Source organism: Lepus europaeus, chromosome 21 (genome assembly GCF_033115175.1).
Source record: "Lepus europaeus isolate LE1 chromosome 21, mLepTim1.pri, whole genome shotgun sequence".
Classification (NCBI taxonomy): domain Eukaryota; kingdom Metazoa; phylum Chordata; class Mammalia; order Lagomorpha; family Leporidae; genus Lepus; species Lepus europaeus.
The window spans coordinates 19382128-19454216 of record NC_084847.1 but is presented as its reverse complement, the minus strand read 5'-3'; the positions used below and the strand labels follow the sequence as shown (position 1 = coordinate 19454216).

The 72089-nt window shown below is 42.2% G+C and overlaps 1 protein-coding gene across 2 annotated transcripts; it reads right to left on the bottom strand.

The window, feature by feature from the left end:
* Nucleotides 1-17121: 17121 nt before the first annotated feature.
* RBBP6 (RB binding protein 6, ubiquitin ligase) lies at nucleotides 17122-48686 on the bottom strand. Of its 2 annotated transcripts, XM_062180661.1 has the most exons (19): nucleotides 48596-48686; nucleotides 47404-47584; nucleotides 42824-42923; nucleotides 40363-40399; nucleotides 36112-36156; nucleotides 33997-34085; nucleotides 33772-33868; nucleotides 32895-33034; nucleotides 30039-30211; nucleotides 28178-28281; nucleotides 27741-28078; nucleotides 26682-26778; nucleotides 26475-26553; nucleotides 26317-26371; nucleotides 24182-24250; nucleotides 22480-22842; nucleotides 22086-22187; nucleotides 19476-21233; nucleotides 17122-19105 (listed from the first exon to the last, which is right to left on the bottom strand). In XM_062180661.1, exons 2-19 carry the CDS (start codon nucleotides 47567-47569, stop codon nucleotides 17536-17538), a joined length of 5382 nt encoding a protein of 1793 aa, XP_062036645.1. In that variant the 5' UTR covers nucleotides 47570-47584; nucleotides 48596-48686; the 3' UTR covers nucleotides 17122-17535. The 2 variants fall into 2 exon arrangements, with proteins under 2 accessions (XP_062036645.1, XP_062036646.1); XM_062180662.1 differs by lacking the exon at nucleotides 22086-22187 and having other exon boundaries at nucleotides 47404-48686.
* Nucleotides 48687-72089: the final 23403 nt, after the last annotated feature.

The following is a 72089-nucleotide window of genomic DNA, read 5'->3' as shown; positions in this document are numbered from 1 at the left end:
CTCCAATGGCCGCTGCGACCAGCGCATCGCGCTGATCCGAAGGCAGGAGCCAGGTGCTTCTCCTGGTCTCCCATGCGGGTGCAGGGCCCAAGCACTTGGGCCATCCTTCACTACACTCCCGGGCCATAGCAGAGAGCTGGCCTGGAAGAGGGGCAACCGGGATAGAATCCTGCGCCCCAACTGGGACTAGAACCCGGTGTGCCGGCGCTGCAAAGCGGAGGATTAGCCTGTTAAGCCACAGCGCCGGCCTGAATAAACATTTCTTAAAAAAAAATGAACATGGTGGGCCTTGGGCCTAGCAGTTTTGATGCCCCCTGGACATCACATCCCATATCAGAACTCCTGGGTTTGAGTCAGGGCTCTGCTCCCAATTCCAGTTTCCTGCTAAAGCAGACCCTGGAAGGGAGCGGGGGATGGCTCAAGTGGCTGAGTCCCTGCCACACATGTGGAAGACTTGGTTCGAATTCCTGGTTCCCATCTTTGCTGTGGCCCAGTCCAGATCATCATAGGTATCTTGGAAGAGAACCAGTAAATGGAATTTCTTTCCTTTTTTTTTTTTTTTTTTTTTTTTGACAGGCAGAGTGGACAGTGAGAGAGAGAGAGAGACAGAGAGAAAGGTCTTCCTTTTTGTCGTTGGTTCACCCTCCAATGGCCGCCGTGGTAGGCGCGCTGCGGCCGGCGCACCGCGCTGATCCAAAGCCAGGAGCCAGGTGCTTCTCCTGGTCTCCCATGGGGTGCAGGGCCCAAGCACTTGGGCCATCCTCCACTGCACTCCCTGGCCACAGCAGAGAGCTGGCCTGGAAGAGGGGCAACAGGGACAGAATCCGGTGCCCCGACTGGGACTAGAACCCGGTGTGCCGGCGCCGCAAGGCGGAGGATTAGCCTAGTGAGCCGCGGCGCCGGCCAGTAAATGGAATTTCTGTTTCTCTTTAACCCTTCCTCTTAAATAAATAACATTTTTTTTTTAAAAAAAAATGGTCAATAAGCATATGAAAATATTTCCAACATCATTATTCATTGGGAAATACAAATCAAAACCACAGTAAGATACCACTTCACATCTTCTGGGATGGCTATATAAAAGTGATGGATAATAACCAACATTAGAGTACACGAAGTTAATCCATCACACACTATTGGTGAGAATAGAAAATGACAGCTATTCTGTAAAACAGTTTAACATGTGACAGAGCAATCCTACATACAGAATTGAGAACTGAAAATATATGTACACAAAAACTTGTACACAAAATGTTTGTAGCAACATTGTTCATAATAGCCAAAAAGTAGAAACCATTCACAATGCCTATTGACTAACATTCAAAATCTGGTATAAGTAAGCAATGGATTATCATTATTATTCAATCATAGCAAGGAATCAAGCATTGATACAGGTTACAACACCAATGAACCTTGAAAATAAATAGTAAGTGAAAGAAGCCAGATACAAATGGCCACGCGTTATGTGACTCCATTTATATGAAATGTTCAGAATAGGCAAATGCATAGAGACAGAAAGATTAGTGGTTGCCAGGAGCTAAGGGGAGGAAGGGATGGGAAGTGACCACTAATACATACATAGGGTTCCTTTTTGAGAAGAGAATGCTCTAAAGTTAGTGGTGATGAGTGCACAACTCTGAATATATTTAAAATTACTGAATCCCGACACTTCAAGGGTGAATTGTTTGGTATTACGTGTCAACAAGTGGTATTAAAAAACACGTCATAATTTTAGTGTAGAATAACTTGAAGAAAATACAAAGCCAATCTATGTGAACTCGAATTCGGGAAAGATTTCTGGGAAGCAGCACCAAAAGGGAGTATGTGGTTAGCCTAAGGATTAGGATGCCTGTGTCCCACAGTGGAGTGCCTGGGTTTGATTTCTGGCACCACCAACTCCTGATCCTCGCTTCCTGCTGATGTAGACCTTGGGGGCAGCAATGATGGCTCAAGTAGATGGGTTCCTGCCCCTCAAGTGGGAGACCTGGATTGTGTTGCTGGCTCCTGGCTTTGACCTGGCCCAGCCCCAGCCATTGTGAGCATCTGAGGAGTGAATCGGTGGATGGGAGCTCGTTTTATCTCTCTACCTCTCAAATAAATAAAACAACAAGAAGAAAAGCACAATTCTTAAAAGACTGAACATACGACTTGGATTTCATGAAAACAAAAAAATCTTCTGGGAAGACATAGTTTCATACCATTCTTGATAAAGAACTTATATCCAGAATATATAAATAATTGTTAAAACATACAAGAATACTTCAGAAAATTTTTGGAAAATGAAATTGAAAGATAAGTTTGTTTAGGTGCAAAAAAAATTTTGAAATCCATGTACTTTTTTTTTATAATATACACTTTTCATGAAATTTAGGAGCACTCACTTTATACAAATATTTCAACATTTTATACCAAAATAAGCTTATTTTTAATTCCACTTTCCAAATCTTTAAAAATAATATTTATTTACATAAGAGGCAGAGTGAGAGAGTGAGAACTCCCATCCAGTGGTTCACTTCCCAGATGCCTGCAATGGTTGGGGCTGCACCGTGGCTGATGCTGGGAGCCAGGAACTTAATCCAGGTCTCCCACATGGACGGCAGAAACCCAATAACCTGAGCTAGCGGTACTGCCTGTCAGGGCCTACGTTAGGTCTACATTAGCAGAAAACTGGAGTCAGGATTCGGAACTGGGCATCAAACCCAGGTACTCCAATATGGGATGCTTTAACTACTAAGGCAAATCCCTGCCCCTTCGCAAGCTTTCTGAAGTACGCTCATATTAACAACGCAACTTAGATGCTACACTTCACCTTAGCCAAAAGGCCGAGAAATGATAGCAATGCAACTCAGAAAAAGCCAAAAGATTATAAGACACTTTAAGGATAAAGACGATATGTGAATGGCAAAGAGCACATGAAAAGTGCTCAACAGGAATCACAAACTGAAGCTACAACGAGATTATTACTATTAGAAGGTCTAAAATTAAAAATATTAATCAAACCACGTGTTGACAAGGATGTGGAGCAATTTTAACTCTCGGAAACTGCTGATGCAAGCATAAAATTATCAGGCACTTTAGAAAATAGCAGTTTCTTAAAATGTTAAATAGACACCTAACATATGATCCAGTAATTCCATTCCTAGATATTTACTCATGAGAAATGAAAGTATATATAAAGACTTGTATGTGAATGTTTATATGCTATATTTTAATATCTATAAATTGAAAACAACTCAAATGTCTACTAATATGTGAATGGATCAACAAAAATAAATAAAAAATTCTATTCAATAACAAAAATGAGACATATCACAGCATGATTTTCTAGGTAATTATGCTGATTGAAAGCCAAAAAGTGGCCAGCGCTGTGGCTCAATAGGCTAATCCTCCACCTGCGGCGCTGGCACATCGGGTTCTAGTCCCGGTTGGGGTGCTGGATTCTGTCCCGGTTGCCCCTCTTCCAGGCCAGCTTCTGCTGTGGCCCGGGAGTGCAGTGGAGGATGGCCCAAGTGCTTGGGCCCTGCACCCCATGGGAGACCAGGAGGAAGCACCTGGCTCCTGGCTTCGGATTGGCGCAGTGCCGGCCTTAGTGGCCATTTGGGGGGTGAACCAATGGAAGGAAGACCTTTCTCTCTGTCTCTCTCACTGTCTGTAACTCTATCAAATAAATAAAATCTTAAAAAAAAAAAAAAGAAAGAACAGACCATTTTCCTATATATTGGTAAAAAAGAAGTCCAGGTATATTATTAAGTGAAAAAGGCAAAGGGCAAACAGCATGCTGAGTACTTACCTCATTTACATAAAAGGAAGGGCAATAAAACTGTGTGTGTGCACATGCGCATGTTTGTTAGTTAGGAAATGCATGAAGAAATTTTGGAAGCTTGTATAAGAACCTAGAAACAGTGGTTGCCTGGGGTGCAGATAGCAGACTTCTTCATACATATACACGTGATTTTTGAACCACGTGAATATATTATATGTTCATTAAGTAAAAATAGTAGCAAGTGGGGGCTGGTGCTCTGGCATAGTAGGCTAAGCCTCTGCCTGCAGTGCTGGCATCCTATGTGGGCACTGGTTCGAGTCCTGGCTGTTCCTCTTCCAATCCAGCTCCCTGCTAATGTGCCTGGGAAAGCAGTAGCCAATGGCCAAGTGCTTGGACCTGTACCCACATGCAAGACCCAGAAGAAGCTCCTGGCTCCTGGCTTCAGATCAGCCCAGCTCCAACCATTGCAGCCATTTGAGGAGTTAACCAATAGATGAAAACCTTTCTCTCTGACTCTCTCTCTCTCCCTCTGTAATTCTGCGTTTCAAATAAATAAATAAATAAATAAATAAATGTTTTTTTAAAGTAGCAGTTAAGTTTTTTAAAAGGAGACCAGCATTCTGGCAGAGCCAGTTAGGACACAGCTTGACATCATGGCTTCCCATATTAGAGCACTGGTTTGCATTCTGACTGCTCCGCTTCTGATCTGTTTGTGGAGTGAACCAGTGGATGGAAGATCTCTTTCCTTGTCTCTCCCTCTCTGTTACTCTGCCTTTTAAAGAAATAAAAATAAATCTTAAAAAAGTTTTTAAAAGAATAAGGATAGTTACATATAAACTCAGAAAAATCTGGAAGTAAAATTTCTGGGGTTGCAGGATTAAAGTAATTCTAATATTCTTCATTGTGCTTTTCTGTAATTTCTAAATTCTACAAAACAAATGTGTGTTAGCTTTGAACTCAGAAGAGCAGAAATGTTTAAATATAGACAAAAAAGAAAAAGGACAAGATAGCATAAAGACGGCAAATATTTTTTAAATTCAGAATTAGTATATTTATAATTGTTTCAAAATATCAGTGTAAAAGACAATATCTTTTTACAAGAATCATATTAACATAAAATATTTTATTTTGCTATAAAGATCACACATAGTTTAATGATACTGAATCTAAAGAGACATTACATTGAAAAAGTTAAGAATTTCTTTATAGCAAGAGAATTCCTGTGGTAGAAAATTCTGGAAACTGGGGTGGGTAGTGCATTATAAATCACGTGGGATGCCCACATCTCACATCACAGGGCCTGCATTGAGTCCTGGCTGCTCTATTTCTGATCCAACATCCTGGACGGCAAATATTTTTAAGTAAAAAAAAAAACAAAACAAAACAAAAAACACACACACAAAATTAAATAGCTCTCCCTGGGTATGAATGAATAAGTGGTCCATGAAAAAGAAATATGGAGCTAGCGCTGTAGTGTAGGAGGTAACGCTGCCGCCTCGGATGCTGGCATCCCACATGGGTGCCGGTTCACATTCTGGCAGCTCCACTTCTGGTCCAGCTCCCTGCTAAGGACCTGGGAAAGCAGTGGAAAATGGTTCAAGCATTTGGGCCCCTGCTACCCACATGGGAGACCAAGATGAAGCTCCTGGTTCCGGCCTGGCCCAGTGCTGGCCCACTGTAGTCATTTGTGGGGTAAATAAGTGGATGGACCATCTATCACGATCCCCCTCCCTAACTCTGACTTTTAAAATACATAAATCTTAAAAAAAAAGAGGAACAGTTCGGTAATTCAAAACTGAACCACAAGTATGTGAGGATACTGAGTTGTTTCGTCTTCCAGAAACAACAAAACTTAGAACCTATTTGATGTTGTGGGAGAATGGAAGTGGCTTCTACATTTAATGACCAAGTTTCACGGAAAAGGAGCAGCAAAGGAGGACTGAAGGTAGATGAGAAATGTGGTTTTGAATTTAAAAATTACAGAGGACACGAATGGCAGATTGTACACAGCGACTATTGAATTAAGAAAGATAAACTATGCTTGCTCCCGGCAGAAAGAAAAAAGATAAAAAATTGTTGTATCCTTAAAGTTTGTGGGAAAAATACATGTGGAAGACAAATCTCTTAGCTACACCCTGCAAGCTTTCAGAGCTACCAAAGAGAGAAAAGAAGGTGTTGGAGGAGGAGGGGGAGAAAAAAAAAAAAAAAAAAAAGAAGGGAATAGTGGATGAAAACGTTCTTGATCTAAAGAAACAACTTGTGTTGATATAACTGACCAAAGAGCCAGAGTCACAAAACCAGAATAGCCTTGGGGCTGGCTTTGTGGCATCAGCATCCCATCTGGGTGCCGGTTCAAGTCCTGGCTGGTCCACTTCCGATCAAGCTCTCTGCTGTGGCCAGGGAAAGCAATAGAAGATGGCCCAAGTCCTTGGGCCCCTGCATCCGCATGGGAGACCTGGAAGAAGCTCCTGGCTCCAGACTTCAGATCAGTGCAGCTCTGGCTGTTAAAGCCAACTGGGGAGTGAACCAGTGGATGGAAGACCGCCCCCCCCCCCCCCGGCCTCTCCTCTCTCTGTGTAACTCTTTCAGGAGTGCAGTGGAGGATGGCCCAAGTCCTTGGGCCCTGCACCTGCATGGGAGACCAGGAGAAGCAACTGGCTCCTGGCTTCGGATCAGCGCGGTGCACTGGCCGCAGTGGCCATTGGGGGGTGAACCAATGGAAAAGGAAGACCTTTCTCTCTGTCTCTCTCTCTCACTGTCCACCCTGCCTGTCAAAAAAATAAATAAAAATAAAAATCAAAAAGAAACACAAATAAACAAATAAATCTTAAAATAAAAGCTGGGCCCGGCGCTGTGGCTCACTTGGCTAATCCTCTGCCTGCGGCGCCGGCATCCCATATGGGTACCGGGTTCTAGTGTCGGCTGCTCCTCTTCCAGTCCAGCTCTCTGCTGTGGCCCAGGAAGGCAGTGGAGGATGGCCCAAGTGCTTGGGCCCCTGTACCCATGTCGGAGACCAGGAGGAAGTACCTATCTCCTGGCTTCGGATCAGCGTAGCTCCGGCTATAGCAGCCATTTGGGGAGTGAACCAACGGAAGGAAGACCTTTCTCTCTCTCTCTCTCTCTCTCACTGTCTAGCTCTATCTGTAAAATAATATTAAAAACATACCTGAAGCCACAAACCAGATGTTTCCTAACACAGAAGTCCAGAGTGAGCTGATATGAAGGTATAACGTGAAAGCAGGATTGCAGAGAGGGCCAAAGGGTGGATATGGGTATAAAACAACTCACCCTACCCTGGCAGAGACTGAGGGCGACTCTGGAGAGGCTCAACTGCAGTAGTGGTTCTCAACCTTGGGTGCACACCGGAATACCTGATGTTCAGGCCACACACCCAGATTACTAAATCAGAAACTCTGGGGGAAGGTATCCACTCTGTCTTCAGCATTTTTACAAGATACCCAGATGATCCCGATATGCAGCACTTTTTTTTCTGTTTTGACAGGCAGAGTTAGTGAGAGAGAGACAGAAAGGTCTTCCTTTTTTTTTTTCCATTGGTTCACCCCTCAAGTGGCCGCTACCGCTGGCACATTGCGGCCAGCACTGCGCCGATCCGAAGCCAGGAGCCAGGTGCTTCTTCCTGGTCTTCCATGGGGTGCAGGGCCCAAGCACCGGGGCCATCCTCCACTGCACTCCCGGGCCACAGCAGGGAGCTGGACTGGAAGAGGGGCAACCGGGACAGAATCCGGTGCACCGACCGGGACTAGAACCCGGTGTGCCGGCGCTGCAGGCGCAGGATTAACCTAGTGAGCTGCGGCGCCGGCCATATGCAGCACTTTTGACAATCACTGAACAAGCCTGCTCTGGACTTTCCATCAGGCAATACGGGCAGAAGGGCTTTGTGAACACAGGGGAATCCAATCTAAGTCTATATATGCTCCATGGAGCCGGCTTGGCTCCAAAAACTCCACAGTCGCTAGGTTTGTGATTATACTGCATCTTCCACACCTCATTCTAAAGAGTGGCAGATTCCTTTCTGGGGAGACCAAGCCTGGGAAAAATACCTGAAAGATCTCCACTTAAATGCTCCACCCAGATCATCTCAATGCATCCCAAAGCATAGCTTCACACACCAACTTATAATACAAGGAGAATAAGAACATCCCAACACAACCTGTCCTGTCTCCACAAGCTGCGACATGTATCACAAAACAACAGAATATTATGAAATGCAAACAATCAAAAAAAAGACAACTCTCAGATACTGTAAATATCAGGGCCTGCGCTGTGGTGTAGTGGGTAAAGCCACCACCTGCAGGGCCAGCATTCCATATGCACTCCAGTTCAAGTCCCGGCTGCTCCACTTCTGATCCAGCTCTCTGCACTCGTGTGGGAGACCTGGAAGAAGCTCCTGGCTCCTGGCCTTGGATCAGCCTAGGTCTAGCGCTGTTGTTACTTGGAGAGTGAACCAGCAGATGAAAGACCATTCTCTCTCTGCTTCTTCCTCTCTGCAACTCTGCCTTTCAAATAAATAATAAATATTTTTAAAAAAGAAACTGTGACTATGCCAGCAGAAATTTAAAAACTGGAAAATGTTGAGGGAACTCACAACAAAAAATCCTAAATCGGAAATAAGAGAAAAGGAATAAGAAAATTAGTCCTTTGAGGATCCATTCAGGAAATCTTAACATCCAAATAATTAGTCCCAGAAAAAGAATGTAGGAAAAAATAAATAGAACCAAGGATATTTTTTTAAAATTTTTAAAAAGATTTATTTATTTGAAAGGCGGAGTTACAGAGAGTGAGAGGAAGAGACAGAGATCTTCCACCTGCTGATTCACTCCCCAGATGGCTGCAATATCTGGAATTAGGCCAATCCAAAGCCAGGGGCCAGAGCCGCCTCAGGTCTTCCACTCCGGTGCAGGGGCCCAAGCACTTGGGCCATCTTTTGCTGCTTTCCCAGGTGCATTAGCAGGGAGCTGGATCTGAAGTGGAGCAGTCAAGTCTTGAATCAGTGGTCTTGAACCGGTGCCCATATGGGATGCCAGCACCCAAGGCTGCTGCTTTACCCCCTACACCACAGCACAGCCTGAAACACATTTTAAGAGAGTCATATATCAAGATACACCATTGGGGTTTTTAAAATGTATCAGGATAAAAGGAATTTTACAAAAGATTTTGGGGTAGGGGGGAGTCACATATAAATGAATGAGAAGTCCGAATGGCTTTGAACCCCTGATCAGCAACACCAGAAGCAGGATTATGACAGAGAAGTGCCTAAAATAGGCACTTCCAGCCTGGAATTCTCTGCTAGCCAAATCTAAATTGTGAGGGTGGAGTAAGCGCATTTGTGACAAGATGGCTTTAGCATATTTTACCTCTCAAGTACTCTTCCTCAGGAATTCACTAGAGCCTGGGTCGTCCACCCCGAATGAGGAGGCAAACCTAGAGAGAGAAAAACACGGGAGGGAAGACATCAAGAGCCAAGGCTGGAGGAAAGATGCCTGGGGATTCCCAGGAACTTTCGGGCTTACAGGGCAACCAATTTCACTGGATATGCAGAAGGAAGAAGGTTCTAGGAGGATTACCTTCCCCTCACGGGCCACCCCCAAAAACCCGACGGAACACTTTATTATAGGGAAAGGAAGTTTTTTTCAGGTGAAACGATTGTTGCTATTAATTCCAAGAAAAGTGAAGACAATTTTATGAGAAAGAAATCATATTACAGCAAGACTCAATTCTGAACAGTATACATAGATATAATAACGCACATTGTTTTGACTTTTTTAGGTGTCAATATTTACCACTTTATTTTGTACAAAACAGTAGCAGTGAATCTGGGAAATATCTGTCACTGCCACACAGGCAAGTTGTGAGCATTCCAAGCCAATGTATACAGTTTAGAGCAGAAGGCTAACTAATAGCATCCACCATGCTACTGAACATAGGAAAAATGTTTTTTATTTAAAAAGGTTAACAATTAGATAGCAATATATTCTTCATATTGCTCTCATCATTCAAACCTGAAGAAAACTAAGAAGTGACTTCATAAGGTTAAAAAAGACAAGGGAAAGAAAGAAATCAAGAGGCTGCTACAACACTGCCGTCCGGTCAAACCAGCATCCTTCTATATTTGCATACTTGATAGCAGCATTATTTTTTCTGAACGATGTGCAGCTAACTACATGTAGAAAAGCAGCAAAGCAAAATATCATAGCAATCATCCATTAAGAACCAAAAGAAAGAAAACAAACAAAAACAATAACTCTAGGATGAACGTACTGTCAGACAGACGAACATTCAGGAAGAATGAATCAATATCTACATCCTTGGACTGTTCCTCTGTCCCAAGAAAATTCAACTATCAATTCAACTGTGCATTTTTGGCCAATGTGAGTTTCTCCATTTCTTATTATACTGTATGCAAAGGGGTCATAATAAATTCTTCTACACAATGAACTTTTAAGTAGATAGCTGAAAATAAATTTACTACTTGTAAACACACAAAAATACAAACAAGTTTTTTATCTTCAAACAATCGTTGTTTTTGAAAGCACATTATCTGGGCTGGTGCTGTGGCTCAACAGGCTAATCCTCCGCCTCGTGGCACTGGCACACCGGTTGGGGCACCGGATTCTATCCCAGTTGCCCCTCTTCCAGGCCAGCTCTCTGCTATGGCCCGGGAAGGCAGTGGAGGATGGTCCAAGTCCTTGGGCCCTGCATCCATATGGGAGACCAGGAGAAGCACCTGGCTCCTGGCTTCGGATCAGCGCTATGTGCCAGCCACAGCGGCCATTGGAGGGTGAACCAACGGCAAAAAGGAAGACCTTTCTTTCTCTCTCTCTCTCTCTCTATCCACTCTGCCTGTCAAAAAACAAAACAAAACAAAACAAAACAAAACAAAAAAAAACCCAGCACATTATCTTTGATATTGACCTCTTCCCCCTCGGGCTCTGTCCCGATCACATAATCACCCTCTTTCTCCTTCACGGCCTCTGTCTCTATGTCTCCTCTGTTATTTCTAGAGTGATCGCACTCTCACTCCCGATCGCTTTCATGGGGTCTGCTCCTCCAGCCACTGACAACAGCTCGTGTGCGATGCAGGAACTCATCCACCCTTATATCATAATCACGCTAGAACAGTGAAGAAATGGGTTAGGCATGTCAGAAATGCAGAGTCTACAAGTTCCTATATTATGACTGGTAGAGAGAAAGAATCTAGAGAAATGCAATAAATGCAATAATGAACTAGTTCACAGAATGCTTACTCAAATCTATTCAACTTTAATGACGTCAGGTGATTGCATTGGCGAGATGGTGGACAAAATACTCACCTAATCATAAGCATCAAGTATTATGCCTATATGCTGCCCATGTTTTTCCACAACAGGCTAACCTTTTTTCCCCCTTGAATTCTACAAACTGATCAGAACAAATTCTGCCCTCTTAAGGTGAAATTGGGAACTCTTACACTCTGAATTTTCTTTCAAACTAAATAGCTGTTACTAACAATTTATGGAATTTTAAGAGAATACGTACTTCTGTTTTGTACAGAGTTAACACCATACAAAAGGGAAGAGAGACCAGTGAAGGGCAAGACAGGCATCAAAATGAGGCACAGGGCAAACTGTGGCTACCTGTAGGCTTGACTCCACTCCTGTTTAAGGTTTCCAATCTTACCTCTCAGCTTGCTTTTGCTGATTTTGATCCCTTTTCAAAAGTCAGCTTAAGGGACTAGCACAGTGCTGCAGTGGGTTAAAGTGCCAGCATCCTGGTTCCAGTCCCAGCTGCTCCACTTCTGATCCAGCTCTCTGCTATGGCCTGGGAAAGCAGTGGGAGATGGCCCAAGACCTTATACCCAAAACCTTGGCCCCTGTACCCATGTGGTAGACTTGGAAGAAGCTCCTGGCTCCTGGCTTTAGATCAGCTCAGCTCCGGCCATTGGAGCCATTTGGGGAGTGACTCAAATGGAAGACCGACCTCTCTCTGTCTCTGTCTCTATCTCTGACTATAACTCTGCCTCTCAAATAAATATTTTTTTTGAAAAAACTGTCAGCTTAAATGTAAAGAACATACAATTCAAAAATAGCATTCTATACTACCTTTCATAATAATGAATAAATGATCATAAACATACATATGCATATACAAAACAAAAAGTTGTTATGTACAAGTGCATGAACTAGAACTTGTTAAAAGTACAAATATACTTCAATAAAGGAATCTTAGAAAGACTTCCTATTTTAAAAATCACTTATTTATAAAAAGCATGCTTTAAAACACCCAGCTCTTCAGTGCAGATATACACTTTCTTGTGTAACTTAAAAAAAGTACTCAAAATCTATTTGTCTTACTTTTTTTAAAAAATAGAAGTACTATCAGAAAAAAATTGGGCAGCATTTAACAAACAAAAAATCAAAGATCTCAGACTAGCTACTATCTTTCACACATCCCATTTTGAAGTGATTCAAAAAGGCTTTCAATCAAGTAATTTATGTGAACCAATTACTGTTATTCTTTTCCATTTCTTCTTTTTAAAAGATTTTTATTTATTTGAGAGGTAGAGTTACAGACAGTGAGAGGGAGAGACAGAGAGAAATGTCTTCCATCTTCCATCTGCTGGTTCTCTTCTCAAATGGCCACAACGGCCAGAGCTGAGCTCCAATCCGAAGCCAGGAGCCAGGAGCTTCTTCTGGGTCTCCCACACAGGTACAAGAGCCCAGGCACTTGTGCCAACTTCTACTGCTTTTCCAGGCAATAGCAGAGAGCTGGATTGGAAGTGGAGCAGCTGGGACTCGAACCAGAGCCCATGAGGGTTAAACCAGGGAGAGGTTTAACCTACTGCACCACAGCACCAGCCCCTCTTTTCCATTTCTTAATGTATGCTTGTTACTTGCTAGTATTATCTTAGCCAAAGGATCTAAAGGACAAGTGATAACAACTTTCTTGGTTCCTAGTTTCAACAAAATTTGGTAGTAATATATTAATGAGTTTAGAAAAATCTGTTTTTTTTTTTTTTCCCTTTTTTTGACAGGCAGAGTGGATAGTGAGAGAGAGAGAGAGACAGAGAGAAAGGTCTTCCTTTTGCTGTTGGTTCACCCTCCAATGGCCGCCACGGCCGGCGCATCGTGTTGATCCGAAGCCAGGAGCCAGGTGCTTCTCCTGGTCTCCCATGCGGGTGTAGGGCCCAAGCACTTGGGCCATCCTCCACTGCCTTCCCGGGCCATAGCAGAGAGCTGGACTGGAAGAGGGGCAACTGGGATAGAATCCGGCGCCCCAGAAAAATCTGTTAATGTACTGTTTAGAGGACTTAATAACTGAATAGACACCATTTATCCTATAAAAATTGAGGCAGTTAAAATATACAAAAAGCTTAAAAATACCGATTGCAGTATTAACTATTTAACTATCGTTAAAATCCTAGAACAGAAAGAAAAGTATCTTAGGTACCACCTACCCAGGACATAACGGTTATACTTGTCTGTGTAGGAACTGCTTCAACTTTGTGTAGGAGTTGCTTCAAGTAATTTGTGACTTGATTGGAAAAAGGAACATAGTCTATCTAAATAATCCAAACACGTATGAGCAAGTATTTTTAATGAAAACAATTTTTGAAATACTCCAAAACAGACTACAGTTAAGAAAACAAAATGGTCCATTATCCAACATAATCTGGTATTCCTATATTTAAATGACCTATAGAATTCTAAGAAGTTCCCTCACTCCTTGGCCTTCTTGTGCAGTTACTACTCGCTTGTTTACCTCTGTATCTTGCTTCACGTGGCACTGGCTGATGTCCTGAACAAGGTGGATGAGCTTGGAGAGGTGGAGCACAGTGTTTATAGTAAGGATGACGTGGAGGTCCTTCCATTCCTGAATAACGGGCTTCCCTTGCCAAGGTAAGACTTTTAACTGGAGAATGGGGGAGGATAGATTTGTGTCAAGGTGGAGGGAGGATGGGGAATTAGGTTGGTGTTGCACATGGACATCACTCTAAATAGCTGAAGACAACAGAACTTTGTTTATTGGCATTTTTATCAGCAGTGATATTTAACTTTTCCAAGTGTTTATTGGCCATTTGTATTTCTAATAATTGAGATTGTAATTTTAAAAGACTGTAGAGAGAAAAAGTTGGCCTTTTAAAGAACAGTAGCTTCTTCTGCCCTCTAATGGCACAATTCATCTCAAGGGAATTGTTTCTTGTTTCAGAAAAAAAATAGCTCCCCAATTAGTTTTTGTTTAAAAGGTGAAGAGCTTGTAACACAGGACAGAGAAGGATGACGTGCCCTGGAAAAATGTGAGTATGTGATGTGTTCTGGGGAAACAGGTAAAAAATGACATAAAACTTACAAGATTGAGACTCACCAGGAAAAGACATCAAGAAATCAAAAAAGAAGAAAACCAGAACTCTTACAACAATCTTCAGAAACACTGGGGTAGACCCTTGTTTCCGATCTACCAGTCAGTTCAAAAATCTAAACAATTAAAGATGAGACGGTAATCCCAGGAGACCTGAGAAAGTTACTGAATTCTTGGGTCATGACATTTAAAAAAAATAAATTATAGTAGTTATCTACTTCTCTAAAACTACTTAATGAGAAATTTATCCTTTTCATATATACTTATGCTCGAAAGTGTTATTGTACTTTTATATGAGACCATTTCTGGCATTCTACTCAGTTCTACTGAGTTGTCTATTTGAGCATCAACCTCATTGTTTTGAAAACCGCAAGCCACTCTCCCTCCTAAACGGCCAGTGCGATCTGGATGGCCTAGCCTCCTTCCCAGCACTGAGACCAGCTGTAACTGCTTTTGGGTAGAATCATCCTCCTCTCCCATCAACATTGTATGTAGCCTATGTTCTCAGGTTTCCATTGTGAATTTTTCTTTGTGTAGGAAGTAACTTCAAAGGGAATACTGGGAATATATCTCATTTGTCCACGGTTTACCCTGTCCCTCCAAATTATGGAGTGTTCATAATTCCCAAGATAGTCTACTCAAGCTTAAGAGCTATCTGCTATCTAAGGAAAGAGTTGTCACTGGGTAGGTGTCTCTCCTTCTTAAAAAATAAAGATGTAGTACTATAGCAAAAATTCCATATCCTGCTGGCTATGTCTGCCTCATTGATTCCCACATTTCTAGCAACAATAGTTTCCCAATTTTCATATCTATTAGTTTTTAAGGACATTAAGTAACTTCAAAAAGTACATAAAAATGCATTATGAAAAAACAATGAATGAATTTCAAAAACTTTCTTGGACTAAGTTATTTTGGTCCAAAAAAACTTTGAAATGCATATAAATGCAGGAGCTTAAAAAATGTATGCAAAAATGTGTATTAGAAAAAGACTGAATGGATGCACTTAAAGAACTATAGACTAGGCAACGTGGACAACACAGACATAGGGACACTTGCATAAACCTAGTAAGTAGCTTTCCCCCTGTCTGAAAATCCTCGCCTTAAATATCGTGGAGGCTTAGCTCCTTTCCTTTGGCAGCTGACACTAGTTATTTTTAAGTCCTGTTTTTAACACTTTAGAATATCCTTGGTACACTAAAGGACCTAGTTAATGGAAAGGGGCTATTCTCAAATCTACATAACTCAACAACTAACTACATAACTCAAAAACTCACCAAGGAAGCTGACATACTGCTGGCTGGCTGTGAAGTTTGCTCTTTTGGCCACTACATGTATTTATTTCAGCTGCTGTGCGGATGAAGATTAATTTGCTCAGTAAAACATGACCTTAAAGTTAAAAAAGCTTATTTCAATGTATTACCATGTAGAAGACATGGCTTGACTTCTGGAATATAAGCCAGACACTCTTCTGAGGCTCAGTCTCAGTCCAATGAAGGGGACAAACACAGCCCACAGCAAACAACCTGCAGCAGGGCGGCAGCATATTCAGGGATGCCACCATCAGGGTGGGCAGGCAGACCTGTGAGGAAGTAAGTCTAAACAGGTGACTTAACACTTGAGTGAATAGGAAATTGCGGGAAAGGCAGAGAAGGAAGAAAATTTCAGAGAAATAGCCCAGTGTAAAAGACATGGAAATACAATTTGGCAGGCCAGCAAAAATAGGTGTTCTTATGTGTTGTGGCTTCCCCAGTTGGACCGATTCTTCATAGGCGGTGCAGTTTTCTGCTGAAAGTAGCAGGAGACTTTAAAGGATTAAAGTCAAGCACCTGGCGCAATGCCTGGCAAGCACCTTCTTAAAAGTCTTTGAAGCTTTTTGTTTCACTAAGCAGCATTCAGCACCCAATTCAGGCTAGATGCAGCAAGATGGCTGAGAGGGAGCAGGTTTGGGGGGGTTGTTAGCACATGGGTGAGAGAAGGCAGACACCCTCATGCCTGAGTAAAATCAACAGAGGAAGGAGCTCCAAGACAAGTTGTGGATGAAATATTGGAGCTTATATTTCAAGAGGAGGATGGCCCCAGGTGCTCTGTAATTTCAGAAAACTGACATAGGAGAGGGCTACAGTTAAAGCAAAGGTCAGATGAGGTTAAAGTGAGTCTAGGCAATGAAACTAACTGCTCTGATGATGGAATTTATTAAGTCAGCTCTGTATGCCAAAATCTTCAAGAGGATGTGGGAGACAAATACACATTTCTGATCCAAATTAGCAAGCATTAAGAGTATAACTTAACAGGACCCTGAAAGTAGAAAGTGTGTTGAGTTGGGGGTTGGGGAGGGAAGGGCTGAAGTGTGCAGAGCAGACATCTCAGCCCAGGCTTTGGGGTGTCTGAGAAAACAAAGACCAGTACTCTAGGATCACCACAGACCAGAACTGTTATCTCTTCCTTTTTCTTAACAGGGAACAATATTTACTGCCACGTTGCTAAAGTAGTTCTTACTCTCATTCCCCACATCTCAGTAGCCTTTCACTGTTTACAATGTACCTCCTAAACCACAGCAAGGAAGGAAATCCATCAGAATCGTATCTAGTACCCACTGCTTGCTTTCATTAACTAGGCAAATAAGGCAGGCCACACACACTGGCTTAGCTGCCTCCCATTTTACCAAGGAGTACTCAATTTAATTATCAGGGTTTCAACAAAAATAGATGGCCATCATCTTCATCTCTCAAGATTCAAAACCAAGCTTTGTTACAAGGCCAAACCTGTAATTACAGTAGTAAGACCCTCCCAGATTTATTTAGCCCCATCTCCAATTATCTTGACATATTTCTGGTCATCTACTACCTATGAAGTATATATCTTCAATGTTGGTTTAGAATCTTGTATGGTCTGAGTTCACTTATATTAATTAAAAAGCTCAAAGGATTTCCTTAAATAGGGAAGTGGAAGGGGGAAGAGAAAATGATACCATTATTAAAAAATGTAAACATTCGACATTTGAAAAGTTTACCTGAAAACTTTTATTGTAATCAAAAAGTGACATAACGGGGTTGTAATGAATTCAGCAAATCATTCTGCTGATATTTTAGAACTGGTATCAGCTTTTGCCAGGCAATTAAAAAAATTCAAATGTGAAAATTTCACAGTACAGTAAACTCCACCTCAACTAATTAATGGTGGTTAAAAATAATAGGCCCTAGCAAAACCTCTCATGTTACATGGTCACAACTCACAATTCTGTACAAAAGTTCGTGTTATAAAGCTCTGATGTAAAAATCAAATAATCAAGCAGCAATATTTTAAGTGCAGCACAGGGTCTTCCATATCATTATTTACAAGACTTGAATCTCTTTACATTATAACAAAATTTAATACAGATGACTTAGTAATTAAGTCAATTTTTAAAATCTGTCCTTTTACACAGTGACAGATTTCACTTTTTGGTCATCTTTCTCCTTCTCCTTTTCTTTATCTTTGCTCTTCTTTGACTTCTTTTTCTTGTGTTTGTGTTTTTGGCTTTTTTCCAATTCTGCTTCAGTGCCTGCGTGTTTCTTATGCTTCTTATGCTTTTTATGTTTCTTGTGCTTTTTCTTTTCCTTCTTTTTCTTCTTCTTCTTGCTGTCCTGACTTTCCGCTGAGCTGGCACTGCTGCTGTGGCTTCGGGTCTGGCTTCCAGAAGGGCTGTGACTTCTACTTGGACTCACGCTGGGACTGCTTTGACTCTGGCTCCTGCTTGCACCCACCTGGCTGACAGTTGCTGTGTCCAGGCTCTCTTTTGCTTTCTCCATTATTTTGTCTTTTAGGTCCTTAGCAATGTTTCCAGAAGTTTCCTCCTCTTTCACAGATACATTACTTTCACTGTCACTTTCATTATAGTCTGGTTCAAAAGCAGCTTCATCAGTTTCTCTCGTTAAGTCAGAGGAAAGTCTAGAGGAATGACTTAATGGGGGTTTCGGCTTGACAGCATTCTTGTCAACCTGCCCAGTAATTTGCTCTTTTTCAATCTGTGTCTCTAGTGGGTTAAAAAAATAAAGCAATTTATTGCCACTTGACTCTTTATTGTTTCTTGCTTCTAATATATGTTTCTCACGATCTTTACAAGGATTTTTATCCACAGATTTTGTCTCTTCACTTGGGCGTTTAACATCATAAGTGGCTTTGTGATCATGAGGTTTTTTGTCTCTGGAGGGACTAGAATTACTTTTTTTGGACTCTCCTGTTGCTTTTTTAGGCAAATCTCTCTCCTCCCTCGGCTTATTTTTCTGTCCAGATGAAGAATCTTTATTCCGAGAAGGAGACTCTTTTCTTCTGGTCAGTTCATTCCTTTCATCTCTCCGTTTGGAACTTGAATACTCTCTGTTGTCATAGTCAGTTTTCTTGTCTCTATTGGGAGTGAAGTCTTTATTTGAGGAACCACGGATGGAATCATGCTTATCTGAAGTTCTAGTCTCTTTGGAAGACTGAGACACACTTTTAAGATTTCCCTGTTCAGCCAGACGCTCCAAATTACTATCCTTTTCTGGTTGGGTGCTGTTCTTTCTCTTTTCAGGGTTTTCCTTTTCTAACACTGAATGATCTCGATCTTTGGTTTTCCCTTTGTCACTAGATGCAGAGTTTTTTGAACTTTTGACCTCATGTGGTAACACTTCATGGCTGACTTCCTTGGTGAGTTTCTGAATTTTTTCTGATGGCTCACTCTCTTTCTCAGTATACTTGACTGTGTTTGATGGTTTAGTACTAACATTTTTTATAACACTAGCAGGCTTTGCTACAGTTGATATAGGCTGTGTGGATTTAACATCTTCTTCTTCAGATTCAAAATCATCTTTATCCCACTTGGACTGAGGAACCTGAATCATAATAATGACATCTTCAGCAGGAGCTGTGTTGTCGTTGTTATATTCCTCCATAGTTTTAATGACAGTTCGCTTTGTGTCCGTCTTTTCTTCAGATTTCCGCACAGGACTGCCTCCAGTTGAACTTGTACTAAAAAGGAATGAAAAACTTTTAATAAATGAAGAATTTACTATTAATTTTGAGATACAATACATAAACACAAAAATCGCTAATATAAATATGATAAATGTCCTTTTAACTTTAAAAAGCCAAAACATTCTGCTCTAATATACACAGAATTTAATGAAATGATTGCATAACAACAAATGTGGTTCTCATCCCCAACATCTATTTACAACCTTGTCTTTAATAATGATTCTTTTCTTTAAAGGCAAAAAGAGTAAGCTGGCCTATCCCCTGTGATCAGCACATTCTTAATCAACATAATAAAGCATAATCATCAACTAAAGGAAATCTTCCCCAAAATTCCATCCCTACCCACCTACCCACAATCAAATACCTGGTATAATCCACAAGAGTTGAACTGGACCCTTCGTTTCCAGTTACTTTTCGTCTGACCTTTCCTTTGATTTTTTCCTGTTTCACTTTGCTCGATGTTGACTCCAATTTTTCAGAGGGCTCTTTTGTATTAGATGTATTTTCTGCACTTCCAATTTTTTTCCCAGTTTCTCTGTTGAGCTTGATTTTTTTGGCTGGAGCTGTTGATGAAACTTTGTCCTTTTCAGGGGTCCTGTCCATTTTTTCAACATCAGGTTCCAGTTTGCGCTTTGGTGATGGTTTCACTATTTCAGTTACTTCTAGTTTAGAGACTTTCACTGAAAAACACTCAAAATCCTTATCTACACCTTTTTCCTCTGTTTTTCTTTTTCTTTTTTCTCCCTTGCTATCAAGCAGTTTATTTTTCTCACTAGGCTTTTTGGCCTTTTCTTCCTTAGTAGTTGGCTTTTCTGATTTGACATCTTTGGAATAGTCCTTCTTTACTTTTTCCTCTTTGACTGATTTTGTCTCCTGGTGTTCTTTTGCAGATTTAGAGTGCGCTTTTCTGGGGGTACCAATGACCTTCTCATCTTTCTGAGATGATGATGATGATGATTTCACAACGTCAGTCTTTGGGGTCTCCTCTTTGGCTTTTTTAAGTGGAGGTTCAGGTCGAGGAGATTTTTCACGCTCTCCATCTAGTTTTTCTTGAGGTCCTTTAGAAGGCTTTACAATATTTTCTTTTTTAGATACAGCAGATCCATCGTTTTTCCGTTTGGTCTTGTCACCTTTTGCTTTCGGTTTATCTTTCTCTCTCTTTTCTTTCTCAGAAACTGACTTAAAAGTGATAGATTCTGCATCCATTGGTTCATCTCTAACAGGTGTAGCATCATCTCTACTCGGGAGAACAAACAACGAGTCCGTTTTATTTTCTTCAACACCTGTAGGTTCTCTTGATTTCCTAGAAGTCTCTAATAACTCTGGGTTCAGAAAGCCTTCACTTTCTTCCCCTTTTCTTCTTTTTCTGTGTTTCTTATGCTTATTTCCTTTACCATCCCCTGCAGCATTTTCACTCTCCTTTTCTTTTGACTTTGTATTATCTTTCTGATTGTGACTGTCTCTTGTTGAAAGTTTTTCTGGATAGCTGCCACCTATATTTCGACTTCTATGACTTTGTCCACCAACATAGTCTTCTCTGCGGCCTCTAGTGAAGGGGGAATTCCTGACATTAAGTGGTAAAAATCTCTCTGGAGAAAAGTTCTCTCTGTTTGCGGAGGGCCTAGGCTGTGCTCCAGCAGCATAACCTTTATAATATTTTTCGTACCACTCTCGGTATTTTCTCTCCCATTCTCGGTAACGGTCTTTTTCAAATGGGTCTCTAAAGTCAATATTCCTCCCATAATAAGCTTTTATGTCGTAAGGTGGTGGTACTTCTCTGTACCTATTAAAATATTCACGTTCTGTCTCCCCCTGAGGTACAGCACGCTTACTGGGAGACTGCCCCCTAAACGCCTGAGGAGATCTTGATCGTGAATGATAGCGTCTGTATGGGGGTGATCTTGACCTAGATCGATGATAGCCATGAGATCTGGATCGTGAACGGTAATTTCGACTCTTCCCTCTCCCTCTTCTGGGGTATGGAGGTGATCGTGAATAGGAGCGAGAATGCGAGCGGCTGAATGATCGAGAGTAAGAGCGTGAACGTGTTGAACCCGATCTTGATTTAGAGTAAGTATATGAACTTCTTGAATATGATGAACCACTATAGGGTGATTTAGACCTAAAAACAAAAACAAAACAACAGTTGATAGTTGAGAAATATATCAAAATAAAATACAGATTCTCAGATTCTAGTATTCTCTCCTCACGGTTTGATTTTTTTTCTTTATATCAAGTTTCATCTCAGATGATTTAAGAGGCACAGTGACCTCTATTAGGATGGAATAAAATACACAAAATCAGAGCAATCACTTGTTACAAAACAAAAGTGAAGTCTTAACAATTAGGAGTGGAGTGCATTAATGTACCGTGAGTTATATGAGCCAATTAACATTAAACAAAATGCCAATTAAATTTTACTTCCTATCTGATTATTTAATAGGAGTCCAATTTTTGTCCTACACTGGCCAATAGTCTAGCTTTACATAAAAAACCACGCCTCAATTGTAAGTTGAAAAAAATAAAAAAATTTTAAACAAACTTCCAGGGAATGTTTATAGTTCATTTTCTATCAATAAAGCAATTTGTATTCTACTACTACTTTATAATTACACAGGTTAATGTTCCAGCAAGAAGCTGTAGCCTTATGGTGTAAGGGTGCTCAGAAATGTTTTTAAAGACTATTCCCCTATTTCTTTCCTTCCATAAACATTTCCCAATTACTTCACATTATAAATAACTTCAAGGGACATGGGCAATTTAATCCCCATAACTGCTAGTTCTACACAATAGAATTTACACTGAGACATTATTTCAATAAACAGATATTGGGAAATAAGCTACATCTCCATTTCTATACACCTAGACCGAATCAGAAAAATTTCATAAGTGCAATGCTCTTATATCCATAGCTAATCCCTGGATATTCAAGTCCCATTTGTAATTCTGTTGTGAAGGCTTGCAAAACACTAACCTGGAAAATGAGCGCCTACGCTCCTTTTGAATCTTTTTGTATTCCATCAATTCCTTAGCAAAATCATTTGTAAACTCATCTAGCTTGGACTTTTTCTTTTCCCTAGTAAAATAAAGTTAAAGAGTGAAAGTTAACAAAAACCATTTAAGAAAACTAACAAGACAAATGTAATTAGATCATGAATGAAATGAATGAAATTGCCATTAGTTTTCCACTTTAAAACTACAAATAACTAGGAATCCCTGAGGAAGTTGCTTGTATGGCTTTGGTTTAAATTTTAGGTGAATTTTCTGGTACTAACTGGAAAACACTGTAAAATGTTTCCAAACATACCTATTTAATGTTATATCAGAAAATGAAAGAAGTGTCTAGTAATCCAAATTAAAATGCTTACTCTTCTTTCAGTCGCCGCTGCTCTCTATAGAATTCTTCCCTGGACAGCGGTGGTGCTTGTGTTGTTGGGATGGTATTTGAATGAGCTGTCTGCACTCCTGATGATACCCAAGGTGTTGATAAATTGGCAGGAGCAGGAGGAAACCCTGGCGGAGGGACACTGTACCCAGCAGGTGGTGGCTGGCCAGGAGGAAACTGAGGAGAGAACTGAGGAGGAGGAACACCTGGAGGGAGAGGAAGTGTGTGGGGAGGAGGTGGATACAGAGGAGGTGGAGGAACAGGCACAAAGACTGGCGTGGCTGGAAGCGATGGGCCTTGGGTCCTCTGTGATCTCTCGCTGTGGTGTCGCCCTCGGTTTATACTTCTGGAGAAATAAATTCCAAAGTATTATTCCTTCCTATTCAAGTCATCTGACAAGTCATTCAAGACAATCAAATTTGTCTTTTCTACCCACAATTATTTTCAAACTTACAAACAGCAGAAGAGAATCAGCCAGTATAGAAATACTGATGCTATTCATTTGTAAAAGTAATTCTATAACAAAATCATGATTTTTAAGACCACTAAGGGAATGAGATAATGTTATAAGACCATGGAGATACTGTATTTAAAAAGCTGTCTTTTGTAAACTTCAGATTGATCATCATGCCATTAGTTATCATCTTTTACTTTCCTATCTCTTTTGAAAGAACTGATAGGTTAATGCTGCTGTGACCCAACTCTCCAAAATGCCTTTCAACATCAAAAGTTTAAAGAAAAGCCATTTTCTGGAACCTCTTTTTTGAAAGAGGATTTAGACAAGCTTCATTCAGTGTTTTCTCTCAAAGGGTTAAGTAAAAACAGTGCTCAAGTTTCTGAACTGCATCTCATTAAAGAAACTGAATGGGCTTCTGTTGAGCTCAAGGTTCATTAAGTTACAGGCAAGTGGCATACAATAGAAGGGGGGTTTAGATTTTAAGTATCTTTTCAGAGAGCTAGGAATTTGCAAATATTACCTTCTTTTAACATGTGATCTAGTAATAGAGTAGTTAACTTTCATAAACTTAGCAATTTTCAATGGAACATCAGAAGATAGCTTTCTTATCTTTGTTACAATGTTTTGGAGGTGGCCCCTCTATCCCTGGTGGCGACTGGCCCAGGCATTAAGATCTACCTACGGCTTGCTGCTTAGATTCACACTGCTTGTGCCTATCAGGGCAAGGTCCCTTAATAATCTTATCTCTTCTTGTGGAAGACAGAAGATAGGAAAAGAGTAGGACAGTTCAGTCTGGAAGAAAAATAAATGCAGTTTTTTCTCACACCTGGGAGCTAAGCTGGTTAACGTGCATCTCAAATTAAACTGCCATCTTAAATGCTGTCTGGACCTAACGGCTTCCTTCTGCCTCCAAGAGAAAATGCAAGACAATATTTTTTGGGCCCCTGTACCCATATGGAAGAAGCTCCTGGCTTCAGCCTGGCCCGGCCCCAGCCACTGAAGCCATTTGGGGTGAACCAGCAGATGGAAGATCTGTCTGTCTTTTACTTTGCCTTTCAAATAAAATAAAATCTTAAAAAAAAAAAAATTACCATTTGGAATACTAAATGTAATTTATCCTTGAAGATAACCACCAAGGACTTGAACTAAGCACAAACCAGTCACGGGCCCCCTATATTTTTCAGTATGTCTTAAGACTATTATTTTCTAAGATTTTTGGCCTTCCTACCTGTAGCAGCTTCTCTCTCCTCTTCTAATTTGCTGTGGTGGAGAAACCAGATATCCAAGCTTGTTGGAACTGTATAGGGAGAAAAAGGTAAAACAGGCATGAGCATTTCTTCAAGGGTGTTAATACACGACCTTAAGTGTGTAGACTTTAGGGTATCTATTTTGATTTTCTGAGAACATCTTCCTAGTCTGTGATTCTTAATTTTTCCAGATACAGATCTGAGTAAAAAATACTACCTTTACTTAATATTAACATCTTTCTTACTAACTGTATTATAACAAATTTCAATATAGAATATTTTTCTGGCACGTATTTTAATTAGCACTCTATGAAAAGGAAAAAGAGCCCTTTTACCTGCAAAGCACTATGCAGGCACTTTACATGTTAAGGTAGGCAGCATCATTCCAATTCTACAAATGAAGAAATGGAGGCTGAGTAGTAAAACCATTTGCCCACTAGCATATAAGTACACAGAGAGGCTGGGATGGAAACCAGGTCTATTCATCTTCAAATTCCATGTTCTTTCTACTAATACAATCTACTAGGCTTTCATTTAACATACTAAAAAGATTAAATTTTAGAATATAACTAAAATTGGATTATAGAAATGAAACTGCTTATATACATATATAAATATAAAATAAGTCCAACGATTTTTAATACCATAACACATCTCAAAGAAACTGAAGTTCCTTGTATTTCAAGGCAGAAAATTCATACCACATACATTTTAATATGCAATAAAATTTTAACAGACACTACTCAATATTTATTAGAATCAAGGAGCTCCAGCCAGAGCGGCATGGAGGGGGCCATCCAAGAGAGGAAAACCCCAGGAATTTTGTAATTGGTAAACTTTAACCATAATATGGAATATTCATTGAAATGAAATTTGAATCATCTGAATTGAGATCAGAAAACATTAGAAAAATAGCATTCCACAGTTAAAGTTTTCAAGTAATGCTTATTTACTCGCTAACTGAGGTCCTGCCAAGATCTCCTTTATTATTCATAAAAAGTAGGGAAGAATTTGAGATTTTTGTATTTTACTATTTTGGAAAATTATAGTTAACCATTGAACAACATGGCTTTTACATTGTTTGGTCCACTTTAAAGTAGACTTTTCTTTTTTTTTTTTGACAGAGTGAGAGAGAGACAGAGAAAGGTCTTCCTTTCTGTTTGTTCACTCCCCAAATGGCCGCTACTGCCAGCGCGCTGCACCGATCCAAAGCCAGGAGCCAGGTGCTTCCTCCTGGTCTCCCAGGCGGGTGCAGGCACCCAAGCACTTGGGCCATCCTAGAGGACTTTTTTTTTTTAAAGATTTATGACAATTTGAAGAAACCCAGGGATGAATCATGCCAAAGAGACATTGAAAAAATATGAAAAATGTCATGAATGCATAAAATACATATAGATAACAGCTTATAATGTTCTGCGATAAAATATACAAATTATAAAAATATAAATTTATCAAAACATACACTTTTAGAACCACATATGGTCCTGCCATTTGAAGCCAAGAGAAACATAAACAATGGTACACAGTGTTGAATCATAATTGCATAAAATTACCTGTAGTAAAATACTATGCTACTATTGTAATTTTGTAGCCACTTCCTATTGCTGCTACAGCAAGCTCAAGTATTGTTATCTGCTTAAATGCATGTGATGGAATTATTTCCACCTGAGCAGTTCCTCATTCTAGTACTACTATGTATTACAGTAAAAAGTGATCTCTTGTGGTACTCATGTATTTTTTACCATATATAATACATATAAAATGCAAAGCATGTGTTAACTGATTATATTGTCAAAGGGCTTTCAGTAAATAGCAGGGCATTAGTAGATAAGTTTTTGGGGAAGTCAAAAAAAAGTTTTATATAAATTTTCAACTGTATGGAGACTGGTGCTCCGAACACCCATGTTGTTCAAGGGTCAACTGTACACTCATTCTTTTAGAAAACAATGCTTCACATCAGCTTGAATTTGTGACATTTCACAGAAAAACTGTATTAATCTGCCATAAAAGGAAAACTTACAAGGAAAATTATTTGGCAACATACTGCCTAGTTTGTAGTTCCCACTATCTGGTTCAAAGGCAATTATCTAGAAGATTTTTTTTAACATATACTTACTGTTCCCAACCTGGTCGACCACCACCTGGACGAGCAGTATTTATTCTTACTGGACCTTAGAAACAAAAAATAAAAGCAATTAATACAAAACTGCATGTTAAATAAGCCTAAATTATTTTTAGAGGAAAAAAGTTTCAAACCAAGATGATTTTACTCACCAGTTGTGGGGATCAACTGTCCGTGTAGTAATGACTGTCCAAGCAAAGATGGGGCTCCAAGTACAGGCACCTGGTATCCCTTTAGGAACAACCAAAAATAAAGAGGAATGGTTTAAAAAATGGAATAGCTAAAAACAAAATTAAAACAAAAAGCAAACCAAAAGACTACTGTAAATTAACTCTCATTTAAAAGCCAATAAAACCTACCTTCTCTTCCATAAGGGCAGTGATTGCAATTGAGGATGTTCCCTTTGAGTGTTCTGATGCCAGGGCTGCAGCTGGCAACATTTTACTATCAGAATCCCTAGAAAACAACATAATTTACAATACATTAAAAATTCATCAGAAGTGGAGGATTAAGGATTTACCACTATCTGTTTATCCATCGTCATCCACATTAAGATGACAAGTCAAAGATGATGAAAATTTCTGGGAAAGTGAGAGAACTGGACCTTCAGAAGTTTTTATATTGAAGTGGCAAAATAAAGAGGGACCCACCGTTAAGTACCACAATATGATCGATAAACTTTAAAAGAAGAAAATCAATGTATGAGGGGAAAAAAAGAAGAGAGATTTAGGAGTAAGTCTTAGTCACTGAAGTGAAGGGATAATCTTGAGCAAGCCAGCCACTAAACTCTCTGGGCCTTATTTCTGCCATGAGCCAAATAAAAGGCTAACCCAGCTCAGTGGGGTTTCTTAAATATGTGTTAAGGCCTCATCCTAAGAATGGTGCTGTAGTATATCTGAAACAGGTTCCTGACACCTATTTTTTAAAAGCTGCTCATATTTTAAGAAGTTGTAAGCAATTAGCCCATATGGTCACAAGACCTATACTTCATTTCTGAAGTAGGATTTTTAATTTTTACTATTCTGCATAATTACGCTCCAAAACAATTGTTCCCGATCTGTCCACATCTATCAATGCTTTGTCCCTTTCTCTACCTTATCCAAATAATTCTTATTTCTGCTCAACTGTACTCCTTTCTAATACCATCATTACGATCATTATGAAGTGAATTCTCCTGTTTCTGAATTTAATAGGAGTTGCAGGCAACTTGAGTAGTATTTGATATTGGGATGTTTATCATTTGCCAAATGAATCCCATTTATCTGCCTCTACCACCAATAAGGCTAACTAATTTCTTCTAAGTCAGCCCAACTTACTGAGCATAGTCATCCACTAAAAATAATGTTAAAGCAATATATAACAAAAACTATATCACTGAACTCACTTATTTTTTAACAGTGAGAAATACACAGACTTACCGAAAAGGTCCATCTGATTTTTCTGAATGGACTGATATGGATACAGTTGCAGTTATATCAGGTACAGGAGCGGGAGCAGAAGATGGATTTCCAGGCACAGGAGGGGCCAAGGAGGACTGATTAGAAGTTAGTGAAGACATAGAGGAAGCTGGATGAGCTGATGAAGACGTCACTGGAATCATCAGAGGATCCTGCTGTCTCGATATTGGAGATCTCATCAGAGGTTGCAGATTCCGCTGAATGAGTGGCCTCGGAGGTGGTATTGGTGGAGGTGGTGGAGGTAACTGTTTTCGGAGTCGTTTTGTATAACCAGTTTCATTTTTGAAGTTATTAACAGCCTATAGATACAAAAGAATGTAGAATAGTGTAAAGTATACTTAAAGTAGTACAGTTAAGAAATTAAATTGTGTTCATAAAAGGAATACAAAGGTAGCTACCTGTCGTAAAAACTTATTGGCAATTAACGCATCAGGAGAGACATCATTTTGATGACACGTTGGACATGTATGTTCATCTGATTCCAAGAGTGCTGTTCTTATACCTATGTATGGTAAGATTTTAAATATTAATAAGACCATAGTAGGAATTCAGTGTTTATAGAATGAGTATTTTAAGAAATGGCCTATAGCTTTTCAGTTACATTACTGTTTTCCAAGCACAGATTATTAACGACTTCTTGGATAAAGAAACAAGTAAAAGATCGTCTCACAGCACTCCTCTGCTCTAATTTTTCTCCAGAACCTAAACTACATTAAAAAGAGAACTCAATACATATGCTACATTAAAAAAGAGAAAAAAATAGAAGTAAGAGGTAGTCTAGATAAGAGTGAAAAAAACTTTACATAATTTGTTTAGGGTTTTTAAAAAGGCATTAGGGCAGGCATTTGTCCCAGATGCATCTTGGGACACCTGCATCCCATACTGTAGTGCCTGAGTACCAGCACTGGCTCCACTTTCAATTCAGCTTCCTTCTAATGTGCATCCTGGGAGGTAGCAGGTGATGGCTCAAGTACTTGGGTCCTCCATGCAGGAGTCACAGGCTGGGTTATGGCTTCCTACTTCTGTCTGGCACAGCCCCAGCTGTGGTAGGCTTTTGAGGGAGTGAACCAACAGATTTTGATAGCCCTGTCTCTCTCTCTTTCAAGTAAATGAAAATAAACAAAAAGGTAAAAGCATCATAGTAGGGCATGTTAAGAATCACGAATTGGGGCCAGTGTTGTGGTACAGTAGGTCAAGCTACTACCTGCATCATGGGTACCCTCTATGAGCAGCAGCAGTTTTGAGTCCTGGCTGCTCTACTTCTGATCCAGCTCCTAGCTAATGCGCTTAGGAAAACAGCAGAAGATGGTCCAAGTGGTTGGGCCCTTGCCAACCTCCTTGTGGGAGACCTGGAAGGAGTTCCAGGCTCCTGGCTTCTGTGGGGCTTAGTTATGGACATTGCAGCCATTTGGGGAATGAACCAGCAGATGGAAGATCTCTCTCACTCTCTTTCAAATAAATTAATCTTAAAAATAAAAAACCAAGAACTATTTAGGCAAGGAAATGAGATATCTACAGCAGCCTAGCAGGTAGAAGCAAATTACAGACTCACTGATGATACTTCAATAGTAAGTGGTTTGTTAAATCCAAGACTAGACTGTGAAAAAAGTCTTAAGATAGCTCTTCTTGACCTTGGTCTTTCAACTGAAGAGGCCCCCAAATTAAGATTTATATTTCAAATTATCATTAAAAATAAAAAAGCCAGAGTAGCACCCAGCAGTCAAATTTTCAGATAATATATTCTTCTATGTAAGAGGCAGCAAACCTAGGACAAGCGACAGAGAAAAAACAAACAAAAAAGCCAAAAAAACAAACTAAACACTAATAAAAGTGATTAAAGAAGAAAAGGAACAACCAAATGGCAATGTTATGTATGTTTACAGAAAGCAGGTCATAATTACACTTAGGAATTTTAGAATAAGCCAGTGTTCACACTCTGGTTTTGGAATTTACGGACCATTTAAAAATATTTCCAAAACTGCCTAAGACTTAAAAATTCCATATACTATGTAAAACATACAGCAAACATTCTGCATTTGAGAGAAAAAAAAGAGGTAGTCAATTTCAATTATAAAAAGACAAAGAGGCTAGTGTTCAAAAAAGATGCAGCAACAAAACCAGATTCCTCACTATTAAACGCACTGATCAGTAATTACTATCAACATTTCCTATTATTTAAATAGATAATGTTGGTAAGAGTCTTTCCAAATAAACACAAATATTATAAAACACACATCTTTGGAGGTTCAGTATGCTTACATTCATCACAGTAACTGTTTCCACAGCAGGGAATGACAACGGCATCAGTCATAATGTCTTTGCAGATGAGACATAGCAATTCATCCGGGATAGGATCATCTTCTTCTGAGGAAGAAGATGGTTCCTCTGGTAAAAAGGGCGGTTTTTCCTTCTTCCCAATTGCATATGCTTCTCTGTAAAAGAAGGTTTTAGTGTTTCAACATTATTAGGAAGGCAGTGTATTCATCTGCATGTTCTCCTACAACTTAATGGGAACATACTCGTTTAAACAAGCATAAATATTTGCCAAAGTAAGAGAAGATATGTACATCCTCCTCTGAAACAAAGAGACACAAAACAAAACCCTAAGTAAATATAAAATTAACAGAAATGCTATAAAAGCAGCTAAATGGATCTTGGAATCCACAAGTTTAAAAGGGCCACAGGTAAAGCAATATATTAAGTGCCAGAAAGTTCTTCAGTGACAGAGACAGGATGTGAACTTAAGATAATAGCCTAATCACAATTTTTCTCTACTTTATCATGTTTTGTGCAAAAAACAAAACAAAAACAAACAAAAAAACCTCCATATTCCAACAGTCTCCAAAACCCGTGAAGGTTATTAATAGTGAATACTGCAGATGGGAAACTGAATGAATATGGACATTGTAAAATTAAGGGAAGACAGTTCAAGAGAAATACATTGTCACCACATAATTAAGTCAGAATGACACTTCAAAACCAATATCTACTTATAATTACTATTTTAAAAGACAGCTTAGTCTATTGCTAGTCTATTAAGACATATCAATGGCTTTAATGGTCAGAATATGTTATACAAAAAATATGAAGTAACACTTCACTAGACAATTCTGGGCCCAGTTTTTATAAAAATGCATTTTGTAGAAATGTTGGATATTAAATATATAAAAACAAAAAAAACCTATTCTCAGATTTGTCACTGCTGCTTTCACACCCCCACCTCTATAATCAGGCAAACTTGTAAACAGGAATTCTAGAGAAATCCTTTCTATTTCATTTAGGAACAGTGTGTTTATCTTAATGCTGAAAATCAAAGAATCTCAGCTATACCGAGGAGGGTACCTTAGGTGTGTTATTTGTGTTGCAGTTGCTCCATAGACATCACCACGATTCCAGAAATAAGTATCAATTTGCTTATGCCCCATTGTTCCCAATTTGTGAAAGAGGAGTCTCCCACTGCCCAAAAGAGAGAAAAGAAAAAAAAGAAAAAAAAAAAAAAAAAGAAAAAAAAATAGGAGAACAGAGGATAGAAAAAGAAACAGAAGAAGAGTCTGAGTTGCTTATCAGTGGTGTTAGTGGAAAGAGTGAAAGTTTCATTTAAAATATTTGGGCTCCCATCTTTCCCCAGTATCTTATCTGCTGTGTGTCTGACACAAATGGGCTTTGTATTTTATTTCAGCATTCTAACACAAGGAAGTTAATTATTAGTTAGTGTTCACAAGCGCTGTCAATGTTTCCAACACAAATTTCTATACTTTTAAGAACTTTTACATAATATACATTAAGCAGTCTGCTCTTAAAATTGTCTGTAAGACTCAGTAATTTCAAGTTGTAGTAGTCTGGAAACATCTATGAAATGTCTCTGAATTACAAACAGCGTAACAGACTGCTCTAAGATGAACCACAAGACACAGGATGGTGACTGATAGAAAATAGATGGGGGTGAAGTTGAGGGAGTGAGCAGGGTTGGGTTTTGGAAAACATTATCTGTGACCTAAACACTGTATTTACTAAAATACATACTCAATGTCTTTTCAGTATCATTACACAGAATAACGACGTACATCATCCCCACCTATTCACTACACTATGACAATATTTTTAGCATAAAGACTGTTATATAGCTGGTTTGGTTTTTTTGTTTTTGGGAGGGGGAGTCACTGAGAAGATGGACATCTATTCTCTTAAACTGATGTCTCCTGAAGTATGTCCTAAAGATTCTTTAACTACATAATGTCATTTAAGACTTGTTAAAAACACAGAATCAGAGTCTTATCAAATCACCTCTAAATCAAAAAACTGAGGAGTGAGGGCAGGGTTCTTAGAATCTTTTATCATATTTTGGCAGGAGTCTCATGTACCATGAAGTTAGAGAACCACAGTCTAAAGGAACACTTAATGCTATGTTATATATTAAGTGAGTTTACAACTGTTGAAAGTATTTAAGGGCAAATAAATTTATAAGAGCAGATAAAATGGGGAAGTTATTAAGTTGAACCAAGCCACTGGGTTTTCATGTCTACCCCTTTCATTAAAAATTTATTCACAAGATCTGAAAATACATATTAAGTATTAAGGTGTTTTACAGAGCTATGACTGAACTACTGCTTTAATAAATCTTACATGAGAATCTTAAGATTCACATGGTATATCCAAACTTCAAGAATCTTCAATATTTCGTTTGTTTGGCACTTAAATTTGCCTCAGTATCTTGAGGAACTTTTAAAACCTTCTGTTTCTCAAAATGACTATCTGTTTTGCTTACCTAAGAAATGCAAACAGCATCTATAATAAGATTATGTGGGAGCATGTATGTGAATGAGTAAGAAAGCAGGGAATGACAGAATAAAGAAAAAAATCAGAAGACTACAAGGGAAGTGGCACTCACTGACGACAAAAAAAACCCAAATCCATCTTAAATTTGCTTTAAATGGAGCAGACTGCAGACTCTCATTCTTAATACAGAAATTCCACATGTGGAGACTTCTGGTCTTGATATATGATATACAAAGTTCTCAGGGAATCCAAATAGTGGAGTTACAAGCCCAAGATTAAAACCCTGCGCCCTGGGGCTGACTGCAGTCCTCAGAGATCACATGTCTGTTGCACACTTACGCATCTATAGTTGGTATTGCGTATTTTCCAGTGTTGGTAAGCATTGCACCTTTCATGTTAGGATCTTTTACTTCCATCATAAAACTTCTGGGAATTCCAGTGCTCTTTTTAATCCTAGGACCTGATTCAAAGTTCTTATCCTATTTGGAGGACAAAGGGAGAGAACAGAGATGAAGGAAAAAGCAGTCATCTTTAATATTAGCGAACATCATACAGCAGTGTTTTACAGACAATTCAAAATCTCCATGAAAAATGAAATTAAAGATATGCTTATTTTAAATGTCAAAATCCATTCATGTTTTCTCTCATTTAATCCTCACAATAGTCCTATGAGGTAAGTATTATTATGATCACTTCAAAGAAAAAATAGGCTTACAGAGATTAAGAAACTCACCCAAGCTCACTCAGCTATTAAGCTGCAGAAGCAAGGCATGAAGCCTAGCAAATCTGGTACCACTGACTATACTCATTTTCTGTTTAATAGAAAAGGAAACATTTATTAAGATAAGCTATTAGCTTCGGGCCAATATTTTAGTGCAGGAGGTTACACCACTGCCTATGATGCCAGCATTCCATATGGGCACTGGTTCAATTCCCAGCTACCTGCTATTGCACCTGGGAAAGCAGTGGGAAGACAATCCAGGTCTTTGGACCCCTAGACCTACATGGGAGACCCAGATGGAGTTCCAGGCTCCTGGCTTCAGACTGGCCCAGTCCTGGCTGTTGTGGCCATCTGGGCAGTGAATCATCAGATGGAAGAACTCTCTCTTACTGTGCCTTTCAAAGAAATACAAAAAATCTTAAAAAAAAAAAAAAGTTGGCTAAGAAGTAATTCTAATAAAAAATAAGTGTGCCACAGTTTCTACTTTGGACTTACCCCATTTGTTGGGCAATTCTTAATGTAATGGCCAGGTTTACCACAACGGAAACAAGTATAAGATGGAGGTGGTGGACCTAGAGGTTTCTTCATGTAACTGAAAGGGAAAAGGGAAAAAAAAAATTACATGTACATAAGGACTTTTAAAAAATAATGCTGTTGGTTAGCGGGTAAAAGCCCACCCCAAAATTTCTTCTTGTTAGTGTAAAATACTTAGGAACTTACTTGATTGGGTCGTATTCATGGCCAGATTGCGACATCATTGCTTTAATTTTATCTTCTTCAGAAGCATTGGCTTCAGCCAGATTGGCAGTCTGTTTAACAGGTAATTATTTGACACACACATTAGAAGCACATTTAAGACCACACAGCCAAAGATCACACACCACACATCCTCTAAAGAGCAGTACCTAACCTTGCATAAAAACAACTAATTGCATGTAGAAATCTCAGAGGTACTGGGAGTTTTTTAGGTCATTAAATGAGGTGTGGGCACCTGCAAACCTTAACAAAGACTTTCTGGGGGCACTCTGGCCTTAGACCCTGTTTGTACCTTACATTAAGATTTGCATACTGTTCATCTAAGAGTAAAAAAAAAAAAAAAAAAAAAAAAACTGAAATTAAGTTAAAAAAGAAACACTTGATGGTCTTCAACCTTAAAGATATTTCAAGTGTCACAGGATGAAAATTGTAATTTACACTTAGAAGTTGGAGGTAAGGATAGGGGTAGAATGACTAAATGTATTACACAGCAGACTGGAGACGTCAGAAGGCTTGTCAGGCAGTGTACTGTTTCAGTTTTAAATTAAGTACAAAGGATGTTCATAACCGTTCATGATTTTAATTCCTTAGGTAAACTTTTTATATACAACAGTCTAGATATAAGCAGGGTCTAAGGGAGCAAATTCTAACTGAAATTTTCAAGCAGCTAACATATGTATCAGCCACTCACTGAGTTCTCTCTTTACATTCATCCACAAAACAAGCAACCAGTTTTAACATTTTATTGTAATTTTATATACAAAGAATACTTAACATTAACAGAGCTTAGAACAGCAGCAACATTTACAGAAAACTGGATTACAGATATTTAACAACTAATTTGTTTGAACCCAAACATTATTTTACAAATAGATTAAAAAAAAAAAAAAAGTCCCCAAAAGTCCCCAACTCTTCCCCACAAAGCAACAATGGTAGGAATAGACTAAAGCTTCAATATGGTCCTTTACAGAACATAAGAATAAAAACAGTAAACTATAAACCACTAAAGGTCTTAATTCTATGCTACAGCATTTTGCATTAGAAAATTATAAAATAGGATGGCTTTAGAATTTTTAGGTTTTGTTTCCTAGGACGGGAGCTTAAAATGCCATTATTCTTCACTAGAACATTTTGTGGAGATACAGTCTAGGGGAAAGGATACAACCTGTAACAAAGCCAAGGACAGATAGGGACAGCACTAATGGAAAATTCATCTTTTCATTAATCTTGGTTGCTGAATTTGGTTTCACATTTCTGATAGTACGGAAAAAAGAACTTTGGAAAACTGGGTAACTTTCCTTCTTGGTCCCCCAAAATCTGTCCTTTTTTTTTAAAGGCACAATTTGCAAGCTAAATGTATATATTTTTTAGAGTAACCCATCACTAGTGCTTTCCCAAACAAAAGATATACATTGTTGAGAAGAAAATGCAAGCAACTGTATTGAAAACACGCCACATACAGTGAGTTCAGGAGTTAACAATGTGCCCTCTGCCAAACATACATTGTGGGTATATTCCTGCAAACAGCCTTAGACACTCGCACAATTCATGTAGTCTGTGTTCAAACAAATTAGGTTGTTTAAAACTTTTTCTAAGCAGACAGACTACAAATCTATAGCATAAACAACTGTATCACATTTAAAATATTGACCTTCATGGGATCAATTCAAATTTTCAAGGAAAAAAAAAAATCATGCAATCGTCCATGCAAAGGAAATCTTCTGCTTTGGCTGCTTAAAAAAAAAAAAAGTCCACATAATTTAGAGCCAAAACCAGGAAATGCCTCCAGAACTTTGTTAGCTTCCAATGTGTAACTAAACAAAAATGTATGAGGGGAAAGTGATTAAGTGTAGCTTCATTTATTTCTTCTGTCTTGAAGATGGATAATATTCCAACCTGAGGCTGAGCTGACAAAGTACCAAACAGCAACTACTCTTTACAGGATAGTTATATGTACAATGCTTTCATAAAATATATCCTCCCCCCAGCGCATCTTAACAAACTGCTCCACATAAAAAATTTTAGAAAGACATATTTCCAAAAAAAAAAAAAAAAAAAAAAAGATATATATATATATACCTTTGTAAGCTGGGCCAGTGAAATAGATGCAGAAGAGTCATCAATCTGTTCACAAAAAATTAAACACACATTCAAGTTCCACACTGAAAACATCTGAAAGTGATCATTTAGCTCCTAATGCCACTTAAGTTCAAATATTGGGCATTTTCTTAGTTTTCTAAAGAATGCCATTTTGTTTAAGCCTTCAAGTGTAGCTAAACTCTCTTCATCCTTCACTACATATTTCATACCATTATAAAGGTTATCAGTTGGGGGAGACTCAATTACAAGGGGAAAAAGAGGGTGAAGAAAAGTTTATCACACAGGAAATCTGTTGAGATTGCTAACTAAACACCAGAAGAGTCTTGTGTCTCTCAATGGTCTCTAAATTTGATAATGAACAAAACAATGTACACTGGAAGAGAGAATAAGAATCTTTCTGATTTTCCCCCAATGCCCATTGTGTGACACTAAAAATAAGCAGCTCTTTAAAGGCTCAGATAATTGCTTTAATAAATAACAGCTCCTACAGAATTGCTACTTTTTTTTGAGCATGGGCTGCTCTGTGCAAAGAAGTTTTTTATTCTCCCATACAAAAACTAAAATAGCTTTTTGCTAAAGATACCACAGCTTTATTGGGGGAAAGTATTAAGCAAAAATTAAAAAAAAAAAAAAGAATAACAAAAGTACCAGGGGGAAAGAGTAAACAGCTGCCAACATATGATGATGAATCCCAACATTTGAGACTGGAATGTTAATTTAATCAGAGTAAATCTATGAGTGACTATGAGAGGGCTTTGACAGTTTTAAAAAAAATTGTCATTGGATCTCCTAAATTGACTAATCAGCTTTAAAAACATGTGCATATCTACGTGTGTATATACACACACATATACATATATGTAGCAAGTAACCCTGAAGACAGGATTTCCCTACTGTTTCCTATCTAGTAAGTGGGCTGCTTATTCAACACATTATATGTTCCTTATGCGTCACTGGTCAGAATTTACTTAAAATGGACAGAATGTTAAAAGATGTTTGGATCAAAGAAAAAAGTCTTCATCAGGTACTTCAAGTTTTTCAGAGAATAAGAACATTAAATTAAAGACGTATGATTTAAGAGCCTCAAATAGAATGCAATCTGTTTCAATACGAAGTTTTTAGCCAACGCCCATCATGTGAGGGATTTAATAGATGTAAATAAAAATAATGGTGGCTCAATTTAAGATCCATCTTACAAGTATCTTAGGATTTTAAGAGTTAGTTTTATGGGTATTATAATTGAGATTTTTAGATAAAAAGTTCTTTGCTCCATGTTGAGGAACCCAAGAGTTCACATTCCTAATACACTAATCCCACATTCCTAACGCATAACCACATAACCCATCAGTGGGTTCTCCTGCCAAGCTCTGAAGTATATTTTTCTCTTTAAAAAATTAAGCAAGGGGTAAGCAGAAAAAAATATATATATACAATTATTCTAAACTGCTGTCAATCATCATCTATACTACGTTCCTAACCAATAAAACAGATTAATAGCCCTTAAGGTAGTCCACTACTGTCTAGAATGTGAACATTGAAGATTTTCTTAGAAAGCGATCTGTTGTATTAATTTTCTTATCATTGGAACTAAAAAACTAACGTGCCAAAAAACCCCTTCCATTCCTCCATTCCTCACATCTAAGACAGACCCTCTTTTTGTTTTTATGCTGGGCTTTCTTTTTAATTTCCTGCCAACTTATTGTATCGTATATACTTGAGCTTAAAGTGGTTTCAGATTTATAATTGCATCTTGTCCACCAAATAAATTACAATAGCACTTTATAATCCACAAAGAAGTCAAATTTATCACAAGTTTGGAAAAGTATCCAATTTTGTTTTCTTCTTGTGTAGCAAGGTGTTAAGAAATTAGCAAAGAATGCTGACAAAGAATGGTTTAAAAATTAGGACTATATATATATATATGTACGAAAATCAAAACAGTGTAAGATACTGTAATAAAAAAAAAAACCCTGCCATGTTAAAAAAATTTAGTTTTCACAAAAATGACTGGTGCACAATATAAACATATTCAACTTAAACCACCTCCCTTCATTTAATTAGGGGGTCTCATTTCTGGGGGCAAAAATCTGAAATCTGTTAAGCCAATTTACTTGCTTGAAATTAAAGGACCCTGCAAAATATAATTCTGATGTTTAACTAGCAAGAATAGCAACCAGCTTAAGTACCAACATGGAAGGATGACTAAATAAAACAAGGCTGGGGAATATGAAAATAGCCATCTCTGATTAGAGTTGGCTTACACTGCCAAAAATGTACCTATACTTTTATTCGTCAGAATAAAAATGAGGTCTTAGTACCTCTGCTTTGTGAAAGTGCACAATCCATGCGATTCTTAAGTCTCCTAAAAAGGGCACTAATTACACTTCAAGAAAATACTCTCATTCTAAAATGTCAGCACATGTACTCCAAGCAACAAAGATGGAGATATAAGTTATCTGATGTTTGCATTTCAGATAATTCTACCTAAAAATCAAAGCCACTTTTCAATGTATTAAAAAAAAAAAAAAAAAAAAAAAAAAAGAACAGAAAAGAGAAACCTAAATAAGCTTAAAGTAAACTGCTTATAAATGCAATACAGACATGCCAGGGAACACACAAGGCTAAAAGAATGTTAACTTTATTTATGAACATGTGATTTGTGTTTATACACATGCTAATAAACAAAAAAGAACTCTTTTCAAGAAATAAAACTTTATCTGAATTAGTTTAAATACTATATAAAATGTACTTTATACAAAATGTGTTACATTAACTACTACAGTCACCAGGATAGTCAAATCTAATTTGTGCTAGCATTTGGATACATAAAAATCAATTTTAAACCAATCACCAGCAAAACAGAAACTTGGACAGTTTTTACAGCATTATGCTTAAAAAAAAACCCATATATCCAAAAAGAGGGGAAAAAAACCCAAACACTAAGACTTTTGATCTTTGAATCACTATATTTAGTTCCACAAGAACTAAAGGCCATATACTTTATAAAAACAAGTCCAAAGTTCAGTTACTCTGCGTTACCATGTTTAGATCCAATGATCCAATGTGAGTGAAATGCCTCATACACAAAGATCGGTAGTATTTAAAAGTATAAAGGGAAATAGCAAGCAATACCCTTGAATTCTAAATGAAGATTTCAGACATCTTGCATTGTGTACAATATCAGGCCTGAGCAGTAAATGTTGAGAACCAAGTGTACAGAACCCGATTACCATAGACCTGTGATCTGATACATGCTTCAACCACAACTCAAGGATGCTGCTACCTTTTACTGAAGAGCTCGAAGAGTGTCAAGCTTAAGGTTTATCTGTGATCATAAAAATTAAGATGGCATCCTGGTTAAAAGGAGTTACCTTTGATAAGCTACAGCTTTCAAATAGCCTATAATAAAGCAGCATTAAACTATCTTATAAGCGGGAAGTATTTTAATTGGTCATATGGAGACTGAACAGAAGTGGAAGACCCTGTATTAAAATTTGAAAACAATGTACTCAAATTGTGTAAAAATTAAGATCACTGAGACATTTCTATACTCATGGGGGAGAGGAGGCAATTTCAGATTTACTTTATACCACAGTTGTAAACAAGGAGCTCAAAATTGCCAAATTAAGCAAGATTAAACAATAAAGCTGCATCAAGGGTTTCTTGGAAAGCTCTTTTCTATGAGGCGTTTGAACTGGGAGAAAGCACCAAACTTAGCTTTGCATGTTGCTTATGCATTTCAGAAAGCCATCAATCAGGCAGAAAAAAAACTAACAAAAACTAAGTGATACAACGTGAAAATGGCAAAATATACACTCCAAACATTTTTTTATTGCAAGAAACAAAAAGCACACAACAGCCTGTACATACATACAAAATACTAACTATAGACAGACAGATGTAGAACATGTTATCATGTTCATTAGTGTAAAACCTACACGATCTAAAAAGATCATACATTAACTGTACAACACAGTGTCATACAGGGAGAATGCTATCATATTTAATATGGAACAGTGTTATGGGCACAAGTTACCCATTTCTACAAATAAGTGTGCAAATTATGCCACATATAGTCATATTCAACTGAGCTGTCAATCAAAATACATTTTATTTACAATATGTCCTATGATCAGTTGGATATTAAGTTTTAAAATGATTTACTTCACTGCTACATTATAAAGGTAAAAGCAATGTGTAGAAAAAGTGTGAGATTGTGTTTTTACATACTGCTTTTGTAGTTCCCATGACTGGCTCAGATCGACTTCTAAAAAACAAAAACAAAAATAACAAAAACTAATGTTAGCTATTTACACATTTTTGTGCTAACAAATCTTAATACTTAGCTTCAATTACACTTTTTTTTAACAAATAGTTTTCTTTTGGTACACAGATTTAAAAAATGCCAATTTCTTAAGTAATGAACAAACTATTTTGATTAATCTTTACTGGCTTGAAACAGTGTAAAATACATCAGTAAATTCTATATTAGGGTTTTATAAAATAGGTGTATCTTGGGACTTAAATATTTTCTGAAAGGTAGTATACAAATTTTGTTGTATTTATAAACTGTGTTTTAGTCACAGACTGAGAAATTATATTATTCCCTATTTTTTGAGTGGGTCCAGATGTAAATTTTCACACATTAAGTTTTCTTAAAGCAAGACCACTGTTGTTAACATTTGTGACCTGGATCCTTGAGAAACTGTTGTGTTCCAAAACTATCAGATCAAGAAAAACAGGCTGATAGCTATTTTCGGTCTTACAGTGTTTCAAAACAGTGACCAAGGACTGAACAAGAATTCCAAGTCCCAGGAAAGTACAACATAGTCTTGAGGGCTTTTTAGTTCAAAGAGTAGTTAAATGGTTATATAGAAATATTCAATTTTATGTTTAAAATACATCAAAAACCCCAAACCAAAAATCTTTAGTCCACAAAGGAAAGGGGTTACATGTTGACTTTAGAGGCTTGGCTTTGAAAGTTTATGCTACTTTTAACTATCTTAGGAAAATGTTAGATAATATCTAAAAGGGATGTCTGGGTTTGTGCAAAACTTAGAAATTCTGGTATTAAACACTGAAGTTTCAATTTTCTATTAGTTGCCCAAGCTCATAAATATTTTATAAGGAAAATTTATTACAAAATATTATGTATTGTGAATTAACATGCAATTCTATAGAAGAATTCAAATAATTTCTGATTACAAAAAAAAAAAATCAAAGGAAACTGAAAGTTTGCTACTTTAAAAAAAAACACTAATTAAGGGCACTAGGACTATAGGAATTAATTCTATCCTTAAAATTTCTTAAAATCATTTTATTCTAAACGCACATAATACTAAGCTCACTTGATGACCACAACAAAGAAAGTGTTTAGCTTTTAAAATTTGTCACTGTATAAGATATTACATAAAATATTAAGATATAGAATTGAACTTTACAACTAATGAGAAAAATCTTAGAATAATTGCCCACATGAGGCAAAGCTCCAAGAAATTACTTTATTTTACCTCAATTCGAGAACAAATAGAATTGGCCCACATGTCAAATAAAGCTACCTGACTTCTCAGTGTAAATCACTACCCTTTCCCCAGCTTCAGTTGCTTTTTCACCCCCATAGCTCACTATGACTTAAATTACTGCTCCTTCTAATGCATGTAAGATCCAAACTAGTCTTGAGATGGCTGCGTACTTATTCCAGTAATGGGCAGGCATCGTTGGTTTAATTCTTACAACCCCCTTTGAGAAGCACAGTTGTCCCGCAGTATCTGCAGGGGCCTGATTCTAAAGATAACAAAATCTGCAGATGCTCCGGTCCCTTATACAAGCTGGTACAGCATTTTACATATTTTACTCACTTGTTCTCATACATTAAATCATATCTCTACATTACTCATAATATCTAGTACAACGTAAATACTACGTAAACTGTTGATATCCCATACAAGAAAATAGTCTGTACATGTTCAGTACATAGGCAACCACCACTTGCCTAACTACATAGCACTAATCCATGTCAGCAACAACGTAATATTTTTTTCTCAAATATTTTCAACCCATGGTTGGTTAGGACTGCTGTTACAGAGGGCTGACTGTACTCACAACCTCGTTTCATTTTTGAGGAATCTAAAGTAAGGACTTTAGATAATTTACCCAGTCATCTACTGGTATAAAGCAGTAAATGGATTCAAACCTAAGCCTGATTCCAGCACCTCTATGTATATAAATCCTATATACTCTATGGCCTCTCAATGAAAGCCCCTTATTGACAAGAAACAAATGTTAGCATTAGTGAATAATCTTGGTGCTATCAAAATATTTAGGGCAGATCTCTACAACACATCTATTTTTGTAGTGACAACAGAAAAGACCACCACCAACAAAAAGGTAGACAAAAGCTAAGAGTATGTAAATTATATAATCACTGAGTATCATTTTCTTGTTTTTACAAATATTGCCCCTATAGAGCAAAACCTTTTCCTAATAATAATTATTCCAACAACTAAGTTTAACGAGAGGGGAAGAAATATAAAAAAAAAAAAACACACAAAAAACCCTCATTCTAAGTATTTGGAGGGCTGAGAAGACACACATTAATCTTATCATTAAAGTTCAGTTCTAAAATACACCTTCTTTCTCACAAATTTAAAAAAAAACACCTATTTTGAGAAATGTGAATTCTGATACTTACATAACATATGTCTTGCTTGTAGATTTAACTCCTCCAATAGGAATTCTTCTAACAATCACAGATGAATTCTTAGGAATTAGAGCATTATCATCAGTATATTCTGTAAACAAAAAGAGTCGAATTTCTATTTGAGGATTTGTTAAGTACCCAAGATTTACAAAACTTCAAATATAATAAAAGTTATGGGGCATGAGCTTAAACATGAAAGCACACTAATAACTACATTGTTCCTTGCATCTTGATTTTGGGTAGTCAGAACCAACACCCAAAGCTGCCCCTATTTAAAGCAACCAAACTGTGGCTGCGAGTCCTTGATTTCAGTGCCTGTTTGTAGAACTCCAAATCTTAGACATTTTCTAGTTTATTTGCCTAGCAATGATAAACAGGAAGAAAAGCTACTACTTAAAATGAAGGTAGTGTTTCTCTCCCAGGCCCTAACCATGAGTTAAAATTATGATCCCTATTCTCATGGAGATTACTAGGGAGGAGATTCAAAATCAAATTATGACATGTTATGAATAACTAAGGCAACTTTGGGTAGAATGTTGACTCCAAGAAAGCCCCTCTGAGAAACACAGATCTGCTACTTAAGGACTGAGAAGCCAGACACAAACTAGATAAAGAAAAAGGCCTTTAGGCAGGAAAAAGTATGTAAAAAACAAACAAATACAGAAAGGACAGAGAGCCAAAGAACACAATGATGTGAAATACAGATAGAAACATACAGAGCATACACTGATTTACACTTTTGTTTTTACATGTGACAGAAAGTCACTGAAGGATTTTGAACAAGGTGATGACAATATGATTTTTGCTAAAACAAAAATTACTCTGGGGGCCAGTGCTTTGGCAGAGTGGGTAACGCTGCCACCTGCAACATCAGCATCCCATATGGGTGCCAGTTCCTGTTCCTGGCTGCTCCAAACCAGCTCCCTGCTAATGGCCTGGGAAAAGCAGCATTAGATGGTCCAAGTGTTTGGGCCCCTGCCACCCACGTGAGAGACTGGATGAAGCTCTGGACTCCTGCCTTCAGCCTGGCTTGGCCTGGCCATTTGCAGCCATCTGGGGAGTGAACAAGCAGATGGAAGACCTCTCCCCCCCCCCCCCCCCCCCTTTTCAAGTAATAAAAATCTTTAAAAGAAAAAAAAAATTACTCTGCCATCTAACTGTAGGGAAACAATACTAAATGAGAGAGAGAGAGAGAGAGAGAGAGAGAGAGAGAGAGAGAGAGAGAGAGAGAGAGAATTTTCAAATAGAATTGACAAAGTTTGCTTATGGATAGAATATTGGAGAGATGAGGAGAAAGAGGAATCGGGCAAGAATGCCTGGGTTCCCTGAGTTAGCACTTTCTGAGAAGACAAACAGGAGGAACAGTTCTTATTTTTCTACTCCTTAATGACATCTATAAGGAATTAAGAAACTGGATATTACTATGGCAAAAAGATTTGCTAAGGAAGGAATCTGTAAAATTACAAAAAAGAAAAACAACTCACTACTGGGAGATGCAAAGATGTAGTCATCTTCCTCAATCTCATCACTAGTTTTTAGGGTTCACTTAATGTTAAATTTCACTTAAGTTATAGAGCAGAGTGGCCAACTACCTGTTTTTCCAATTATTTCAAACTTACAAATCTATCAGCTTTTGCACTGTCATAATGCTAGTTTTGTTATAAATTGTTTAGGCAAGGGCTCTCTACAGCATATTTCCAAGTCGTAGGCTGTACTTCACAAGTATCCAATTAAAGTGATGCCTAGACTCAGGCATGCCAATGTAAGACTATCATCATTATTTTGGACAGTTTATTAGTCCCAAATCCAAGCAAGCTCTGAGTCAGAAAAATCAGGAGCAGTGCAGACAGGGCATTTTTTGACAGCTAATCCTAGAAACGCAATTTAGTATGAAACACCCAACAGAAGTTTCTGAATATGTCTAACAATTCTCAAATACATCCACAATAGCTTTCAAAAACAATTTATTAGTTTGATCAATGCAGTACTGTGTTAAACTGCAAGTCAGGTGCCCTCAGGCCCCTCAAAGGACACCTTTTCTTTGGCAGTGAAGGTGCTGGTGGGGGCTTCCATCCACTGGTTCACTCCCTGAATGTCTGGGAGCCAGGAACTCAAAGACTTGAGCTGTAACCTGCTGCTTTAGCAGGAAGCTGATGTCAAGAGTGGAGCCAGGACTTGAACCAAGGCACCCAGCTATGGGAAGTGGACACCCCAAATGGTGTCTTCAGAACTGCAGGAAACATCTACCCCAACTGCCCTTTTAGTACCTGAATTACAATGACAACTTCCTACCCCCAAAAGTGTCAAGACTTCCTTACCAAGTAGTCTGTTAACTTTAAAAGACTCCCGAGTGTAATTTTTATTCAAAAACATGAAAAGCATGGATGGAATGAAAACCAGGATGAATCTGAGAACTGGAGGGAGTCAGGGAGATAAAGAAGGGTCTCTCTAAACTACATTGTACTTCTCACACGAAGTTCCGAATGAAGGTTGGTTTTTAGGGGTCAGCATACAGAAAAGCTCCATGTACAATGATGATCATATTGGGCTCACTTTGGTAGTTTTAGAAATAACCAAGATCCTGAGGTTTAAAACACATGGAATTCTGATACCAGCAGTTTGGTCTTATCAAGATTTAAGGTTCCTAAACACAGACATATTTCTAAGACTGTAAAGAATGGTTTATAGAAACATGGAACATTAGGTAATTTAACATTAACTCAAAACAAATTAAAAGTGGTCCAGTTCAAGATTCTCTCCTAGCCAGTCTCCTATGAAGCTATACACATTTATTTTTGCAACGTTTAATGCACTGGATAGTGCTAAAACCAAATGGCATTCTTATTCAACTGTCTGGTGACACCAGATGCCATCTCCAATAAACAGCAGTTCACATACAAATATATATGCAAGAAAATATGCTGCAGGGCAAAGCACATTTTATTTCCTTGACTAGGAAAAAATAAAAAATAAAAACCATAAAGTCACAAAAGTTAAATTTGTGAACAAGATTCCTTCAACCATAATTTACTCCAGTCTAACAAAGTTATGTTCAACTGTCAGGTGGAAAAGATGGATAAAATCTAGTCAAGTGACTCAATCGTGTTACACACCAGTAAAATATGAAGCTTGTGTATGATCAAAAATTGTCTTAATAACCCTTAATTTATAGTCTTCTCATTCATAAATACTCATAAACATCACAATGGCCTAAAATTCTTATAAATCCATCCTTTCCTTTTTAAGAAATGTAAGTTACTTAAACATTTAAATAACTTATTCCAACAGTTCATGACCACCAACAATTTTCTCTGTAAGTAGAGAAATATTACACAATTACAAGTACCAAAGGTTAAGTTATTTGTTTTAAAAGAGGGAGGGAGCAGACAACATTCTTTCCCATATTACACTGTAGGATTCCCAAGGAATTATTTTTGAATCATATGTTGTACCACTGTTCCTACACCTAATAATTCTGTCTTCAATGTAAACAACAAAAATTGGTCTTCTCCATGACAAAATCTACTTTCCCTACTACAACACTGACCAGAGATAGGGTACACCTCATTTCCTCTAAATCCATGTCAAATCTTATGCCAAATTCTATGATCAATAAACCCCCTAACCTAACGAAAACTTCACTTTCTTCTCATTCTATCAATGAATCTCAGGAGACTGATCTACTGCAAACTACACATCAGCATTACTGTATCAACAAGAAAGAAACCGAAAACAAGCTCCAGGAGTCAGAAGAGACTCTAGTCACATGTATCTACACCTAAACTTGTATTGAAAAAGAGAATGCACAGATTCTAAGAGCAGCGGCTTACTTCTAACTGATATGCTCACAGACCAGTGAGCAGTGTCCTAGTATCGACAGTAGTAGAAAGTCCAATAACTACTACTTTAACGCAGAGAAAGCAGTACTTCTGGTCTTTACCAAACTGCTACATGTATGGTAACAGCACTGCGTTGAGCTCGGGGTTCAAGCGCTCAATGATGATCTGAATCCTTCTAACAAGAGTGGTCTAACGTTTCACGTTCCAAAAACCAATTCTAGCACTGCTTAAACCCTCCTAAGTACTCGAGTTATAGCCCTTCCTCACAACGCAGGGGGGAGGGAGAAAGCAAGGTCAGAGCGTTTGCCATTGAATTCCAAAAGCTGGGTAGGTTAGGAAGTAACTCTACCGCTACTTTAACCAACCAAGGGCGGCTGCCTATGCTCTCTTCTTCCCGTTCTGGTGTAAAACAACTTAGAGAGGCCACAAGGCAAGCACCCAAAGAACCCAGATAACGCCCCCGTGCGTGCCCGCCCCACCCCTCCCCCTCTCCCCCCATCGCTCTCGTTTTTTTGCACAACTGTTCATGGGACTTCCAGGCTTTGTGAATGCAGAGATCAGAGAAGCCGGTTCAACTCCAAGGCCGACTGCTGCAACCCTCCCAATCAAAGTTGTTTCGCAAAGTATTGGAACCAACAGTCCCGCAAGAATGGCGGTTAGTCTTCTGCCAGGCTCCACAGGGCCAGCATCCGTCTTCACCCAGCACGTATCTGGAGCCCGTGTGGCTCTTACCTTCTTTCGTCTGCGCGTTGGTGATCTGTAGATCGCAGTCGGCGGCTTTCAGCTTCTCTCTCCCCATTATCTGCTTCTTTAAGTCGCAGAGGGAGATGTGCAGCCCATCAAAGGTGACGGTGTCATAGTTGAGTTTAGAGGAAAATTTATAATGCACACACGACATGGTGCCAAAGGATTCCTAAGGTTCAGCGAGGAGACGTGGACACTCTCAATATATGTATATTTATCAACTTAAGAGCAAATATGTACACACACAGAACACTCAAGAGACACCGAAGGACCCTGAGGCCTCAGATTAAATACCCCCCCAACCACAAGCAGGGGTTCGTGAGAACAATAATCCAGAACCCCCCCCGCCCCGAAACTCAGAATCACTTCATGTGGGAGGAGGAGGAGGAGGACGAGGACGGGGAAAAGGGGAAATCGAGAATCCGCCAACGGGCACAATGTCACCCGGCTGGGTCCCCCTCGCTCATGCTAAGGGCCGGCAGGAGACGGGGGGCGGGGGCAGGCGGTGCAGTCAGTAGCGGTCAGTCCACACGTTAGAGTCCGGATGGCCCCGAGGGGTCAGGGGTCCATAGCGCGGCCGCACCTCCCGGTTGGTCTCTCCTTCCGTGGATGGATTGGGGTGACCCAGGCCCCGGGAGAAGGTTGAGGGGGAGAGGGCCTAGGCCCGGAGTCCACGAGCGGCCTCTCGCCTTCCTGGCTTCCGGACGACCGGCGTCGGCGTCCCCAGGCCCAGGCCCCCACCACACACAAGCCCCTGGCGCCTGCTCCCCGGAGGCCTCGAGCGGCCCCGCGGCCTAGGCCGAAAACGCGCGGTCGGCGGAGGAGAGGCCTTCCCGCAGGCCGCCCCCGGCTCGGCTCCGCCTCCCCCCCGCCGCCGCCGCCGCCGCTGCCGCCTCAGACACAAAGCCGGTACTAGGCCTCAACTAGGCCTCGAAGCGCTTCCTCACCACCCCGGGCCCCAGCCAGCGGCCGGGTGGCTTGGGCGGACCCCGGGGACACCGCCGAGGCTCCCTGACGCTTCCTCTCGCCGGATCCTCCACGCGTCTCTCGCCTTTTCGCTCTCGTCGCCTTTTCGGCCCAGGACCGCGACAAGAAAGAAGCCCGGAAATCGCCGGGCGGCGGCAAGGGCTGCGCTGGCTCCCTTTTTTGTTTTGCCCCCCTGCCGATCTCCGGCCCTCACCAGGCGTCGGCGACACCTCCAAGCCAGGCACTATGGCGGACGCGGCCTGGCTTCGGGCGAGCGCCCCACTCCGGGGTCTCTTAAGCCGGGATCGCACGGGCGGCGCGCGCGAGGCGGGGCCGGCGTGCGCGGATAGGCGGGCCGGGAGGCGGAGCCGCCTACGTCACAAAGCGCACCGGCCCGCCCACGTGACCCTGCGCTTTGTGACTCCCGAGCGCGGAACCTGAGCTGGCCGGGAGAACGGAAGAGACCATCTTCCTCAAAAGGCAGGGGGAGACCGGCAGGTCGGGAGAAACCATCTATCTCAAAAGGGAGGGGGAGCTGTGGCGAAGAGAGGACCGGTTCTTGGGGAGGGCTGGGGGAGGAGGGGTCGCCTTGCAGCCGCTGCCGTGCAGGGCTCCCCTGCCAAGTGGTGGGCTGTTGGGGGCTGGCCGGCTAATTCCCCCTTCCCCACAGTCTCCATCCCCTGCCCCCAACCCACCAATTTTTGTAAACATGATGGTTGCTATGCTGTCAACTATGGTTGCTATGCAAGCAGTCCCAAGCTTCCCTCCCGACAAACTGGGCACCCTAAACTCTGGAAAGTGGACAGTCTGCCTAGAGCTGACGGCCACCGCCGCCCTACAGATTTATTGAGCAGTTACTGTGTGCCAGGCACAGGGCTAGCCGCTTAATAACGTTGGCAGCCTTTTGGAGCCAACTTGTCTGGCGTGGAACCTTGCCTTGGAGCTCTGGATTTAACTCCTTCGTGCCTGGTTCCCCTTGGCTGCGAAATGCTGTTAAAAATAGCCCCTGGCCAACTGGGTTATCAGAGAGTAAGTGCACGCATGCCTTTCCGTAGCATGTCTTTCAGTCAACAGACCTGACTCAGTAAATGTCCATTTGAAACAACAACAACAAAAACCCAGTGGTTAACACGGCCACCATCTCCGATTTATAGGTGAGGGTACCAAAGCTAGCAATCACGTGCTTTCTGAAATTTGCAGAAGCAATGCCTTCTCAGTTGCGGGGTCCCAATCTCATTGCTAATTACAAATGCCAGGAGCTGAGCCCAGGACCCCTGGTTGGGGGAGGGGGGGCGGGCTGGGGGATGTTGTTATTATTGCCTCCGAGAAATGCACGATATAATAAAAGCACATTAGTGAGCTGCACCCATCACGGTCGTTTACCACGTAGGTTCCTCATTGTTGCTGGATTTTACAGCCCTGGCCCAGAGAAGGCCGGCAAACGACAGCAAGAACACACAGCCAAGGGGGGGCGGCGTTTGCACAGAATGAACCCCCCAAGTTGTTCCCGCAGTTCAATCGTCATCAGAAAATCTTTCCTAAGACCGTCTTGTTAAAATACGATGGGCACCAGGCTCGAGCCCTTTAGACTCTTCTAGCTGGCGCCCATCAGTAGTTGACTATTTAACTGTGCCTCCCCCCTTCCTCGCTTCCAGCTGAAACAGAGATTTTTACCTCTGTTTTTGCTGTGTCCCAGCTCTTAGAAGTGTGCCTGGACACAGCAGGTGCTTAATAGGTGTTAAACAGCCAGATACACTTCCATGTGAGGCACAGGAACACCATGGCCCCAGGATTTTGGCAATGATAAAGGACAGCCCCAGAGAAACAAACAGAACCCACAGGCACATAAGTACTTTTCAAGGCAACACATTTCTCCCATCTAAATTTGTTTTTCGTAACTTACCTGCCGATGGTCTCCTTCAGTGCCGCTGGAATGGAACAGAAGAGAGCCACATCTAAAGCAGGAAAAACTGAACCACGAAGTGATAGATCCCACAGCCAAAGTGGTGAATTTAAATCCTTTCACAGGGGGCTGGCGCTGTGACGTAGTGGGTAAAGCCACGCCTACAGTGTCATCTCACATGGGCGCGGGTTCTAGTCCTGGCTGCTCCACTTCTGATCCAGCTCTCTGCTATGGCCTGGGAAAGCAGTGGAGGATGACCCAAGTCCTTGGGCCCCTGCACCCGTGTGGGAGACCCCAAAGAAGCTCCTGGCTCCTGGCTTCAGACTGGCATAGCTCTGGCCGTTGCAGCCAATTGGGGAGTGAACCAGCAAATGGAAGACCTCTCCTTCTCTCTCTGTGTAACTCCGCCTTTCAAATCAATCTTAAAAAAAAAAAAATCCTTTTATGTGTAAAAGAATTTAGCTAATCCTATCTACCCTAAGCACCTAATTTAATAGGTTGAATTGGACCACACCCTTAGGGTAGGGTAGGGTGGGTCTGAACTCAGAGGAGGCAGAAGAGTCCTTGAAAACAATGTAATCAATATTTCACTTTGTTCAAACCATGCTGCCCCTTTACCAAGCTTCCTTTTATATGGAGACCTCATCCTAAGCAGGTCAAAATACACCCACAATAAAGATGAGAGTTGAGTTGCTTGACTGGTTGACACAGGCTAATTTGGCCCATTTCATAAAATTCCTTTACTAATCTCAATTTAGTAGTTTTCTTCTGGTAATCAGAGCTGTTCTTCCTGCAATGTCCCCCTCACCCCAACCACAACCAATTTTTTAAAAAATATTTACTTTTTAAAAAGACTTTATTTACTTATTTGAAAGGCAGAGTAACAGAGGGAGAGACAGAGAGAAAGGTCTTCCATCTGTTGGTACACTCCCCAATGGCTGTAACGACGAGAGCTAGGCTGATCCAAAGGCAGGAGCCGGGAGTTTCATCTGGGTCTCCAACATGAGTGCAGAGGCCCAAGCACTTGGGCCGTCTTCTACTGCTTTCCCAGGCCATAGCAGAGAGAGGAGCAGCTGGGGCTTGAACTGGCGCCCATATGGGATGCCGGTGCTGCAGGCAGAGGCTTAGCCTACTATAGCACAGCACCGGTCCCCAAGCAATAATTTTATAAGCACTCAAAACCCATTTTGTACTAGACCTAAAGGAAAGAAGCATCTATGTCTAAGATCCTCAAAGTAGCAGTTATGGAATTCCTGTGTTTTAGGATTTCAGAACTTCGTGATCCTCAAACCCACTGTACTTTCTCACCACTGACCACAGATATTAAGCCAAAGGTGGAGCTGTATCTTCCACCACAAGTGTAACTTCCCCTGATGGTCACTCACCTTTCATTGTCTCTAGTGTACTTATTTAATTCTTGGCCTACAAATTTTTTTTTGCATTTTTTATGAAATAAAAGCCATCAATCTTCTTTTCTTCATGGTTTTAGCCTTTATTTAATTTTTACTATCATGAACATCCCTCCCTCCCAAGAAAATCTGCAAGTCCTTCCACTTCTCTCATCCTCAGACATAACCAAGATCCTGATGATTGTAACAATCATTGCCTTGTTTTTCTTTTTAGTTTTCTGACATGTATATGCATCTTATAAGTATATAAAAATTTTTTTGTTTTGGCTGTTTTTGGATGGATGGCATCCTGCTGTCTTCCTGTGTCTTATTTCTTTGACCTGACATGTTTGGGGCCAGTGTTGTAGCACAGCTGCTTAAGTCACTACTTGTGACAGTGGCATCCCATATTGGAGCACCAGTTTGAGTCCTGGCTGCTCAGCTTCCAATGCAGCATCCTGCTTACGTGCTTGGGAAGGCAGCAGAAAGTGGCCCACGTAGTTGGGTCCCTGCAACCCACGTGGGAGGCCAGGATGGAGTTCTTGGTTCCTGATTTTGGCTTGGCCCAGACCGGGCTGTTGTGGCCATTTGGGGAGTGAACCAACAGATGGAAGATCTCTCTTTCTCTGTCTCTCCCTCTCTCTCTGCCTTTCAAAGAAATTAATAATCTTTATTGTGTACAGCAGTTTCAGATTTACAGAAACCTGAGTGGAAATCCCGAGTTCTCATAAAGCCTTCCCCTCCTTAAATTTCTGCTGTTATGAACATTTTGCATTAGTGTGATTTATTTGTTTCCTTTTTTGGTGTGATTTATGTTACAACTGAGGAATCAGTGTTGATACATTATTATTAACTAAGGCCCCTAGTTCTCTAGGTTCACTGAGTGGGTTTTGACAAACGTGTAGTTACAGACAACTGGGTTGTAACCCTGAAGATGTTCCATGCCTCCCTCCAGCTCGTCCCCTTCTGTCTCCCCCCCCACCAACCCCTGGCAACCACAGATCTTTTCACTTTCTTCTTAGTTTTGCCTTTTCCAGGAAATATTTGGGATCATACAGTGCACAGCCTTTTCAGGGTTGCAATTTTCTCTTTAAAATGAAAGATGTATAATTCCAGGATAAACTGCCACACAGCCAAGAAACTCGTCTTTACCCTTTAATCAGATCCATCAGTTGTTAAATTTTGCTCCATTTCTGTTATCATTTGTTCTCATTTTTTTTTTTTAAGATTTATTTACTTATTTGAAAGTCAGAGTTACACAGAGAAAGAGGGAGAGGCAGAGAGAGAGAGAGGTCTTCCATCCACCACTGGTTCGCTCCCCATTTGGCTGCAACTGCTGGAGCTGCACCAATCCAAAGCCAGGAGCCAGGAGCCAGGAGCCATTAGCCAGGGGCCTCCTCCGGGTCTCCCATGTGGGTACAGGGGCCCAAGCACTTGGACCATCTTCTACTGCCTTCTCGGGCCATTGCTGAGAGCTAGATGGGAAGTGGAGTAGCTGGGACTTAAACCAGCGCCTGTATGGGATGCCAGCACTGCAGGCAGCGGCTTCACCCGCTATGCCACAGCATCGGCCCCTCTTTGTGTCTCTTAATCTCTTTTAGTGGACTTTGTCTTTTGACATTTTTGAAGAGTACAGTATTTTGTGTCTGCCAATTTTGTTTAATGTTTCTTAATAGTTAGATTCAGGTTATGCATTTGTACAGAAAAACCGTAGAATTAATGTATCCTTCTCAGGGCATCAACCCAGCAGGAAACACATGATGAATTTAAAAAATTTTATTTCGGGCCGGTGCTGTGGCTCACTTGGTTAATCCTCTGCCTGCGGCGCCAGCATCCCATATGGGCTCCAGGTTCTAGTCCCGGTTGCCCCTCTTCTAGGCCAGCTCTCTGCTGTGGCCCGGGAGGGCAGTGGAGGATGGCCCAAGTGCTTGGGCCCTTGCACCCGCATGGGAGACCAGGAGGAAGCACCTGGCTTCTGGCTTCAGATCGGTGCAGCACTGGCCGTAGCAGCCATTTGGGGAGTGAACCAATGGAAGGAAGATCTTTTTCTCTGTCTCTCTCTCTATCTATAACTCTACCTGTCAAATAAAAAAAAATTATTTGTTTGTTTGAAAGGCAGAGAGAGGGAGAGAGAAAGCATAAGCATCTGTTGGTTCAGTCCCCAAATACCCACGACACTCTGGGCTCAGCCAGTAGCCTGGAACTCAATTTGAATCTCTCCCATAGATGTTAGGGATCTAAGTACCTGAACCATCACATACTACCTGCCAGGATGCATGTTAGTAGGAAGCTAGAATTGGAGGTAGAGCCAGGACTTTAACCCATACACCCTAATATGGGATGTGGGCTCCACAAGTCCCAAGCCAAACACCTGTCCCAACAGCATTTTAAGGAATGCTCAACAATCAGAAGCTAACCTCATAAATGAAGTCCTCATATGAACAGATTTTTGAAGATCATTATTATTGTTATTATTATTCATGGCTGCCCCATCATTCATTTGTTAATTCAACATTCATTCATTGAACAAAATAAAAAGTGTGGCAATATGTGTGTCAGAGATGGGGATCAGAGGAATCCATTACATTGCTGGGATATACGTTGGAACCATCACCTTGGGAGACAGTTGGTATACTCCAGCAAAGGTGAGCATTCTTCCACCCCATGAACCTAACTCTTGTCACACACTCAAATAAAATGGAACACAAGTACTTGCACAAGAATTCCATGGGAGCTGTCTTCTTATTTTAAAAATTATTTTTATAAATGATTGGTTTTTTAATTAATTTATGTGAGAGGGGAGGTAGAGAAAGAGTGAGAACAAGAGAGAGAGAGAGAGAGAGAGAGAGAGATTGAGTCACCTGGTGAACTCTCTCAATGTCTGGGAGCCGTGAACTCCATCCAGGTCTCCCATGTGGGTGGGTCAGGGACTCCTTGAGCCACCAGCTGCTGCCTCCCGGGGTGCACGTGAGCAGGAAGCTGAAGTCGGGAGCAGAACTGGCACTTTGAACTCAGGTACTCGGATATGGGGTGTGGACATCCCGAGTAGCATCTTAATGGTTGGACCAAACACCCACCCCTGAGGCCCTCTTCTTAATAGCAAAAAGCTGGAAACAACTCAAGGGCCCATCCACAGCAGAATGGATAAACCCATTATGGTCTATGAACCCTTACACAGTAGTGAAAATAAAATGTAGCTACCTGCAACATCATGGTAGTGGACTCTTTTTAGTTTATTGTGAGTAAAAAAAAAAAAAAAAAACAAGTATCAAAAGATGACATTGTATGATAACACTTTTTATGAATTTCTAAGACATAAAACTAAGCAATATAATACTTAGCTAGGCACAAACATTTGTTAAAAGATTTATTTATTTTATTTGAGAGGTAGAATTACAGAGAGCAGAGAGAGAGAGAGAGAGAGAGAGAGAGAGAGAGAGGTGTCTTCCATTTGCTGGTTTACTCCTCAGATGGCCACAACGGCCAGAGCTGTGCGGATCCATAGCCATGAATTTCTTCCAGGTCTCCCATGCAGGTGCAGGGGCCCAAGGACTTGGGCTATCTTTTGCTGCTTTCCTAGGCCAAAGCAGAGAGCTGGATTGGAAGTGGAGCAGCCGGGACTTGAACCGATGCCCACATGGGATGCCAGCACTGCAGACAGAGGCTCCACCTGCTATGCCCTGGTGCCGGCCCTAGGCATATATTTAACGTATTGGTAAAAGAGGATTGGAAAACACAAAATGCAGGATTGCACTTCTGAGATAGAAGGACAAGATTTGAGGTGGGGGGGGACCCTCAGGAGATGTGAGCCATCGGGTCTTGTTCTTTGGTGGGTGAGTGGGTTTACAGGTATTCATTATTTTATGGAAAATAAACAAGTAAGAAAAGGAGTAATTAAACAAAAGGGAAGCAATGCACAGAACGCGGCTGACAAGGCGTCACAACATAGGGTTATGAGTAATCCACTCATGTGCCCTGAATTTCCACCTCTCCCCTCCCCCACCTGCCAGCAAAGAATCTCATCCACATTCAGACAGAACTCAGTTCCTTTCCAAGAAGCAAGCAGTAAGCTAGCTCCCTACATCTTGTTAACATGAGATTAGATTAATTTTAGCTAATACAGTTACGTACTGTTTGTGCACTTAATCCCATAACCACAAATAAAACTGATATTGTTGGTTAATAATTGGGTTCCGGTTTTCTTGCATTGAGATCAGAAAGGGGATTTGGCCATCAAACTCCAGGTGACATGGGGGCCTGTTGCAGGCATTTGGGGAATGAACCACTAGATCTCAGACTCTCTCTCTCTTTCTCTGCCTTTCAAATAAATGACATGCCACCAAATGACCTCACATCGTCCAGCGACTCCCGATTTCATTCCACTCCATAAAAAAGAGACTCAGATACAAGCAATGTTCTTGGAGGGGTGAGGCTTCATAAAAGTGTCTGGCATGTGGGCATTCTTTGTAGGCAGACACGCTGCTGTGCTTGCTTGCTTTTCCTAGGAATTTAAGGGTAAACATGAGGGAGGAGCAGGAGATCAGGCAGCACAAAGAACCTTCCAGAAGCCTTTGTCTTCTTGGGTGGCTATGACCCCTTCATTCATTCCCTCAAATAAGCAATTTGTAAGGAGCACAAGCTTGGTTATCAAATCAAAACCCCTGACAGCAGGAAGTCATGTAATCTTAGCACCACGGCTTGAATTCTGGCTCCAACATTTGCTGTGTGACCTTGGGAGCACTACTTAACTATTCTGACCTGCTGTTTCCTTTCGGGCCTGGCTATGGGCCCTGCGTTTGCTTTAATGTTCTGCTGTCACCATCTTGACTTTGATTGTCAATTTTGAACGTAGGGATTCACTTATTCCTTTGGCTCTGAATCCTTCAAACTATGCAAAACACTGTTAAAACAGTATCTTTCTAGAAACTGAAAGTACACTAGCGGTTACCAGGGCTCTGAGGGACAGGAAATGGGAAGATGGTGTTCAGTGGCTATGGGGTTTCAGTTTTGCAAGATGAAAAGTTCTAGAAATCTTTTGCAAAGCATGTATATAGTTAAGAGTACTGAACATTCAATTAAAAATGGTTAATAAAAAAATTCTATATCGTATGTAAAAAAATGTTTAAGAAGCCCATAAAAAAGGGACCTTCCTCAAAGAGTTGTTAATGCAACTTAATGATTGTACATGTCCCAAGAGCACCATATCAACTTTGTTGGGGAAATAAATTCAAGAGACAAATGCTAGTGGTGTTTCTTTGCTGTGCTTTCAATTTGTACAAACATAACAATAATAAAACAACACGGGGGGGCCGGTGCTGTGGCGTGGCAGGTAAGGACGCCGCCTGCAGTACTGGCATCCGATGTGGGCACTGGTTCGAATCCTGGCTGCTCCACTTCTGATCCAGCTCTGCCATAGCCTGGGAAAGCAGTAGAAGATGGCCCAAGTGCTTGGGCCCCTGCACCTGCCTGGGAGACTGGGAAGAGGCTCCTGGCTCCTGCCTTCGGATCAGCTCAGCTCTGGCTATTGCGGTCATCTGGGGGAATGAACCAGCAGATGGAAGACCTCTCTCTGCCTCTGCCCCTCTGTAACGCTGCCTTTCAAATAAATAAATAAACCTTTAAACAACAACAACAACAACACCACAGGGTGGGCATTGTGCCGCAGTAGGTTGAGCTGCACTTGGGATACCTGCATCCAGTTAGACACCTGGGTTCTCCACTTCTCATTCAGCTCCCTGCTAATGGGCCCGAGAGGCAGTGGATAATGGCCCATGCACTTGGGCCCCTGCCACCCAATGCAGGAGACCTGGAGGGAGTTTCAGGCTCCCAGCTTCAGCCTGGCCCAGCCTCAGCCATTTGGAAAGTGAACTAGCGATCAGAAGTCTCCGCACACCTCTTTCTCTCAGATAAGTAAATAAACTTTTTAAAAAATCATCCCAAGAAGCCTGTGATTAGGTCTCCGGATTACCCTCGTTTTATAAATGAGGTTATGAGGTTCAGAGAGGTGAGGACACACACTAGAAGTCACACAGGAGCCAAGATCTAAAACTGGGTGTGCCCGTCTGGGTAGAGCACGACCTACTCCACTTTACCGCTTCTTCCTGGAGGTGTGCACCTGCCCAGCTGTCTCTGAGGGGCCCCTGGGAAGGAACTCCCCATCCCCTAGCTGCAGGTGACGCTGGCCCTCTTGCCAACAGTGGGCCTCCCCCCAGCTTGTTCACCACAATCACGGGTCTTAGGTCTTTATCTTGTCTCTGTGCCTACATTACCCTGCCAGAAGGCACAGACCTTGTCTGCCTCATCTGTGCCTTCCCCAGGGCACTTGGCAGGGGTCCGGGTAACTCTTTGTGGAGCCCCTAAATGACTTAATGAGCAACGTTGTCTGGCTGCTTCTTTTGCACACAGAGAGGAGCTTGGCAGACCCAGGCAGAGCAGTGGCCTTGACTCCACCCTCATCCCCCAGAACCTCCCTCCAAGGAAGTGCAAACGAGGAAGTGGGGCCATCTCCTGACGCTCCTCAGAAACACCTGCCTTCCCTCCTGTCCCTCATCGGCATCTGGGACTGTGATGTGATTGGTTGGCCAGGTGCCAGGCTCAGTGTGTAACTGCAGTCAACCCTCTCTTCGTATGAGTTCCACGTCTGTCTGCGTAGCCAACCAACCGTGGGTTGAGGACGTTTGGAGAGAGACGTTGCATAGATAGGAAACTTGTGTGGACTTGTTCCTGTTATCATTCCCTAAACAACACAGAGTAACAGCTGGTTACGTGGCATCACCCCTGTAGCATTGAAAGTCCTCTAGAAGTGATTTAAAGATTATGGGAGAAGGGGGAACATTTGGCACAGCGCTAATCCTCCGCCTGCGGCGCCGGCACCCCAGGTTCTAGTCCCGGTTGGGGCGCCAGATTCTGTTCCGGTTGCTCCTCTTCCAGTCCAGCTCTCTGCTGTGGCCCGGGAGTGCAGTGGAGGATGGCCCAAGTGCTTGGGCCCTGCACCTGAGTGGGAGACCTGGAGAAGCACCTGGCTCCTGGCTTCGGATTGGCCTAGCTCCCAACATTGAGGCCATCTGGGGAGTGAACCAGAGGATGGAAGACCTCTCTCTCTCTGCCTCTCCTTCTCTCTCTAACTCTGAATTTCAAATAAATCTAAAAAACAACAACAACAACAACAAAAAAAAAACAAAAAAGGTACCTGTGTCTCTGTCACCCATGTGGGAGAACTTGATGGAGTTCCTACCTCCTGGCTTTGACTTGGCCAAGCCTCTCTTGTTGCGATCAGATGCAAGATCTTTGTCTGTGTGTCCCTCTGCCTTCCACATATAAATATATAAATAAATAGCTTTCCTAGAAGCCATGCCCTGTGAAGTCTCCTTTTTAAAATAAAGACAAAAAGCTTGTGGGAGGATGTGTGTAGGTTAGATACAAACACTGTGCTGTTCTCTCTAAGGGACTTTGGATTTTGATGTATATAGGAGGGTCCTGGTAGGAGCTATTAAAGATGACTGAATCCCACTTATCCTTCCAGTGATTTTTTTTAAAAGATTTATTTATTTTATTTGAAAGTCAGAGTTACACACACACACACACACAGAGAGAGAGAGAGAGAGAGAGAGAGAGAAAGAGAGAGAGAGAGAGAGGTCTTCTATCCGTTGGTTCACTCCCCAATTGGCTGCAATGGCTGGAGCTGCTCTCATCTGAAGCCAAGAGCCAGGAGCTTCCTCCAGGTCTCCCACGTGGGTGCAGGGGCCAAGGACTTGGGCCATCTTCTACTGCTTTCCCAGGCCACAGCAGAGAGCTGGATCAGAAATGCAGCAGCTGGGTCTCGAACTGGCGCCCATATGGGATGCCGGCACTTCAGGCCAGGGTGTTAACCTGCTGCACACCAGACAAGCAAAGGGAAGACAGCTCTATAAGGTGAGAAATGCTAGTAAGAAAATAAGACAAGGTAGCCAGATAGGGGGGTGGGGGTACTTAGCACTGAGTTGCAGGTGACAAAGGCCCTGAGAGATGATCAAGGGAAAGCCACAGGCTGGTGTGGTTGATGGCAAGGTGCTAGGGGAGTGACAGCACTCAGATCTCAGGCATAAGCATGGGCCAGATCATGCAGGCCCATAAAAGTCACATGAATGAATTAAGATTTGAGAGGGGGGTTGCCATACCTGGGTATGAGACCTCAGGACCTCCTTATGTTAACACTCCAGGCATGCTGAGAATGGCTGGTGCCATGGCTTCCTGTGGCCTGTCAAGTTACATCTGAGCTGTAATTATCTTCGGGAGCATCTTGAGACATTCCAGGAACTTCTGGCATGGAATTTCCAGGTGTGGCTTATTTAGAAGGCAGAGGTCAAGTGACACACCGTGGTCATAGCATCTTTGCCGGTAGTCACATCCCCAAGGTTATGGCTTCAAACAAGTGGGGACAGATGCTCCAAAGGACAGCTGTTGCTTCCTGTAGCTCCTGGAGCCTGTTGTACCTGTCCTGCAGGCTGGTGACATAGATCTGTCAGGGACAGGTCAGAGGTAGCCTTAATAATCCAGGCCCGGGATTTGGTAGAGGGCCCAGAAGGCGCTGGAGGCAGCGATCCTTCTTAGTGATCAGGAAGAGGGAGATGGGAAAGGAAAGGGAAGGTTCCTATTTCAGCCTTGACTGCACCGCGGCTTGGAGCTTTTCCCAGCTACAGAGCCTGAAGATCCTGATGGAGCAGGTCTCTGCGGCACGCGCAGGGGACTGGTGCACAGCCGGGATAAAACCCCGGTGCTTTCTAGGCACTGCGTGGTTCAGTGCACAGATGCAGATGCCTCATAGCTGGGATTCCGGTCCCAGGTGCACATGTACTGCATGACAGCTTCTGAGCAAGTCACAGAAAGCCAGTGGGCGCCAGCGTCCCCACCGTCCATGGAGCTGATGACAATAAAGCCGCACTCTGAGGCTGTTGCAAGCAAGAGAGTGCCGGAGCAGTCGTTGAGTGTAAGTCATTGTCATTGTGCTCTCATTGGACCTCAGGATAACCCTGCAAGGAAAGCATCATGGCCATTCAGATTGACAAATGAGAACTGAAGGAGGGGCCCGTGCTGTGGCGCAGCTGGTTAAAGCCCTGGCCCGAAGCGCCAGCATCCCATATGGGCGCTGGTTTTAGTCCCGGCTGCTCCACTTCCGATCTGGCTCTCTGCTATGGCCTGGGAAAGCAGTGGAAGATGGCCCAGGTCCTTGGGCCCCTGCACCTGCGTGGGAGACCTGGAAGAAACTCCTGGCTCCTGGCTTCGGATTGGCAGAGCTGTGGGGAAATTAGTTACATGATGGACCCCAGGGGAAGTAAGGTGGGCGGAATCCAAAGTTGTTTACCACTAAAACTGATTGGCTGCGCAACATCAGGGGAGGTAACAAAACTAGTAACAAGTGTATAGACATATGGCTAGTCCTATAGAAAGCCCCCCGTAAGGTGAATTTTTAAGTGATTGGTTGGTCCTTAGCCCTGCCCCAATGACTCTGCAGTTTTGTGCTATAAAAGGTTCTGTTTCGCAGGAAGTAAATGAGTCCTTGCTAGACTTGGCTCCCCGCTGCGTCTGATTGTCTCCGGGATCGGGAGGCTGGGGAACGGGCGAGCTGCGCACTCACCTTTCCTCGGACCCAGTCCATCCTTGTACGGGTGGACTAAGACCCAGCACAGAGCTCCGGCCATTGCGGCCAATTGGGGAATAGAATAAACTAATGGATGGAAGACCTCTCTCTCTCTGCCTCTCCTCCCTTTGTGTAACTCTGACTTTCAAATAAATAAATAAATCTTAAAAAAAAAAAAAAGAACTGAAGGAAAGGGGCCTTTTGGAGGTCACTCTGAAAGTGTTTTATCTGCTTACAAAGAAAAAGATGAGGAAAAAAAATACCCCACACTCGCCCCCAGATGCTCAATATGAGATGCAGGCATTTTTTTTTTTTTTTTGACAGGCAGAGTGGATAGTGAGAGAGAGAGAGAGAGACAGAGAGAAAGGTCTTCTTTTTTTGCCATTGGTTCACCCTCCAGTGGCTGCTGCACCTGGCGCATCACGCTGATCCGAAGCCAGGAGTCAGGTGCTTCTCCTGGTCTCCCATGTGGGTACAGGGCCCAAGGACTTGGGCCATCCTGCACTGCCTTCCCGGGCCACAGCAGAGAGCTGGCCTGGAAGAAGGGCAACTGGGACAGAATCCGGCGCCATGACCGGGGCTAGAACCCCGGGGTGCCGGCGATGCAGGCAGAGTATTAGCCTATTGAGCCCTGGCGCCGGCTATGGGATGCAGGCATCTTAAGCAACATCTTACCTACTAGGCCAAAGGCCCCCCTGAGTCAGGCTTCTCGCATTTGGCACTCTCCTTTGGCGATCTGCCCATGTCTTTTCTATCAGTGGCTACTACGGCTGACTGATCTTCGTGGGATGCCCCACAGTTTTGTTGATGCATCCATTGAGGATGGTTGGGTTCTTGGTCCGGAAGGGATGAATAACCCTGCTGTAAAATTCATGTACAGGTTTTTTGCATAAGCTTTCATTTCTCTTTGGGAAATACCTGTCTACAAGTCGGTTATTGGACCATATGGTACGAATTTGTTTAACTTCATAAAACATGCTAAATTGTTTTTCCAACTTGCCTCTGTTCTGTATTCCCATCAGCATAAGGTAGATACTTCCACTTGGGCCACATCCTTGTCAGTATTTGACACAATCAGTATTTTTTTCCTTTTTAGCCATTCTAACAGATAGGTAGGGGTGTCCTATTGTGTTTTCTCTTTCTTTCTTTCTTTTTTTTTTTTTTTGACAGGCAGAGTTACACAGTGAGAGAGAGAGACAGACAGAGAGAAAGGTCTTCCTTCCATCGGCACTGTGCCGATCTGAAGCCAGGAGCCAGGTGCTTCCTCCTGGTCTCCCATGTGGGTGCAGGGCCCAAGCACTTGGGCCATCCTCCACTGCCTTCCTGGGCCACAGCAGAGAGCTGCACTGGAAGAGGAGCAGCCGGGACTAGAACCTGGCGCCCATATGGGATGCCGGCACCGCAGGCGGAGGATTAACCAAGTGAGCCACGGCGCCAGCCCTTAATGTGGTTTTAATATGAATTTAATTTCTCTAATAGTTGCTAACATATTTTCCTGTGCCTATTTCCCACTGCACAACATTTTTTCTTTTCTTTTTCACAGTCTTATTGACATATAATTCCCATACCACAAAATTTGCCTTAACATAGACAGTTCACTGATTTTAAGACTATTCGGCTTCATAAGCATCATCACTATTGAACTTAAGAGCATTGTGGACACTCCCAAGAGAATTCCTATGGCAATCACTGCTTATTCAGTCCCACCTGCTCCCGCCACAGCCCCCACACAAATAACAATCCACTTTCTGTCTCTATGGATTTGTTTGTTCTGGACACTTCATGGAGACAGAATTATATAATATGTGGCCTTGGGTGTCTGGCGTCTTTCACTTAGCATGGTATTTTTTTTTTTTTTTTTTGACAGGCAGAGTGGACAATGAGAGAGAGACAGAGAGAAAGGTCTTCCTTTGCCGTTGGTTCACCCTCCAATGGCTGCCGTGGTAGCGCACTGCAGCCGGCGCACCGTGCTGATCCGATGGCAGGAGCCAGGTGCTTATCCTGGTCTCCCGTGGGGTGCAGGGCCCAAGCACTTGGGCCATCCTCCACTGCACTCCCTGGCCACAGCAGAGAGCTGGCCTGGAAGAGGGGCAACCGGGACAGGATCGGTGCCCCGACCGGGACTAGAACCCGGTGTGCCGGCGCCGCAAGGCGGAGGATTAGCCTAGTGAGCCACGGCGCCGGCTCTTAGCATGGTATTTTCAAGGTTCATCCATGTTGTAGCATATGTTACTAGGCTATGCTGAAAAATACTCCAGACTTTTTATGGTTGAAGAATATTCCATTTCTATGAAATTTTAATTTTTCATTCATCAACTGATGAACACTTGAGTAGTTTTCACTTTTTGGCTATTATGATAATGTTGCTATAAATGTTCATGTGCAAGTGTTTATATGGATATGTCTCAATTTTCCTATGCATATAGGTAATAGTGGAATTGCAAGGTCTTATGATAACTCTGTGTTAAATTCTTTGAGGAGCTATCGAACAGAAGTTGACATCCCATCCACAGTGGGTGAGTGTTCTGGTTTCTCCACATCCCTCCCAGCACTGGCTACTGTCTTTGATTGATTATAATCACCCTAGTGGGTATAAGATGCTGCCTCACTGTGGTTTTCATTTGCATTTTCTTAAGGAACAGTACTGCTGAGCATCTTTTCATGTTCCTATTGGCCATTTGTATATCTTTTTTTTTTTTAAAGATTTATTTATTTATTTGAAAGTCAGAGTACACACAGAGAGGAGAGGCATAAAGAGAGAGAGAGAGAAGAGAGAGAGAGAAAGAGAAAGAGAGAAAGGTCTTCCATCCTCTGGTTCACTTCCTAATTGCCCACAACAGCCAGAGTTGTGCCACTCCGAAGCCAGGACCCAGGAGCTTCTTCCAGGTCTCCCAAGTGGGTGCAGGGGCCCAAGCACTTGGGCCATCTCTTGCTGCTTTCCCAGGCCATAGCAGAGAGCTGGATCGGAAGTAGAGCAGCCAGGACTCAAACTGGTGCCCATATGGGATGCCAGCACTGCAGGCAGCAGGTTTAACCCACAATGCCACAGCGCTGGACTCCCCCTTTCTTTCTTTCTTTCTTTCTTTTTTTTTTTTTTTGATTTATTTTGTTTATTTGAAAGATAGAGTTACAGAGAGAGGTAGAGAGGAGAGAGGTCTTCCCTCCACTGGTTCACTCCCCAAATGGCCGAAATGGCTGAAGTTGTGCCGGTCTGAAGCCAAGAGCCTGGAACTCCATCCATGTCTCCCATGTAAGTGCGGGGGCCCAGGGACTTGGCCGGTCTTCCACTGCCTTCCCAGCCCATTAGCAGAGCATTGGATTGGAAGTGGAGCAGCCAGGACTAGAACCAGCACTCATGTCGGATGCTGGCGCTGCAGGCTGGGGCTTCATCTTGAAAAGCTGAAACTCTGCACCATTAAACGGTAATTCCCCAAGCCCCTCTCCCTGAATGTATTCTTTTGCATCTTAACTTTTTTTGTGTTTAATGTTTGTCGGAGTTCTCTATGACCTCACACATAATGTGTCATTCACTCATTTCCTTTATTGTAAAGTGATGCTTCTTATAATTAGAGCATCCCAAAAGGTCAAGAGTATTTCCATAATGCTAAATATGCATACATAGTACATGATACTAAGAAGGTACTTACCTTTCTAATTTTCATTCTCTCATGAGTGCTTTGTGGAACTTTCCAGAAAAAAACATTACAATAGGTAGAATGTACTTGTCTCCTCCTAAGGCAGACATGAAAGAAATTTACAAAATTGCAAAGTAACCCCATTTGTCTCAATACTTTAATTTTGGAAAATAAGCTATTTTTTTTGCCATAGCAGTATTATTTATGTTGACTTGTGATGGACTTATTATTTCTAGATGAATTAATAAATATATATTTTAAAAGTGCCTCAGTTTCACTTGGTTAGTCCTCTGCCTGCAGCGCCGTCATCCCATATGGGCACCGGGTTCTAGTCCCAGTTGTTCCTCTTCCAGTCCAGCTCTCTGCTGTGGCCTGGGAGGGCAGTGGAGGATGGCCCAAGTGCTTGGGCCCCTGCACCCCGCATGGGAGACCAGGAGGAAGCACCTGGCTCCTGGCTTCGGATCGGCGCAGCGCCAGCCACAGCGGCCATGTGGGGGGTGAACCAACGGAAGGAAGACCTTTCTCCCGTCTCTTTCACACTGTCTATAATTCTACCTGTCAAATAAAAAAAAAAAAAGTGCTTCAGTTTAAGTTTCCTGTGTGGTGAATATATATAGATATAACTCATACAAATGAAAAAGCGCTTTTGCACTGTATAGTTTTTGAAGTGTGTGAGGGAGTTTTGAGGTCAAAAAGGTTGAGATTCGGGGACATGTAGCATCTATTGACTGAACACACTACAGTTTCCTTATGCATTCTGCTGGAGGGAGACAGAAGGGATGTTTCCAACAGGGCATAAACAATGCTCCAAGAATATTCTCGAATGTGTGTGAGAGGAGGAGTTGAAGGTCTGTAAGGTCACAGCGTTTTTCCAAACTGGTGGTACCAATTCACATACCCACCAGCAGCGAATGTTCCAGTGTGTATATATTCTTGCTGGCACAAATATTACACTGCTCTCGTTTTTGCCCATTTGTGGATGTGTGAGAGAGAGCCGCTTTCCATTGTGCATTCTTTGTTTCAAATTCTGTTCCATGTACACATTGTCATAGAAATCATTCCATTGATTTTTAAAAAGATTTTATTTATTTATTTGAGAGGTGGAGTTACAGACAGTGAGAGAAAGAGACAGAGAGAAAGATCTTCCTTCTGTTGGTTCATTCCCCAGATGGCTGCAATAGCCAGAGCTGTGCCGATCCGAAGCCAGGATCCAGGAGCTTCCTCCTGGTCTCCCACGTGGGTGCAGGGGTCCAAGCACTTGGGCCATCTTCTACTGCTTTCCCGGGCCACAGCAGAGAGCTGGACTGGAAGAAGAGCAATCGGGACTAGAACCCGGCGCCCATCTGGGATACCAGTGCCTCAGGCAGAGGATTAACCTACTGTGCCACGGCGCCGGCCCCCATTCTATTGATTTTTAAAAGAAAATGTCTTAGAAAACCACTCAAATAGCTTCCTATATAAATAAGTTACAGTGCTCATGCATTTTTTTTTTTTAACTTGAAACATTTCCTTGCAAACCTGGGATGTGCGACGCGCCTGCGTGTCTTGCTGTTTTGGGGCCCGTACGGCGAGTAGCAGAGCTGAAGTTGGTGACTCCTGTGTTGCTCCAGGATCTTTCCTCTTCCCTTTGGGAGAACACGATGACAGGCGGCAGCTCGTTTCTTGTTTAAATTTTCCTCAACCTTTGCTGCTGCTGGCTGCCCCCTGGTGGCCCTCCGTGAGATTGCGCCCTCTGGAAAACACCTTTTTTTCTGTTTCCTCCTGCAGGCTCTGGGCAGTTGACCCTTCAGATCTACGGGTGCCCCATCTGTGGATCCAACCAACTGAAGTCGGAAAAATATTGGAAAAAAATTACTTCTGTACTCAGAATATATAGACTTTTTTCCTTGTCATTATTCCCTAAATATTACAGTAGCCTAACATCTATTGATACAGCATTTACATTGCATTAGGGATTGTCTAGAGCTAGTTCAGAGTATGTAGGAGACCTGCATGGGTGATATGCACATACTACACGATTTATGCTGGGGACTGGAGCGTCTGCAGATGTCGGTGTCCACCTGCTCGTGCCAGTGGCATCCTTTCCCCAGTTGGGACCATGGGAAATGCATCATAAACGTATAACCTGTCTCTAGACATTGCTTCTTGTCCCTCACTCCATCAGGAGCCCCAAGCTAGGGTCTTAACTGTGCCTTTATGGGGTCGTTTCAGGCTTCTTTTGGACAGCCAGATTCTGAGTGGTGTGGACTGTCACGTCCATGACCACCTTCCTTCACCCTAAGATGAGTTCTTTGGCTTAAGCCTTTTTTTTTAAACCCAGGATCCCATGATGGAAAATCAGCATGATTTGAGTCTTCAGAGGTTGGCGATGGTCAGGGTACTATGGACAGGAAAGGCAAACAAACTCACACTTGGAATCTGCACTAATCCCATCTGGAGCAAATCATTGCTGCACTGAGGCGCAGTGGGTTAACGCCCTGGCCTGAAGCATTCCATATGGGCTCTGGTTCGAGATCTGGCTGCTCCACCTCCAACCCAGCTCTCTGCTATGGCCTGGGAAAGCAGTAGAGGATGGCCCAAGTGCTTGGGCCCCTGCACCCACGTGGGAGACCTGGAAGAAGCTCCTGGCTCCGGGCTTCCAATTGGCTCAGCTCCGGTAGTTGTGGCCAATTGGGGAGTGAAGCAGTGGATGGAAGACTCTCTCTCTCTCTCTCTCTCTGTCTCTCTCTCTCTCTGCCTCTCCTCTCTCTGTATAACTCTGACTTTCAAAGAAATAAATAAATGCTCCTGAGGATTGAGGATTCAGTTGTCAGGGGAGGATGCTGACAGCAGCCCCATCCGTCCTGGCGGGAGGGAGCTCAGTTTTTGGGTTCCTGCTGTGTCTCCATCTCTGCTACTCTCATCAAAGTCTCCCTGTGCCAGTGCAGCCCAGCTGTGTGCACCGGCTGGCAGACCAGTGCTTGAGTCGCTGCGTCCGCTCAGCGTGCTTGGTGCTTTCCGTTGGTGGAGGCTCTCGTTGGCGTGAGACGTGAAGATCCACACGCTTTTACCTCTTTTGCAGATCCCTCAGGATCTTTGCTTGTCCAGCCTTGCTCTCCCAAGGCTCCTGACCAAGCATTTAAGCCCAGCAACACTGCCAAGAAGTGTGCATACATTGTTTATTCACCTGCGGCACCGGCACCCCGGGTTCTAGTCCCAGTCGGGGCGCCGGATTCTGTTCCGTTGCTCCTCTTCCAGGCCAGATCTCTGCTGTGGCCAGGGAGTGCAGTGGAGGATGGCCCAAGTCCTTGGGCCCTGCACCCGCATGGGAGACCAGGAGAAGCACCTGACTCCTGGCTTCGGATCGGTGCGGTGTGCCGGCCACAGCGCACTGGCCGCGGCGGCCATTGGAGGGTGAACCAACGGCAAAGGAAGACCTTTCTCTCTGTCTCTCTCTCTCACTGTCCACTCTGCCTGTAAAAAAAAAAAGAAAGAAAGAAAGAAAGAAAACAAAGATATATAAATATACAAATAAAAGCAACTAAAAAATAAAAAAAAAATTACATTTATTTATTTGAAAGGGAGAAGAGAGAGAGAGAGAGAGGGAAAGAGAGTAAGTTTTCCATCCATCCACTGGTTCACTCCCTGAAATGCCCACAACAGCTAGGGCTGGGCCAAGCCAAACCAGGAGCTAAGGACCTTGTCCAGGTCTCGCATGTGGGTAGCAAGCACTCAACTACTTGAGCTGCTCCTGAAATAAATAAAATACATAAAAAGCTTTTTTCAAATTCTGAAAGCTGGTTGTTGGACGCTGGATCCACCAGTGTCTCACATGCTCCATGATTTGAACCCCTAACCCCAGCCCCCTCCTCTATTTTTCAGCCACTTTGTAGTGAGGTTCTGCTACTTGCAGCCAAAGAATCCGGACTCCTATGGCAGAGCCCAAAGGCCTGGCCGTGACGTTGCTCCTGGGAGGGGGTGCAAAGAGCAGCAAAAACTGGAAGCCGCGCAGGCGCCGCTGAAACTGCTCTGGCTTGACAACATCTGCTAACTTCTGCTTTTGGGAGGAAGGGCATTTGGACATCAGCTGGTTGGAGCCGGGTTCGGGAACACGAGACTCAGAAGGACTTATGGGGGACGGGGGGCAGAGCAGGTGGTGGGGCCCCTCCCGTCCGCCCTCGCACTTTCTGTTCCATTGCCTGCTGACCACATAATGCTGCAAGCAGACGCTGGCGAGTCAGTGCCCTGGGAGCAGCAGTACAGATGAGGGGGAGACTGTCCACGCTCTTCTCCTGCTCCTCAGAGTGCAGAGATACCTTGGAGAGTGTCCGCTGTCCCCCAGACTGCCCCACAGGGACCAGCCCAGCTCCCCGCGGCAGGAGCCTGCTTAGTGCAGCTTCACGAACAACTTCCTGTCCCCTGTCTGACTTCCTGTGATGTGATGGGCTGAACCGTGTACCTGCTCCCCAAATCCACCTGTTGAAGCCCTAACCCCCAGTACCTCCAAACAGGATTGCATTTGGAGCTAGGGCCTTTAAAGGGGCCTTCCACAGCCTGGTTCTCAGATCAGCAAGGGATAGGTGATGGGATCGTGGAATTTTCTAGATCAAGCTACAATGCCCGGAAGCCAGGGATGAAGTGATATGGTAGTGGTTAAACACGTGGGATTTGGCTCTACCATCTCTTGGATAAGTGGCTCACCCTATTTAAGCCTTGTCTGTAAACAGGTAATACCACAGAACCTACCTCCCTTGGTGCTGGGGATTAAATGAAGGAATGCATGTTAAATACAGATGCCCCTCGACTTTCAGTGGTGTTATTTCCTGCTAGACCCATTGTAACTTGAATCATTATTATTATTTTTTAATTTATTGAGGAGCTAGCACTGTGGCACAGCAGATAAAGACACTGCCTGCAGCACCAGCATCCCATATGGGCACTGGTTCAAGTCCTGACTACTCCCAATCCAGTTCTCTACTTTGGCCTGGGAAAGCAGAGGAGGATGGCCCAAGTACTTGGTCCCTGCACTTGCACGGGAGACCTGGAAGAAACTCCTGGCTCCATCTGGGGAGTGAACCAGCAGATGGAAGATCTCTCTCTCTCTCTCTCTCTCTCTCACTGTCTTTCTCTGTAATTCGGACTTATAAATAAATAGAATAAATATTTAAAACAATATTTATTGGGGCCAATGTTATGTGTAGCAGATTAGAGCCGCCACCTGCAGTGCTACTGTCCCCTATGGGTGCCAGTTCGAGTCCTGGCTGCTCCACTTCTTTTTTCTTTTTTTCTTTTTACTTTTTGACAGGCAGAGTGGCTAGTGAGAGAGAGAGGCAGAGAGAAAGGTCTTCCTTTTGCCATTGGTTCACCCTCCAATGGCCGCCGCAGCTGGCGCGCTGCAGCCGGCACACCGCGCTGTTCCGAAGGCAGGAGCCAGTTGCTTATCCTGGTCTCCCATGGGGTGCAGGACCCAACCACTTGGGCCATCCTCCACTGCACTCCCTGGCCACAGCAGAGAGCTGGACTGGAAGAGGAGCAACCAGGACAGAATCCAGCACCCCAATCGGGACTAGAACCCGGTGTGCCGGCCCCACTAGGCGGAGGATTAGCCTGTTGAACCACGGCGCCGGCCTGCTCCACTTCTGATCCAGCTCTCTGCTAATGGTCGGGGAGGCAGTGGAAGATGGGCCAAGTCCCTGGGCTCCTGCACTCAAGTGGGAGACCCGGAGGGAGTTCAAGGCTCCTGGCTTCAGCCTGGTCCAGCCTTGGCTCTTGTAGCCATTTGGGGGAGTGAACCAGTGGATGGAAGATCTTTCTCTCTGTCACCCTGCCTTTCAGATAGATAAAATAAACCTTAAAATTTTTATTCATTTATTATTTGCTGATTTATTTGAAAGAGTGACATAGAGCACTTCCATCCACTGGTTCCCTTCCCAAATGCCCACAACAGCCTGGGCTGGGCCAGGCTGAAGCCTGGAGCCCAGAATTCCACCTGGTCCAGGCGCCAGGACTACTTGAGCCATCTCCATCACCTCCCAGCACGTATGGGAAGTAGAGTAGCCGGGACTCGAACCAGCACTCGAACCACACTCTGATGCCAGTGTTCCAAGTAGCAGCTTCACCCCTGCCACACAAGGCCTCCCCCATATCTCTACCTATGCTGAGTTTCCAGTCCTGGTGCCAAGACCAGCGACACCAGAACCAGCCGGCTGCCCTGGTGCGGGGAGAGAGCGCCTGGGGGAAAGCAGGGCCCGAAGTGCCGGCCGCGTCACAGCCTCCACTTGGCTTGCTGTGCATTAGCGCAGCTCAGCATCTACAAAGCAAGCAAACAAACAAACAAAAAACCCCAAAAACCAAAAACCAAAACAAAACAAAATAAAAACCAAAAATACCTACCCCATAAAAGCAAACTTGCTGGGCTGGGCCAGGCCATCTGCCCCAGGCTTTCTGCTCAATTTTCTGTTTGACCACTAGAGGTCAGTCTAACCCAAAAATTCAAGGCTTTAAAAAAAAAAAAAACAAAACAACAACCCATCTTTGAGGCTTCTAGGGCTAGGGCTGACTTGGCCCTGGTTGTACGCACCCGCCTTTCCGAGGCGCTATGGCTTGAGGGTCTCCAAGCCTCGTGTGGAAGTCTAATCTCCATAGCGGGATAGGGAGAGGGTGCAAGCTCAATCAGACTGGGGGGTTTAGAGAAGGGGCCGTGGGAGGGGAGCAGGGTTAAATGAGGTGCTGCCTCTCTCTTGCTGACCTGCCCTGGGACTCTTCGACCTTGGACCAGAACCGTGAGCCAGAATAAATCTCTTTTCATTATAAAGTACCCAGCCTGTGTGGTGTGATGAGCACCAGCAAATGGACCAAGATGCACAGTTACCCCCTGCCTTCCCCGACAAGCCCTGGGATTCCATTTCTAGGCTAAGGGATGGAGGTTCCCACTGAAGAAAATCTGCTGAATTTGTTCTGATAAATCATCAGGGAGCAAAGGAAGCAAAAGAAAGAGAAAGCTGGGGGTGGATGTTTGGCACAGAGGATAAACCACTCCCATCCCAGATCTGAGTGCTCCTGACTCCAGCTCCCTGCTCATGCACACCCCGGGAGGCAGCAGGTGGTGGCCCAAATACTTGGGTCCCTGCCACCCCATGGGAGACCTGGATGGAGTTCCTGGCTCCTGACCTCAGACTGGCCCAGCT

Bases quoted from the DNA above. Each gene is read 5' to 3' on its own strand.
- RBBP6 (XM_062180661.1), bottom strand. From the start codon at position 47,569: ATGTCGTGTGTGCATTATAAATTTTCCTCTAAACTCAACTATGACACC. The intron at 34,086-36,111 runs GTATATATATAT...CCTGTTAAACAG, and splicing joins CACTGGCCCAGCTTACAAAG to ACTGCCAATCTGGCTGAAGC. The intron at 22,843-24,181 runs GTAGGAAGGCCA...TTATTTCTCCAG, and splicing joins GGAGAGAGAAGCTGCTACAG to AAGTATAAACCGAGGGCGAC.